This window comes from Orbicella faveolata, unplaced genomic scaffold (assembly GCF_042242905.1).
Source record: "Orbicella faveolata isolate gen_17 unplaced genomic scaffold, um_ofav_v1 contig_34, whole genome shotgun sequence".
Classification (NCBI taxonomy): Eukaryota; Metazoa; Cnidaria; class Anthozoa; order Scleractinia; family Merulinidae; genus Orbicella; species Orbicella faveolata.
In genome coordinates, this window is record NW_028301563.1 from 1,620,001 (window position 1) to 1,690,000 (window position 70,000).

The 70,000-nt window shown below is 40.3% G+C and overlaps 6 protein-coding genes and 1 pseudogene across 6 annotated transcripts in view; 6 read left to right on the forward strand and 1 right to left on the reverse strand.

The window, feature by feature from the left end:
• The window catches only part of LOC149104259 (uncharacterized), a 6,896-nt gene extending 1,458 nt beyond the window's left edge, over positions 1 to 5,438 (forward strand). The window contains exons 2-5 of the mRNA XM_089272071.1: positions 1,076 to 1,144; positions 2,093 to 2,365; positions 2,654 to 2,950; positions 4,669 to 5,438. Coding sequence (XP_089128197.1) covers positions 1,076 to 1,144; positions 2,093 to 2,365; positions 2,654 to 2,950; positions 4,669 to 4,686 — 657 coding nt within the window. The 3' untranslated portion in view covers positions 4,687 to 5,438. The remainder of the gene's footprint in view (positions 1 to 1,075; positions 1,145 to 2,092; positions 2,366 to 2,653; positions 2,951 to 4,668) is intronic.
• Positions 5,439 to 12,031: 6,593 nt separating this feature from the next.
• Positions 12,032 to 18,661, forward strand: LOC149104260 (uncharacterized). Its single transcript, XM_089271412.1, has 2 exons — positions 12,032 to 13,190; positions 17,979 to 18,661. The coding sequence occupies exons 1-2, from the start codon at positions 12,981 to 12,983 to the stop codon at positions 18,228 to 18,230; spliced, it is 462 nt and encodes a 153-aa protein (XP_089127538.1). The 5' UTR covers positions 12,032 to 12,980; the 3' UTR covers positions 18,231 to 18,661.
• On the forward strand, positions 18,099 to 19,886 carry LOC110058743 (uncharacterized). Its single transcript, XM_089272112.1, has 2 exons — positions 18,099 to 18,233; positions 18,645 to 19,886. The coding sequence occupies exon 2, from the start codon at positions 18,666 to 18,668 to the stop codon at positions 18,969 to 18,971; it is 306 nt and encodes a 101-aa protein (XP_089128238.1). The 5' UTR covers positions 18,099 to 18,233; positions 18,645 to 18,665; the 3' UTR covers positions 18,972 to 19,886.
• Positions 19,887 to 20,211: 325 nt separating this feature from the next.
• On the forward strand, positions 20,212 to 22,827 carry LOC149104261 (uncharacterized). Its single transcript, XM_089272100.1, has one exon. It carries the CDS (start codon positions 22,272 to 22,274, stop codon positions 22,746 to 22,748), a length of 477 nt encoding a protein of 158 aa, XP_089128226.1. The 5' UTR covers positions 20,212 to 22,271; the 3' UTR covers positions 22,749 to 22,827.
• Positions 22,828 to 29,526: 6,699 nt separating this feature from the next.
• On the forward strand, positions 29,527 to 37,434 carry LOC110058767 (uncharacterized). The gene is made up of 5 exons (XM_089272067.1): positions 29,527 to 29,732; positions 31,441 to 31,509; positions 34,290 to 34,607; positions 35,841 to 36,131; positions 36,639 to 37,434. Exons 1-5 carry the CDS (start codon positions 29,574 to 29,576, stop codon positions 36,654 to 36,656), a joined length of 855 nt encoding a protein of 284 aa, XP_089128193.1. The 5' UTR covers positions 29,527 to 29,573; the 3' UTR covers positions 36,657 to 37,434.
• An 11,319-nt stretch (positions 37,435 to 48,753) lies between these two features.
• On the reverse strand, positions 48,754 to 54,708 carry LOC149104262 (uncharacterized; annotated as a pseudogene).
• Positions 54,709 to 64,988: 10,280 nt separating this feature from the next.
• LOC110058723 (uncharacterized) overlaps positions 64,989 to 70,000 on the forward strand; it is a 7,000-nt gene continuing 1,988 nt past the window's right edge. The window contains exons 1-3 of the mRNA XM_020765380.2: positions 64,989 to 65,212; positions 66,958 to 67,026; positions 68,647 to 68,970. Coding sequence (XP_020621039.2) covers positions 65,054 to 65,212; positions 66,958 to 67,026; positions 68,647 to 68,970 — 552 coding nt within the window. The 5' untranslated portion in view covers positions 64,989 to 65,053. The remainder of the gene's footprint in view (positions 65,213 to 66,957; positions 67,027 to 68,646; positions 68,971 to 70,000) is intronic.

The window sequence follows — 70,000 nt, forward strand, 5'->3', positions numbered from 1 at the left end:
AAAATATGCAAAGATATTGTTGATGACTAAACGTGCGTGCTGTCTCGACGTATATTTTATATTGTGCCTGTATATATCCCTTATTAGAATAAATCTACTAGCTTTCTATTACGAATGTCGTTCTCTGATTGGCTACGCTACTCACTATCTATTCTTTGATAGTGAGTGGCGTAGCAGTGTGCCCCTGTTAACAAAATGATGGCCGCTTCTTGGCGTTTTCGAAGTGTCTGTCAAGATTTGAGGAGGATTTAGATAAAGTTTTGAACGACTAGTAGACTTATGCTAAAACAATTAGATTAGATCTAAATGTTTACTAGAGAAAGTACATGAAAACTAGACTCCTTTGTTATCCAAAATCCTTTTTAGTTTCTTTTCTTTGGTTCAATTGTCAATCGTAAAGTACATTGCACAAATGCCACATGTGATTCATCATGTCACGTTATATGTGGTTCATGTTGTCACGCTATATGTGGTTCATATTGTCACGCTATTTACGGTCATCACTATTTTTTCTTCGACTTGCACAATAATAATTAATCTGGATAATCCGTAGTCTCTTGGTTCGTCGCCACTCGAGATTGTGAGCTTTGCTTTGTTACGAATGATTTTTGCCCAGTTGTAGAATGAAATGTGGACTTCCATAAAATAATATTTTGAAATCTGCCGGAAATCTGTCGTCATTAATTAAGCTTCAGTCTAGAGAGGTCATAGTAAAGCCTCTAAGGCCCTACTGCCCCATAGCTCTGAGCATTTAACTCATATTTCTGTAGCACAAAGCGGCAAGGAATTTTGCCTCTCCCCCTACCGCTGGAGATGCTGGTCCATTTATTCCAGAACCCCTACACAAAATGCTCTCTAGGAGGGTTTACTTTCAAGATCAAAGAAGATAGGGAATGTGTCACTTTGTGCAACCCATTTTATCATCAGTGTGTGTGTGTGTTTGGAATTTCAGCAAAATTGTTCAAAACAGGTAAATCCTTATTGGAAGGGTGTGGGCGCTGTACGTGTTTTGACGTGTCGCGTTTTATACTAACAAGGGTCTAACAAAATTGACAATATTGGTGTTCTATTGCAGATGTGCATTGCAGGAAGTTTGGGTATTCCTGGCACTCGCAAAGAACGGAGTACTTCCCGCGATGTGTTTGTAAGTTCATGAAAGCGCTGATATTGTTCGACGGAAATAGCACTGTGTGTGTTTCGATTGTGTTCTATATTTGGTTTCGAAATAAATGTTCGTTGTTTTTGTACCAAAGCTCGATTTCATAGAGCTTCATAAAGCTTCCCTTATCAATAATGTATTTGCTAGATAGTAATTTGGTGGTTATAGTAATGTACCTTTTAGATAGAGAGACAATCTTTATTTAAACACGGTAAAAAATTCGTCAGCTAAAACTACTAATAACTAATAATAAAAAAGTAATTAAAGGAAACAAAAGCTGCTTTCCACGAATGCCGTGCCTTATACATCTCTTTTGAGTAGGTGTTTAAACTGTGTCAGGGACTCTGCTTCCCTTAAGTCACAAGGAAGACTGTTCCACAGAATGGCGCCACTATAGCTAAAGCTATTCTTATAATAGTTTATTCGCGGCAATGAAACATTTAGTTTATTCTCAGAGTCCCTTAGATTAGGCATGCATCATGTTTTGTCGTCGCATGTTTAGAGACTTTACCCGAGAACGAGATATGATCATGATCATCATGATCATGTAAGAGAATTCCCCGGGGGAGGGGGAGGAGGAGGGGGAGGAGTTCCCATAGGAAAAGGTCGGAGATGCTCGTCAGAAAATTTGAATTAAACCCTTAAAAGAGACCAATCTAAGTTAAGTTCGTGCTTTTTGTGACGCTAGTTACTGGTTACTCTTAAAAGATACTATTTAACAAATAAAGAAACCTAAGTCGTGTATTACACTCTGATAAAACACGATGGGAATTTGAAAACACGAGGGAATGTCCTCGAGCATTTTTTAATATGGGAGACACCCCTCCTACCTCCAGAAGAGATAACACAGAAAATCAACCATTCCAGCTCTTTCTTGTAGTGCTTGTTGTCGCTCTATATTTTATCTCTCTTTTTCTGACGTTTAACTGTCAGGCTAGTGTATTCATGGGGTTCTCCATCACCTCAGCTGTGTTTGGTGGAATAATCATCATCTGCTACAGCATATCAATTGCCATATATCGAGGACACCGCAACTATTACGGCGGCTATTACTCTGGAGGACGATACTATAACGTAGAAATGGCTCTCACCGTTATCATTTTGATTCTCGGCATTGTCGAGTTTGCCATTGGGATCTGGGCGTCTGTATGTATCTGTTTGACAAATCCTTGTCAGACGTGTTGCTACAATACTCAACAACAACAGGTGAGTCCCTCGAAAGTGATAGATTCTCCGAACTATGTGAATTCTGAGAGGTAAAAGTGAAGGTGGAAACCACCCTTCTCTCCCTATAATGAATTTTTGCAAAGGGATCTCCCTCAAGGAAGCTGAACTTTTAGTTGAGGTTTAGTTTATCCCTGTCGGCTGTTTCTTAATTCTCCAATGAAAGTGCAACTGTGCCAAGAAAGCGTTTCGTTAGCTCATTCAATCGTATATTCGATTCGTACAATAAATATCTTGCCTTATTTTTGTTTGTTTTGTTTCGTCTCTAAGGGGCAAGTGATGTACACTGCCAATACTGGTTACGTCATGACTCAGGGACCTAGTGGTGTTCCTATGGTTATGCCTATGCAAGCAGGTGGTGACATGGTTGCCGTCCAAGCTACCACAACAGGGACTCAGGGAGGCCAACCTCAAATGGTGCTGGTACCCGTTTCTGGCGCGATGGGTAATCAGCATCAGTATACACCACAAGCTGGTCAGCATGGTGCCAGAGGTTATCAACCTCAGCAAGTTCAGTTGCCTCCAGCACATGGACGAGGACAGTGCGTGACGCTGGAAAACGAACAGGTATAATTAGAATTACTGGAGGGTTCTGAAGGGGTAAAGAGGGAATTAAGATTGGCCTGTTTTTGCCCTGGGAAAATGGAATTTATGTCACTAACATTTTTACTTGTAATTTTTAATCGCGAGTTTTTACATGTTTTCCAATGTACGTAGTTTTGCCTTTTTAACTTTTTACCTTTTTTAAATTTTTAAATCTTACAGGACCCCTTTGATAACAGTACTTTATAGTACTGATGGGTTAATCCTGTCTAAAGATTCGTTATTATTATTATTATTATTAGGATCTGGTCCCTGGGAATGGGGCAAAAAATGTCAAAAATGGGAATGGGATAAACATTTTGTAACCATGACCAGTCGAAACGTCAGAAAATGTTTCAGGCACCTTATTTGAGCATGTTTATCCAGATGCAATATGTGCAGGACTTGTCACTATTTCCCGGTTACAAAATGAGATCAAATGTGGGGGCACTCGATCTTAACCTTTCTTAGTGAAAATCAGCATGCCATAGCACATTTTTAGAGATACACTTTTACCTTGTGTGAATATGCGATGATGATTGGCACATAAGTTGAACAAGCCGTGAGAAGGGTTTCTAAGTGGGCAGCAGAGTACTAAACGCATCCAAGTTCATATTACAAACTGTCAACATCACATACAGTTTCCTTGCCACGGTTCAAAATTTCAAACACCTAGCAACGAGCAAGCTGAAATGAGGGCGTGGGCTAAGATGCGGTAAATCCCTCAGCCAACGAAATGTAGAACACGATGATACAATGGACAGGGCGAGCACTTTGCCTCTGAACTTATATAAAACTGAAACGTTCATGAAACCAGTCAATTTGAACTCGCAGTAAGGCGGCAGTAAGCGAAAGTAATGAGCCGTAAAAAGGAAAGTTAAAATTAAAGTGAAAAAGTAAAGTTAAAAGTAATGAACACAGCTTTAGATATAGTGTTAGTGACATTGACTCTGGAGAAGGGGTGGAGAGCACTCTTGAAACAGCACTGAGCATGATCCATTCGACCAAGCTCGGAAGAATAGGGACACTTACAGGTCAAAAAAACAGATCTCCTGCAGGCAGGAATGACAGAATGTGAAGGGGAAAGAAATTAACTAATCGCAATAGCTTCCCTACTTGCACTTTTTCGTACAGTCTAAAAGAATCAGAGCGTCTTCACAACATCATCGCAAATTCTCGTACATTTTTTAGCCCTTTTTGAGTCTTATTTAGAAGCCGTAATTTTGCGGATGTATAATGTTAGCTGGTATGTATAACACTGGGATTTTTTCCGAATTCAGCTTGTGGGAATGGGTTTTTGAGCAATGGAAGGCGGTTTGGAACAAATATAGCCGGGAAATGGAATTGGTGTCCTACCCATCCCCCACCCCCACCCCCTTCAGGACCCTCTTACTGGTAAACAAGGAGAAAATCAGTCCCGCACACCAACAATACTAAAATCAATCACGCGGGGAAACGTCTGATGTTTCGGATGACACGCAAGTTGCCTCATGACTTGTGAGGAACACTATGCAGAGTCACTCTTGCGCAATTTTATTTTGCATCTTCATCAGTGCGACAGAAATAGATTTCAGAAGTGATCATGCGTACTCACGACTTTTGGTGCTCTCTTAGAGTTAAAGGTTTAACTAACCCTTAACTGTGTTCTGTAGATGTGTACATAAACGCAACTGAAGCTACGTTTAATTTTGCTTTCCTATCAGATTCCCATGAAGATTTGAAATACGCATACCAGCTAGTCCGCTGGTGGAAATCTAGGAGAACACAGAAAACAACAACAACAACAACTTTAGTTGACCTTTTTACAGTACGACGCACCTTACTGTAGCCTCTCAACGGACTTTTCGAAGTCTTATTAGCCAATTACCGCTAGTGGGAGATTGCGCTGATGATGACGCCTCCTTGAACATTTTTGAACTTAGTTTTGGGCGTAGTCTGCGGATCCATTTAGCTCTCTCGTCATGGATCCCCAGCTACTTTGACAATGACGAAATTCATGATTAATAACACGACAGACGCGTGAAAAACTAACTAAACCGTTACATTTTACAACGTTCCTCTATCCTATAGCTAAGCCGATAAATACCGAGAATGAACATCAACGAAACATCGGAAAAACGTGCAAAGCGAAACCCAATTCATTTGTAGCTTTTGCGTGACAACAGGTGGACATGTCAATCAAATGTGCCCTGCGGAACTCCCTGATTCAGATTGGCTAACTTGTAAAGAGTTTGTTCGGTGGCTACGATAAGGCTCGTCGCACTATTAGCTGCTTTTTTTCCGTTGTATTCTTTCTAGGGTTAACAAAGATAAATATTGTAAGTTATTTTAAAAGTGCTTAGCTTTATATAAGCCTGCAAACAAAGTTTGTTGAACGCTATTTATTGAGATCAGTAATGGTGCTAGAATAGAAAACATGTCAACATAAAAAGGACAAAACGTAGAAAGAAATAAAATGCTACCCTTATGATCATTAGCAAACTTTGTATTTCTGTAAACCATTGAAGTACTGAAATGGAATGCATTCCTTTTGAACTCAAATCTGATCTTATCTGATTGGATAAGATCTAAAAAGAAAGGTGGCATTCTTTCAACAGATAATGAGCCATAAGGCAATAAAAAGGAAAATTTTGGATTGCGTCGCTATAACAAGCGCTCGTCTGTTTATATTGTGAATCCCAGAATTTTGAAAACAACGAAAATTGATCCAATCGAAAATTCGAAATCATAGGTGTTGCGAGAAACCTCACTTCACATCCCTACTCTGAAAGTTCCCAATAGACCTTGCTCGCGGGCTAGACATTTCTTTTCTAACTGTTCTGCAACTGCTCCGCTTCTTGGAGATTTTTAGAAATACCAATGCAATTCCCGCAAGCAAGCAAGAGGAAGACAAAGTCATGTGATATGATGGAACACTCTTACAATCAAAACACACATTAGCCCCAGTTTACCCGCGGCGTGTGAACGATAAAAAAAAAAAAAATTGGTTTGCACCCTTGATTTCTTGGGGTAATTTTTGGCTGCAGCTCGTCATGATGGTAAAGGGAAACGGGTAAAATTACTGCCAGTGATTTTTTCTTTGGTATTTTGGGTTAAACCTTCCGGGTTATAAATAAATCAGGTTGAGGTTAGTAAAAGTTCTGATGTGAATTACTCTGTTTTCGGCTAAATGCTAAATAAGTGTCAAACACTTTTTTTTTCTGTGGGGGAGAGGAGGGAGCTAAACGCGCTTGGAATTGACAGCTTTATAATCTGACCATCGATTCTCTTCGCTTATTTAAGAAAACTAGAAACAATTGATAAACATTTGTCTCATTTTTTCGCTGAGCTCCATAAGCGATTTCTTAACTCAGTTTGCATCATGTAGGTTTTCGTTGACATTTTATATAACTAGATTATGACGTAACGGTTTATTCACGTGCCGTTGGAAGAGCTAACGTCACTTGGTTGAATTTGAAAGTGGATCAACATGGCTGACAATTCAGCGCGGGCCGCCATCATGGCAAGGAGTTTTGCCTTCGTCCACATCATTGTCGGGTCTATACTCGTCTGTTTGATACTGCAGGCAATCTGGTGACGGCAAAAAGGGCCAGTACTGCAGGTTTGGGGATTTGGTCTGGTGCTTGGGTGAGTAGAGTACTTTTGTTTGTGTGCAACGGTTTATTCCATGCCGAACATCTACAGATTCTGATCTGCGATGAGTCGATTTCGTTGTTTAGAAGTTACAAAGATATGTTAAATTTTCCGATTTCACTCGGCTTTCGCTTGATCAGTTCTGAATCTATAATACCTGTCTGTGCTGAAATGGAGGTTGTATTTGTAAATTAGTTTCTTTGGGTTCTGTGACAAGCGTTATCGTTCTGTTTAGTTTGTTTAGACTAGCTACGTAAAACGCGGCTTTATAATATCTAACACAAAATTAGAAGAAAAATTAACTAAGTAAGGTTATTTTTTTGGTGTTGAAGATGGCTTTCAGTGTCGACGCTGCAACTGAACTGAAGTGCTTAAGGTTAAACAGAGCTCGCGCGAATGTAGCGTTTAGTTTGATTCAGAAGAAACTTTATTTTCCAGTCTGTAAACACTTTAGCGAGACCTGTGCAATACTATTAAATTCATATACTACACCTTGCTGGTTTATCAGGGGACGCTTTTCTTCCGTGACTCTCAGATGATCAGCGATCTTTTTGCTTGTGAACACTGGCTGCAGTTGCTGATTAATTCTCGTTCCGAGGTCGCCAAGTTGTCTGCGAACCACGTCAGCCGATTTCTGATCTTTTTGGCAACGTAATCCGAACAGGGCCGCGTCAGATGGTGTTTGAACTGGGTCTGTAGGATGCTGGAGGCGATTGATAGCTGAGTCGATGTGCTCCTCGGGATATTTTAATTTTAAAAATATCCCTTTTGTGTTCTTACATTCTTGCGAAAGGAATTCTTACGTAGACGACAAGCGTTTTGTGCGGTCTAACATTGTTCTTAGCAGTGACCGTTTGTACAGGCTGTCAACTTGGCTTTGGTTAATTTGTTGTGCCAGGAGCCATAATCGGGGACGGAGACCGTGTCTTGGGATCCGCGAGCACCTATGATATGGAACAATTTTTCTATTTTTAGAACAAATTGCGCCAACCTGACGTCATATATCCGCGCGGATCCAAGCACATGCCGGGGGGCTCTCGCGTGGATGTTGTCACGTTGCGTGATCAAATGTTGAGAGTTGAGAGACCTTGAGAGATTCTCTTGCGTATTTTTCACAGCGATGGCAGGGAATAAGGCAGGAAATACGAACCAGGGCGCTTATATGTAGTTTTATGCTCTGAGCTAACGTAAAAGGTGGGTTTTTCAGAGTCGAAAACAAGACTTCAATCTCGCGCTAGGAATGAATAATAAGATCTGCTCGCGCTAGTTGTAAGCTTACGCGTATGTTTTTGCGTTTTTCCTGACTTAAGAATATAGCAAGAAAACTCTCTACTCTGGTATCGAGTTAATTTGTGAGTTTTTCTCTCTGGTTTGATGGTTTCTTATTGTTTCTGCTTGTTTGGTGAGTTTGCAAAAGTTTTTGAAAGGAAAGTCTGACGCGTACAATTAGCTCATTTGCACAGTGCAGCTCGAGCACTTTCAAGTCCGAGTCGGTGTTTTCCCATGATTGTCAACAAATCTTGACAAAGATTTCTTTCGTTATCTTTTGTGCTGAGATGCTGCAACAAATTTCATGAACGCAAAAAAGGCTACTAACATCATGTGTGTTTCTTCAACATAAGCATAGTGAAGTTTTACACTGCGAAAATGAAAATAGACAAGGAGTTTTGATAACTCGATCAACAAAATCGAAATCGTTATTCGAAGTTGATTATTATTTCTGCTTTGTTCACATATTTTCAGCTTAGCTTTTAATATGTTCTCAAACATTTATCAATCTTAAACATATTTAAAAACTATGGAGTTATTGTTTGAGTTCGATGTACACTTTCACGCGAAAGTACGGCGGAAGTACAATTTCTCATATTTACTGACTGTACAAAACACGCATCGGCGGGCGCTCTCATTAATCGATAACAGAGAATTTACTGGATTTTTACACGAATAAAACTGAGCAGTATCTACGGACATAAAGTTATCAAGCCTTGGTGAAACAGCAAGCGTTGCTTACAATTCAGACGAAACTCAAACTGACCAAACTAGCAATTATTTTGTTTTACTTTTCAGTCGCGATAGACTGGCAAATTCCTCGCAAGCGTGTGGCAAGAGGAGCTAGGAAACTATGAAGTCCTGAAGCTCTGCTATATCTAAATATATCCAGCTAGTATTTTGCTGTGTAATGGAAAGGCTGTTAATCTTCAACATATGTGAAATTTAAAGTGAAGTAATGCACAGCTCATGTGAAAGAAACATCCGTCGGAACACAACTTGGTCAGCGATACATATAAGCTTAAAGCGGAACATACCTAAATTCGACACTGTCTTACTTCACTCAGACTGGAGCAGCTTACGACGGAAATACTTATGCAAAATTCCAACAGACGTAAACGCGTTGAGTTGTGGGCCAAAAACATGAAACATTTCGGGAATTTCGGACGCCATTTCCCCGCGCTACATCCTCAAAAATCCTCGCAGCATGTACGCGCGTGTGCCGCAGGCGATGGCGCAATTTGCTCTAAAAATAGAATCATTGTCCCATATCATGGGGACAACCCCAATACTTGAAATGGCGCGCGCTTACGGTCTCCGTCCCCGATTATGGCTCCTTGTTGTGCAGAAGGAGCCCTTTATTTGTTTTCTTTCTGTAAACACGGGTTTCAAGACTGTCGTCGATTTTGATGATTTCTATGCCAGTGAATGGCAGTCGATCGTTGGTTGCTTCTTCCATCGGAAATTGAATTAATCAGCAAATCGGTGGCGTCGGAGAGGTCGCGTACCAGAGCCAGCGTGTCAAAAAATAAGACGAGTGTGCCTTTACACTCGTCTTATTTGTGTCGCTCTTCTTAATCGGAGCCAAGTTGAATGAAACCTGGCAGTAGTTGAAAGTGTTCCACACATTTTGCTCTTGAGCTCTCATCATTGTCGGATTGAGCAATGGGGAACTTTGGTTTAGTCCAAACGCTGATGAATTGGGCATCGAAATCGGTTGCAATGGCATTCGCGCTCTCGGCGGTTGAAGGAATTGAGCTGAAGAGGCAAGCGGCTCTTGTTAATTGGCCGCCAGGAAATTCTCTGAATACTGTCGGTTGTGGATTGAAGTTATTCCTTCCTGAAATGGCATACGAAAGCTGTCGCTGTTCGTCTTCATTTGCCTCGTCGTATTCGTCTAATGACTGAATGTTTTTGTGTCCGGTGACCTTTACAATCCCCGACCACTCGACGTTCGCTTTCTTCAATTTGGCCGTTTTTGTTCGTCACTTAGGCGTAGAATTTCTCCAGTAATCTGTTCAGTTCAGCCGGTTCGTGGTCCTCGATATCCAAAGCTATGCTCATTCCTTCGCAGCACGTCTTCTACTCACTTAACCAAAACGACGTACTTTTGCTGGTGTTGATATTTTTTGCACCATTTCGCAGTATCAGCAGTGGCCAGAGTAAACCTTTCTTGATTTAATGCAGCCAATTTTTGGCCGTTTTTGGCCGTTTTTGTTCGTCACTTAGGCGTAGAATTTCTCCAGTAATCTGTTCAGTTCAGCCGGTTCGTGGTCCTCGATATCCAAAGCTATGCTCATTCCTTCGCAGCACGTCTTCTACTCACTTAACCAAAACGACGTACTTTTGCTGGTGTTGATATTTTTTGCACCATTTCGCAGTATCAGCAGTGGCCAGAGTAAACCTTTCTTGATTTAATGCAGCCAATTTTTTCTCACTCGAGAAAATTTTTTTCAAAGTTTTCGCACAAAGTTTTCGTCATCATTTTACGTGATATCATTGGCTTAGAAAATTTCCTATCGTCTTTCAGCCAATCATAATCCAGAATTTCGATGTGTAATTTGCACTGGTGTTACACTTGAACTGCACTGCTCTCAGCCAATCAGAATCGAGTAACTTTTTCATGTGTATTATTAATAAAATAACTGTGGACAATGCTTGCCATAAAAAAAAAAAATAGTGTACTTTCGTGACCAAGTTGCTTATTCTCAACAATTTCGTCATGGCTAGATGGACTACCAACCCAGAGATACTTTTGAATTAACCGTAAATGATAAAGCTTAAGAAGTAATTACCCAGCAAATTCGTCATATTCGAATTACTTTAAGTAAATTCTCACTAAGCCCGTGTTTTCACGAGAGATTTTTGCCTTGGTTTTGTTTTAACTTTACTGAAGTGAAGTTTTTAATCGTGTCAGAAACACAGTAGCGGCAAACCTCGGTAAATAGCGGCAAGATCAAAAGTAAGCCAATCTAGGTTTGTCGACAGTTGAACGCCTCATCAGGCATGGTTTAGCTCAGTAACCGACGATAACCGAGGAAAAGTAGACGTTTTCGCGATATCGTTGGCAAGTGTTCATGCGTTCAGCGCGTAAAGAAGAGAAAAATAGACAAAGATTCCTCCTAATATAAGTAGGTTTCAAGTCAACTGGCAAAAAAAGCTAAATTAACTCGTGTTTAGACAAAGAAATCCCGGACTGCTGTTTCCCGTTCATCGTCAAGTGCCGTAAGCGTTTCCTTTCTGTTGGAAGCTCAGTAACTTGGTAGTAGAGCACATGCAGGCGCAACTAGAAGAAGACCTGCCACAAAGAGAGAGAGAGAGAGAGAGAGAGAGAGAGAGAGAGAGAGAGAGAAATCATAATTGAGGTTTATGGAGAAGAAAAGCAAATGTTAGAATTTAAAGCGGCCCCGAATAAGAAGAAGTAGCGGTGAACATCTACGTGGTCCGGGCTCCGCGGCAGATGCTGTTTCAGGTTTTTTTACGGGAAGAGGCTCAGCGAGATATCAAAAAAATTTCTTTCCATTATTCATCTACAAAGCTTTACATTTAGGGAGAGTTTGGGTCGACATGACCGCCTGCGAATTGACAACAAAATTTTCAAATAGTTTCCTTCAACATTGCAGCACTTGCTTTCCGAGAAAACCTAAACCGTCCGTTGTAAGCGGCCTACTTTAGTTAATTAATTCCGTGTAAACAGCTTCTCTAATAACTGCGGTTTAGTTACGAAACCTCAGTAGCGGTAACCGTAGTGAACCTCTCTAATGAAAACACGGCATAAGTTAGCTAAGGTCATGTTCCAATTTCTAACATGAGGGAATTAGACATAAGATTTTGAAAAAAAAAATGATAAAAATAAATAATTAAATAGATAAATGAAACAAAATAAAGCAAGGAATTTTTTGAGATTTCTGTTTAAACAGAAGAACATTTCTGTCGAGGGACTATCGGCTGCGATAGTTTTCTGCGAAAATTTGATATTCTTAAAACAAATATTTTCCCGAGGAGCAAAGCTTGGAGGGTTTTAAGAATGAATAAACGCTCTATTGTCCTTATTGTTCACCACTAAATTTTCTTAACCGCGCCAGTTCAAAAACGTTTCGCAAAAATTTTCGACATTTTCAGATGAAAGGCGTGCAAGCCAAGTGTAAAATTTGACAAAATAAAACAGGTAAAAGGCCACTAAATGCAGATCAATCATTTTTTCCAACCTCTTTTTCTTACTTTTTTTTATTAGCCTGTATGGGTACAGATGCATGAGTACTATCCATCTGAGTATTTCACCCGGACGGGCACTATGGGCTCATAGTGTCGCTCCGCCAATGAACACTATTGCGTGACGTCATCAACTTAAACCAATGAAAATCGGAGAAAATTTAGTGGTGACTTATAATGGCTGATAGTGTACAAACACTCAGCCATCCAGATCGCAGCGTTTTCGTTAGTGTTCAAGTAGAATTCTACTAAGCACAGCTAAAGACGACGGTAAGTTGGACAGTCTTGATTCGAAAGTTGCTACTTGTTTGTCCAGAGGACTTAAGTATTCTGGAATATTCACGTTCGTTTTAAGTTTCGTGAACTGTGCAGAAAGATGAATACTGAAGAAATTCAGGAAAAAGACAAAAGTAAAGCTCCATGTTAAAGCGTTGAATCACGTTACTTTTTCGAATTTATCATTTTTTTGTTGATGTTTTGGATAAAATGAAAAGGTTGGGCTTCACCGGACGTCCAATGCAAGATCACTCGCAAACCACACAGGTTAAGTATCATGGGTGGTGTTAGTTTCTTCTTACATAGCCTCCTACAAGGACGCTCTTTGAGCTCGTCACGCGATCTTCCTTTCCCACCCCAGTGGGAGAGAAAGATTGCGTGACGAGCCGATAGAAGCGTAGAAGGCGTCTTCTTACACGCCTGCGTATGTAGTCTAAGAAAAATATAATTTGTAAATTGCTGCTACCACAATACGCTATAGAAATTTCTCATGGAAAACTCGAGCAATGACACTCTTCGACAGGTTCCGTTTAACAGTCAAGTATAGCAAGATTTTACAGTGAGAGTAACAGAACTACATGTACTGCGTGGAAATTCAGAAACGATATATTAATATTTGTTTTGTATGGTAAATACCGTAGCCAATCATCAGGAGACGCCTCACTGGACCCCAACGTCTGCGTCTATTGTTAATGTAATCGGTATTCTCTTTTTGATGTGCGTGACAGGATGCCTGGGTATCCCTGGCACTAACAAGGAACGAAGTTTTTGTAAGTTGATATGCATTATTAATAATAATAATGATTTACATTTATATTGCGCAGTTTGCATGAATATATGACCACCTACGCATTGCAAATGGACTATGTTATTATTTTTTTTGCTGATGCTTTAGCTAGGTTCTAAATAATGGTTTATGATATTCTAGAACTAGAAAAATAAACAGATTTGAATTTCAAGCTCTGTGCGTTCACCTGCCAGTGTACGCTAAATTTGAACAGACAATCACAATATAATTACAATGTAACATCACAATCAATCACAGTATAATTTTACTCGCTGTGAGACCACCACGTAAGGCTGACTGAATCGTACCCGACTTACTGAACACTCACTTGTCTTTCCAAACCTTTAAGAGCCAGTGCCCATAACTATGGACCAAACAACGGCACAAGTCGAAAAATCGATTTTGCTCATTTTTTGCCCATAGATTGGCCCTAGCTAGTAAACAAACGGACCATAGTTAGTTTCTGCTAATGCAGCCTTTTGGGAGAGAAATTTGCGAAAAACGATTTTTTTCCGATTGGGCTCAAAATCTGCTTCCGGTTTTGCTGAATTTTCCGAATATTTGATTGCGTCGCGCTCCGCAGAACAGCTACTTGAGAATCTTTCAATGGTTTTTACATTCAGCTCAGGTCTTCATGGTATGACTGAACTAAAAATAAAATAAATCGAGGTTTCGTTTGAGCCCGAAACGATATCGAACAGAAACGCAAAATATTACGATGTGTTGCAAACGAATTATAGCACTAAAATATCGTCATATTTTTCTATGGGCTATAACTTTAAATGCCATAAAAACACTTTCTACGGGTTAACTGTACACCCACCTGTTTGAAAATCAAAAAATATCTCTGGGCAAATGGTTTTAAGTCGCCCGCCTTGGCTTGTGCTTCTCATAAATTTTTTCCCAGAACCGCCGTGAGAATGTAAACAATTGCGTGACGCTGGCGGTCATCCTGAATACATAATTCGTTTCCAACAAACCGCGGATGGCTATCTTAGAACATTTGGGTGAAAAAAGAAAAACATAATGGATCACTTTTAACTTTAATATTTTGAAAGTCATCGCTTTGGAAATTTCGTTAATTAAAAACGCCAATTAAAAGCAATTTACTTGGAGTTCGGGTGTTACTGCTATGTCGTTTTAGGCTGTCGTTCTTTCTTTGATCATTTTAATTACACGAACGAGTTCTAGAAATAAAATCGTTCTAAGTTCATTTGTTAAGCGTAATGACAAGTTGATATTGTTGGTTTGTAGCCTTACGTGATCTGAAGGAACGCTACAGTGATTAAATTTGTATTTGTTGATTACGACGGATCGATTTTCGGTTAAACCTTTTTATTTGTACCAGCACATTTAGTGCCTTTTCTCCTGCTAAAGAGTCGGAAAAAGTAAAGTAAACAAATCCTAAAAGTTTAAATCATATATAAGAGGCATCGACAGTGCGAGTGTCTCGGTAAGCTGTTAATTTGAACAATTACTGTGGTGGACGGATTGCTTTCCAGGTTACGCACGTACTATACATATAGTTCATTGTGCGCGAATGTTTCTGTTTCAAACAACTGAAATGCTCAATGCTTTTTTTCTTTTTTTCTTCAGTCTTAAAACTTAAGGTTAGAGTTAGGCTAAACGCTAATGTAAATGCTACCGCATTGAGTTGAACAGCGGTATTGCGCACTAGGCGCCAGTTTTCCCTCGATGTAGAGTCATGTGACAAAAAAGGCACATGAGTTTTGCTGTTCCGAACAAGGTCGAACCTCGGCAGTTTGTAAATGTACTATTTTCGCCTCGGTTCTTTCGTCAAAGATTGTGATAATTCTGAACTACACGCCGGAAGTCTTAAGGTAAGGAAGGTACGGAAGACTTGTGTATCAGATGTAGCGAAATTAAAGATATGGCAGTTCGTTTACAAGCCGTGAGTATGATCTTTTGGAACTTACCGACGGTCACACCTAAACTGTTTTGGCGGCCAACCTATTTTTGGCTAATTGCTTAATCAAATTATATATATATTTCATTGAAATTCGCTCTTCTGTGACCGACTTCCGCGAACAAAATAAGATGGATGTTCGCTGTTCATTTAAGACTACAATCCTAGTCAAAAGTGTTGGGACAGTTACGGCAGATGACTTCACAGGCAGCCTCTCTTAAAACCAAAACCGCGCAAGCCCGCCTACCTCTCTCCCCCCTGTCAATGTTGATAAAAATCTTGAAAAAAAAAAATCCTTGATAATAGCTTCAGAATAGCCACGTTTCAAGAATTGTTCGCCTCCTAGAACAGTATTGTCGAACTAAAGAGACGATAAGATAGATATTCACGTCTTATTCCAATAATAGCGATTTTTTAGCAATCGCGTTTGGTTCCAACACAACTATCTAATCACTTTCTATTGTCCCTTTTTCCTTTTTTCCCACATCCGATCTAGTCTTCAGAATAGCTTCATTTTCATGCAACATTGCTAGGTGGGAGGGGGGTCAATTGTACCTGCTTCTATTCATCTTTTGTTCTAAAACGTTAAGGACGTAGTTGAAATCGTGGGTTTTAGCGCGCAAAAAGGGGAGGTGTCCCAACAACTTATGGCCAGGATTGTAGGTTTACACTAGAGGAAATTGTTCCGGATTCGTGATGAATCCGGAACGTTTTAGTGCCGGATTGATTTTGCCGTTTACACAAAAGTGGACGAATCCGAAATAAAAACTCCCCGGTTTGGTCGTGACTCCGGAGATTTTGAATCCGGAATTTAAAGTGGGAACTTTGAATCCGAAAACTTTTGAATCCCGAGAGTTTTGTCGTGTAAACGATTTTCTCTCGAATCCGGATATTTTTTCGCCTGTGATCTTTTGAGTTTGCGGTGGAACGAAAATGGCGGATTACATGATCCAGTCGTAGTCGAGTCGTAGTCACATTGATGGCCATTTGATGGCGGTCGCTGGGTGATTACCTTGTACTGTTTCAGGTGTAGGTAATCACTTTTATAATGAGTAATGCCATACTCCTCAGAAATCCAATTTATACTTTACTGCGCAGATGACGACGATGGCACGATCAAAAACCTCGACGGTTCTAGATATTAAGTAAAGACCAGAATAAATACCTGGAGGGACCTGACATGATGGATAACAGTACCGTGGTCAGCGAGTTGAAAGAAAGCTTCAGACTGTCTCAACCTACCCCTAGCCTTATTTTCGGAGGCATTTTGTTTCTCGTCGTCGAGGCAACAAACTGCTTGTTAACCATTCCATCATGAATGTTCCCGGAGTTATCGTCGTGTATAAACGGTTAAGAATCCGAATATCCTTTCACTGTAAACCTCTACTAATCCGAATACTCTAAAATTGATGAATCCAGGAACTTTTACGAATCCAAAAAAACTCCTTTAGTGTAAACCTAGTCCTAGATCGACCACTGTAATGTTTACATGATTTGTCTACCAGTGATATGATCTGCAAATTTCAGGTAATTGATCAAACAACCAAAGAAGAAAAGATGGATTTTTTTTTCCCAGTATGATTGAAACTTAAACGCAATTTCTTCCTCGGCTAATTCAACTCAAGAAATTCCAGGTTTTCTAGCTGAGTTTGAGCATATTGTGTAGGTACAAATTTTCTACACAGCTAGAAGAGCTGAGATGCCGTCACGCAGTTAGTAGTTTATAGAAATTATGGTATTTCCACTTGACTTTATTTGTCATTTTCTCTTGTTTGTCAGTCAATGATTCAATTGCCATAAACCATAGAGGACTGGTTAAGTGTATCTCTAAAACTGCCACTGTATTGTAAGTTATCAGTGAAATCTATAAAACAAACAAGTGTTAAAATCATTTCCCGGAGTACTGTAGTAACGTTCTTTATCAGGGATGTCGTGGGTGTTGCAATGCAAATGAAAAAACGTATATATTTATACTAACTTAAACAAAAACAGAAAACCATTTTCCATTATTTTATCCACACAACTTTTCAAAAATTGCTTTCATCGGATTGCTGGAAACGAATATTTTACTCGAGAGTGGCTCTCCGCGTCGCGCAATTGTTTACATCTCAGCGGCGGATTTTGGGCAAAATCTACGAGAAACACAGGCCAAGGCGGGCGACTTAAAACCATTTGCCCAGAGATATTTTTTGATATCCTAACAGGTGGGTGTATATTTAACCCGTAGAAAGTGTTTTTATGGTATTTAAAGTTATAGCCCATAGAAAAATGTGGCGATGTTTTTATGCAATAATTCTCCTGCGGCATACTGTAAAATTTTGCGTGTCAGTTTTATCTCTTTTCGGGCCCAAAACTAACTTTGATTTATTTTATTTTTCGCTCAGACATACTACGAAGACCTGAACTGAATATAAAATCTATTGAAAGATTCTCAAGTAGCTGTTCTGCGGAGCGCGAAGCAATCAAATATTCGGAAAATTCAGCAAAACCGGAAGTAGATTTTGAGCCCAGTCGGGTCGAAATCGTTTTTGGTGTATTTCTACCAAAGAAAGCTGTATTAGCAGAAACTAACTATGGTCCGTTTCCATTCTTACTAGGACCTATCTATGGACAAAATACCAGCGAAATCAATTTTTCGACTTGTGCCACTGATAGGCGATTTAGGTCCATTTTTATAGGCATTCACTCTTAAGTGCTACTTAAAGAAAAAAAAAAAAAAAAACGGCACATAATGTTATGATCAGTTGTTTCATTGCTCATCAACCACACTACAAGGCCATATATTGGACACGCGATTTTAAAATACTTGTCAGTGCATGTCTTATCTTTTCGTTCAGGGTGGTGTGTTTATGGGGTTATCCATCGCCTCAGCCTTGTTTGGTGGAATAATCATCATTTCCTAACCTTAGCAACTGACTTTTATCGAGAATACCATGACTCATACTTCCCTGATAACTACAATGAGTACGGTGGTAGAGAGGGCTACTGGAGACGACGGCATTACTGGAGGAGTATATTCTAAAGAGAGTTTTACGCAGAAGTGGTTCTCAGTTTACACTGTTTTGGTTGTCGGCATTGTGGAGTTTTTCATTGGAATCTGGGCTGCCATGTGGCTCTGCATGATGCAGCCTTGCAAATGTTGCTATGGCAATCCATCATAACAGGTGAGCATTTTCCAACCAGAAGGATCAAGAACTAATTTTTCAATATTACACGACACCTCCAATTGAAGTCACACCCTTTTATTTTGAAGTATGGTTTTTGGAATTTAGAAAAAGTAAGATAATATTTTCAATATTTTCAGAGGAAGCCACACAAGCCTAACTGATTTTCGTGTGAGACTATACTTTCCAGGTCGCACTGGAATTTGTTTTCTGGACGGAGGACAATCCTGGTACCGGGAGGAAAACCCTTTAACAAAGAGAGAACCAATAACAAACTCAACCCAAAATGGCACCAGGCCAGGATCGAACCCGGGGCACATTAGTGAGGGTGGCGAGAGCCCTCGCCACTTGGCCTTTTCGGCCTCTTCAACTCCATGTCTTCTTTCTTGAATGATATATTTCTTTTCTTAGGGTTCAGACTTGCATAGTGTCATGTCTGGTTCGTCCATTAGCCAGGCACGTGGTGGTGTTCCTGTGGTCGTTCCAATACAAGGAGGTGGTGGTATGGGTGGGGCCCAAACTGGGGCACAGGGATATCAACCTCAAACGGTCCTGGTAGCTGCTTCCGGAATGGTTGGCAGTCAAAGTCAGTGTGTTCAAGATACCATATCTGGAGCTATGGCAACAGACCTTCAGCTGACTGAGGTGCGTCCGTCCTATGGACAGGGAAACCACATGCCACTGGAAAATGAACAGATACCTAAGCCATTATATTGGTACTTGTTACTGGTATACTAATCATTATTATCAACGCGTTAGTTTTCAGTAAACTTTATTATTGCTCTTAAGTTTGGAGCAATACTTCACAATCTAACATTACCAAACTCCAGACTGTTCAAAATTTTGCCAGTAGAGTCATTAGCGGGTCTAAGAAGTATAATCATGTTGCTCCCATTCTCAGGAAACTCAACTGGCTCCCCCTGAAACAACATTTGTATTATCGTGATTCAATCATGGCATTCTAATGCATGAATGGCCTTGTCCCGAGGTGTCTATCTGATCAGTTTATTGAGCTTTCATCGATATCAAAACGCAACATTAGAAATTAACAGCTGCTAAATATTCCGTTATTTAGCACTGCAACTGGCCAAAGAACTTTTTTACTATCGTATTGTATCTCTCTGGAACGCTTTGCCGCACAATATTAAGTCAAGTCCATCGCTAGCCCATTTTATGACCAAAAAAAGGAAAAGACTCTTAATGCATAACTGTGAGGCTGATAGTTTGTTACCTAGCAAGAAATAGCTTAATTACTCTGATTTTTTTAGTTCCTGTTAGATTAGAATCTTGTAGTGCTTTTTTAATCTTAGATTTTACTTGTAGAGACCTACTTTTATTGTACTTTTGTTCAGTTTGTTGTACATTTCACTGAAACGCCTCATGGGGACGTGGAATAGACATATATATGTATGCAGTATGACTACACGATTTCGAAGCCAAATGGATGTATGCAGAGTAGTAGATATTTGGGACTGAATCACTTAAGATGGAGAGACTGATAGTTTAAAAACAACCAATTTATTCTTGTGACTTATGGAACACTTTTTGCTCACTGGTGTAGTTTTTATCAGTTGCGTCATGGTAAGGACAAAATAACTAAACATTTTTCAGAAATGTTTCTACCTGCTAACGATTAAAGTGTTCACCTCGTTATGTAACGGCTTTATATATTTCCTCGACGTGTTGTGTAAACCTTTTGTACGTCAATTGAAAGCAAATTTGTTTTAATTTTGCTCTTTTTTGCCAATTCCAGTGAAGACTGGGTGTGCAAACAAGTTCCTTAGTTAGGTAGACACCATAGACGTGGCCAGATAGACGTAAAGGAAAATTAAATATCAAAAAAACAGATTAAGATATCAAGAATAATTTTTTAGCTGCTTTTCACTTCCGTTGTATATTTCCTTCGTATATAGCGAAGGTAGAGATAAAAGAGATCTAAGCCTTAATTGCTTCGCTGTTTTTAAACCTGCAAAATAAACAGTTAGGACGTATACTGCATTAGTCAAGAATAACATCACAAAACCATGTAATAGAAACTTTTTAACCTCAGCACCAGTTGCTTGAACCAAAAGCTTAAGACGGAGCTAAAAGTCTAGTATCAAGAGCCAGATTTTCTCAGCACTGAAGGACATTAATTTACTTCTCCGGGCTGGAGGACGTTGTGCATTTTAGATTTGCCTCTTAAAACTTTAACATTGTTTCAGTGTTGGAGAGCAGACTTACCGAATTTGATTATTTTAATAGAGATAATCCTTATCTCCGTAAAACGGCCAACAATCTAGCCGTCAGGCGTAAAATTGAAAAACCAACAACATGCAACAACAACAACAACAATAATAATAATAATAATAATAATAATAATAATAATGACAATAATAATAACCGTTAGCCGTAAAAATGTTAACTGTAAAATATTCTGGCCACAAAAAGTCTAAGGTCTCGTGTGAAGACTTTATGTGTGTTGAATTTCCTGATTTTACCAGTCTCACTACTCAGCAAGCCGCAAGTGTTGGAAGTGTCTGTCGAACGGTGTCGTAGCACGAGTTGACAGACGTTTTGACAGGTCTTACTATTTTTAGACCATCTCCAGTTTCTTTAGTCATGATTTGACGAGTTTGCAATGTCGATGCAAAGGCCGTAGTCAAAGCTGTTATTAGTTTTTATCGCACTGGTGAAGAAAAACCCACCGAAAGATACAAGGCGAGGATAAAAATTGAGGAACAACACAGATCTCTTCTTTCATTTAGAAAAAATTTCATAGCAGAGCTCTGGCGGCCCGAAGGGCCGCCAAGCGGAACCCCATACTCATATAGGAAAGAAAAAGAAACCCATGAGTTGATTTTCTCATGGTTATCATGGCTAGCGGTATTGCTCGTGGGCGCGTACGCACGACGGCGACGACGACGGTGTTGCCCAACATGGCGGCCATACTCCAAATGATAGGTTGACAGACATGCAGCCTTGGTTTACCGTGTACTTCCTTGATATTGGACATCCACATTATGATCAATTGACACATGTCAAAACAAGATATCCGCTGACCAGTATCACGTGACCATATCGCGCGCTCAAGTTTACAGCTCCTCGAGGTCACGTGTTTTTTGAAGTTGACCGCTGACCAAGTGCTGGTTATCGATTGGATCGCAGGCTCATATCAGGTTAACTTGTTGGAAACAGGGCAGGATTGTTCGGAAGCCGGTTAACGCTAACCCAGGATTAAAAGTTGACCAAATTATAACTTTTTCTTTTATACAAATGTTTTTTGCTGTTTTGTTTTGTGTATAGGGTGATTATTGAAACTCAACACAGAAGGCCAAACAATATACAGAAAACCTCACCGCAAAGTTACAGAACTCAAATCAAAATTCTACTGTTTTCTGGGTTAGCTTAATCGGGCTTTGAAACAACCCGGCCCAGGAGCTACGCTTTTAGGCTCGCCTAAATCTATATATTAGAAGCCAAGAAGTTCGGGTTAGGATCGTTTGACCTGAAACTTGGTGGCAAAACGGAAAATCTCGACGCAGCAGCTGGAGCTGGAATTACCCGTCTTGCTTGCTTCAGATGGGGAGAGCGAGCTAAACGGTAAGTAGTTTCATTAAATTAACGATAAAATAGGCTGCATGTGTGTATGCATTCGCTATGTTGACGTAACTGCTGACCAGCTGGTTTGGCACGTGGTCGGAGTGGCCTTGTCAAGCAAAACCACTGGATTCTGGAATTTTGTGATTCCTGTCATAATTAAAGCCAAATGCTTAGTAGTACGACAGCGTTTTCACAGAGACATTTTCGCTGGTTCATGAGCCATTAAATGTGCAATCATTGTAATTGCAAAATACCAATCTAATATCACAAAACGTCCAGGAAATCGGTACAAATATATCTGTGTAATAGTAAACATGCAGGGCCTGGTTGTTCAAAAAATAAATTTGTGGCGATAAGCGTCGTGCAACTAGACTACGATTAGGTCCGCGAGTAACCAAAGAGGGGGCAAAATACTTTACCCATCCATTCTCGTACCACCCGGTGTCACAAACGGGTATGGCCTTCAGAGATGCAAAGTTCATGACTTCACTGCCTGCTGATACGCTTACAGAAGAAAAAGGGACCATGAAGGTTTGGCTGGAGAATTACCGTCCAGTACGGCAGAGAGCAGTGAGGAGCGAGACAACAAAAGATAAGGCAGGAGCTCTTTCTCCGGCAGTATATGCAAAGGAAAATCCTAAACCTGTTACAAGGGTGCATTTTCCAGCCGGCCAAGTAAACACAACGCACACTGCCTCCTTGGAAAACCGCTCAGCTGCTGTCGAAGGGTGGGAAATAAGTTTCGTAAGTGATACCATGGTTCCGAAGTTCACGCTCGCGTCCGAGGCTGATTTCAAACAGGTGGAGGAGTGCGAAAGCTATTCCGATCATATTGATTCAGCAGATTTTGATTCAGAGGAACTGGTCACTGGTAAACTTGTGATAACAAGGTCTGGAAGACAAGTCAAAGCGTGGATAGGGTTTGAGGTTTAGGCAGTCACAAAAGAACCGTTGCCCATACAGCATGGATGTTATTTCAAATGTTTCATTGGGCAAATTTATCCTGTAGCTTTAACAAATACGATTAAATATACTTCCTTGTTTTATTTGTTTTGTATTTGTCAAAGTACCGCAGTATACTTGTAGGAATGAAGATATAGACCAGATATAGTTCACCGTGGTAGTATACCGCCACATTTTTCCACCCCAGAATGTTTCTGAGGCTTTACAACAATAAAAAAAAATCATTTTTAACTTTTTTAAACAATGGAAATTAATTTTTAACAGATCCGTTAACCGTAACGGAAAAAAATTAACCGTCAGCCGTAAAAAAGCCAAAATATTGACCATTAGCCGTAAGACACTACCCCATTTAGAACCCCCTCTAAACTTTTTTCTTTTCTGCAAAAGTAGAATGCTTGTACCTTTCATCTTCAAAAGTAAGATGTTGTGGGTTCTTAAGGCGTCATGCATGCCAGGTCCTTCTTCACGTTTCGCTTGGGAATACAAAAGTATTTTAATTTTTAATTTTTTGTTATGCCTTCCTGATCGGTTTCGGCATATGTCACTGCAATCAGTAAATTTTATACCTTACACACCTGGCGTTAACTTGTTCAGTAATTTTTGCCCACCCTTATACTTTGGTTTGTTATCAAGTCTTTGCATTAAAACTCAAATATAAAGTCTCAATCTTGCTAATTTTTGTCCGTGATTTTGTCTCTCCGGGCTCAATTTCTTCCCTGCTGTATCTGTCAGTCATTTTCAATTTCATCGTAAAATTTGTTTTTGCGCTCAATTTCACCGTTTGGCACTCAATATCTCATTTCTGTCCTAATTTTGGATTAATTGACATGTTATTAAGCAAATCAGAATACAGCAAGTTGTTGCTTGCATATCATAAAACACGAAATTGTCCCATGCATACTGTTGTGACAAGAAGTTTGCTACCACAGGGTCATTTCAGCCCGTTTGATTCTTGTTTTGTTTCCCTCTGTTTCAAAACGTGAACTAATATATACATTGGCTTTCGAAGTGGAGGTGCTTCGTGTGCGAGTTTTGAGCACTTGGTTTTCGAGATTAATGGCGTCGTTTACCAATTAGGTGCTACGTCACGTTCAGCGTTTTTGAAAAGTTCCGTGATGCCACCCGTAGCTGGCGTGACAAACGTTATGAATTGTCGATGTGAGTTTCCAGAGCCAAGGCAAATTAACTAAAGGAGCGAGCACGAAATAACACTTCCTTCTTTCTAGATATATACAATAAATAGCAAAGGTACGTTAGGCCTCGTCCACACTTCCCTGAAGAAATTTGAAAACTCAGCATTATTCCTGCGGTTGGGCCTACCGTCAACACTACTCTGTCACCGACTACAACGAAGCTTTTCGAACTCGCTCTTTCAACGGAGGTATTCGAAAACGCCGGCTTTGCGTTTTGTTGTGGACGGAATTCATTTTGAAAACGGAGCTTTTCTAAAGGGAAGATGACGACGTTTCCTCAAACGCAAATTCATTTGCTGCGTTTTCAAATTTCTCCGGCGCAGGGTGGACTGGACCTTAGGTAAGTCGTTAAAGGTCAAACGCAACAGGGGCCCGTTTCTGGAAAGTCCCGGAAACTTTTCGGGCCCGGAAAGCCATAGCAAAATCTCGAACCTTACGATTACAGAGCTGTTTTATTCACATATTCTTAAGAGTGCCTGCCTGTAAAAATCAGACAAATTCTTAATTTCGCGGCAAGGGTCGAGAATTCGATTTCGCTCATATTCTTGTGGTAGATAGGCTAGGGCATGACAAAAACTACTGGATAGTTTTTTTGGCAAAATATCCTTTTATTTCAAAGAAATATGCAAATTACCAAATTCCGTTAAAATCGTCATTTGACGCACCATTTTATTAAGCAAGTTTGAGAGCCTCGCATGCAAAACCACATCATTCTTCCGTCTTTAAAACACTCAAATATTTTTGTGCAATGTTTAAATGTGTACTGGGTTGGTTTTAGGGAATGTTGTGTTGTCTTTTTGGGTGCAAAATAATTAAATTTCGAAGACATGTATTTCATTCACTTAAAAGCACTTCGTGAATATAATTGATTTTCACCATGTGCGAAACCTTCAAATGGATTAAGCTTGTGGTGGTTGAATCGCAGAAGGATGATCTACAGATTCCTGTAAAAATGTCTTTGGGCAAATGATTGTGAGCGACGCGAGAGCTTTTCAAAGTACGTCAAAAATGCAAATATTTGACCATCCATCGTCAAATTTCAGTTTACGGGTTAGACGTATATTTTAGCATGCGCCACATGACTTGACCTATAATAAGTTGAAATAGACACAGAGCTGATAATTTCGAAATGCTCTAACCTCATTTGCTGTAAAAGGCAGGTCCAAAGCCGATTTGACGTGTTTCTCTCACCATTCGTCGCACACAAAGCAGAAGTTTGCTTTTGTTTACGTAACGTCCGATGTACATCGCCAACTGTCAACCTATTATTCGTCGAATACATGAATCTGTGACCATCTTTCTGCGCATATGAACATCACTGCATCTAAGTCAAAAACGGCTGAGTCATTTGTAGATAGTTGCTTGCTTTGCACTGCGCCAAAATAATACGTTTGATCGATTGCTGACCATTGCTGATAAGCATGTCGGCGCAGTACAATCTTATAGCCGTTATTTGTTCGTCACGCAATGCTGTCACGGGATATGCCGCAGATTTTGATCTATTTTGTATAGAGCACTCTCAGGATAAATGAAACAATTTAATCATTGCTCATCTTTTTGTTCATATATATAAAAATATGTGTATATTTATATAATCGTATTCTATAGTGTACGTGGCCTCGGAATCCCGTTTGTTGTACGTTTTGATGTTTCAAACAACAGCTGATAAAGCTAGTGCCTGTACTCAATAGAATTTAAAAAAAATCTCCATGAAACGAATTATAGATCAATGAAGCAAGAACTAGCTGAAATAAAAATAGGAAATCACAACGTGTCTAATTCATGAGAAAAACAGACTAAATTTAATTAGTAATTACGTGAGTAAATAGCCCTGGCCATGCCATTTTATTTGGCGGATTTTGTTTGCCTAGTGGCGAGGCATCGATATGTTTGTAACAGAAAATAGAGGACTGTTGTCAATACAGTCCAAAATTATTGTCAGTAAAATATTGTAAATAAAACACCTATTGACCGGTTACCTCCGCGGCCACCATTTTGTCGTTGCGATAAGGGTTTCATTTTTGTATTTACCCCTATTCAGCGGCCACCCAAAATTTAGACACTTTGTTTTGGAAAGGGCGATGGCAGGTAAGAGTCTGAAACTGAAGGTGCATGACGAGTGATAATTCAAATACACGTCTATCATGATTGTCTTGAATTGACTCCACGTTCACCAAGAAATTTATAACCCGATAATGAAAAATTAAATATTCAAGGTACACCAACCTCTTTTTAAGCGGCTAGCCCCATAGTAAGCGGTCACCACCCATTTCCCCGGGGGTAGCCCACTGTATTACATGTAAACCAAAAATATATTGCACAGCGGGAAAAGACCTAGGTATGAGTTTAGCGTTACAGTATTAGGCAGGGCATGTAGGTAGCGGTAGTCGAGTAAAAGATAACAACAGGGGCAATGGTAAACTATTCATTCTTCTCATTTCTTAATTTAATCTCTTCCTACTCAGCACGATTATGTGCTCCCCGTGGTACCCAACCTTACGGAGCCTTATGTATTAGGATAGAAATTGTCCTACCCCTACCCCCTAAAATGGGATGACAGCATTGCGTGACGAACAAGGAGCCGCTGCAAGCAAGGATTCAAGCCATCAAACCATGATGATCAAACGTAATATTTTGGTGTAGTGCAAAGCAAGCAACTATCTACAAATGAGTCAGCCGTTTTTGACTTAGATGCAGTGCTGATCATATGTGTCGAAAGAGGGTCACAGATTCATGTATTCGACGAATAATAGGTTGACAGTTGGCGTGTACATCGGACGTTACGTAAACAAAAGCAAACTTCTGCTTTGTGTGCGACGAATGGTGAGAGAAACACGTCAAATCGGCTTTGGACCTGCCTTTTACAGCAAATGAGGTTAGAGCATTTCGAAATTATCAGCTCTGTGTCTATTTCAACTTATTATAGGTCAAGTCATGTGGCGCATGCTAAAATATACGTCTAACCCGTAAACTGAAATTTGACGATGGATGGTCAAATATTTGCATTTTTGACGTACTTTGAAAAGCTCTCGCGTCGCTCACAATCATTTGCCCAAAGAAATTTTTGACAGGAATCTGTAGATCATCCTTCTGCGATTCAACCACCACAAGCTTAATCCATTTGAAGGTTTCGCACATGGTGAAAATCAATTATATTCACGAAGTGCTTTTAAGTGAATGAAATACATGTCTTCGAAATTTAATTATTTTGCACCCAAAAAGACAACACAACATTCCCTAAAACCAACCCAGTACACATTTAAACATTGCACAAAAATATTTGAGTGTTTTAAAGACGGAAGAATGATGTGGTTTTGCATGCGAGGCTCTCAAACTTGTTTAATAAAATGGTGCGTCAAATGACGATTTTAAAGTGCCACTGAAACGAAATTTTTGTATGTGAGATTTTTGCTTAGTAATAAAGTTTCAACCTTACTTGGAAACACTGCAAACTTTTTTTTCGCATACGGTGAGCGAAAACTGCTTTTTGAGCCGTTCGAAGTTGGCTGGTTAGGCCCAAAATTGGCGGCCATTTTGGCGCGGTCAAAACAGCCCAGTGACGTCACTGGTTGTATTACCCTCATGCCGCGCTGAAAATTTAGAGTGATTATGGGAGAAGAGATTACTGTTCGAAGCCCCTCAAAAAACATCTTAAGGACATCTCACAGCTGTAAAGCAGATAATAACAGTAGCCTTAGACATGAAGAGGTGGAGAGTCGATCCTGGGGCTTTCCAGTCTATTTAATTGGATATTTGCAGGATATTTTATGTACGCAAGCAAACGAGTGGGAGTTCTTAGATCGCAAAATGATCGGGACTCTTGGTGAAATGGCCAGCACTCAATTAAACAATATCTACACTCGTAAAGTAAAAAAGACATGAAAACAAGAGAAAGCGGCTGTTGAAAATATTATCCGGACTGCTGCTGCATGAATCGCAGCAACAACGCCTCGAGTTTTCGAGTCGCTTCGCTTCGAGGAAACCGGACACTTTGTGAGTTTCACAGCGGACGAGATTGTGCCACAGTGACCTTTAGTCCAGTTGTATCTGCTACATCCTACAAGTTATCGCAACAGCAACAATTTAAGAAACCCTCTTCTTTTATATGAGGGAGCGAATTTAAACTATAAAGTTAAACTAAGCTGCCATGACCCTACAGGTATGTTTTCAGGAAACGAGAGAAAGCGTGACAATGTCGGCGGCGAAAAGTCATATATGCAGATTAGTTCAAATTCTGTTTAATAAACCTTCGAAAGGAGTGTAAACTAGTCACGTTTTAACAAATTGTTTTGAACTTGGATACTATTAAATGAAGATCATAGACGTAAGTATGTGCTAAAGAGCTCAAAGTAATCCATGGGCCGTGAAATATTGCAATTGGGAGATACGTGTGAAAGAGAAGCGAAATTCCCGCTTTGTTTACACTGATACGTATGCGGCGATAAAGCAAACCCTGCTGCGGATCACAGTTTTCAAAGATACATTTTGAACTCTCACTTATTAGTATCATAAAAAGATGCCCTCTGTGTGCAAAGAAGTAATCGGCTCAAAGCTTGTGGATCGTCAATAACTTCGTGATTGTGCGGGATGGCTGATGCGCTTACAGCTTTTAATTATGCAGTAAAGTTGCCGAGGATATATTCGAACCTTGTTAATAGACCTTAGATAAAGGTGAGAATCCAAATTTCAGAACCAGGCTGAGAACAGACGACGAAATATAGTGTTTAGGCTTCAGGACGTGATATAAAAGTTGCCACACTCGTCTTCGAAATCTCCAATCGAGTACTCAAGATGTTCGAAAAGTATACTGAGCTGTTCTAATCTGTAGCGTTTATTTTGGTGAATCTACACTGTCTGGCGCCTTCCAATGTTTATGATGTGTATTTCCTGTCAAGGCTCGACAGAAATTACAAAGTAGAAAACTAGTAGGTATCGACAATATGAAGAATAAACTTGAATAAATCAAGTGAAAACAAGAGAGAATCTATCGCGCTTCTTGCGTGAATACAACCAGTGACTTCACAAGGTCCTTAAACTCGGTTCCAGAGCCCGGACACAGTTTTGCTCCAAAAAGTCGATTTCAACAGCTAAAAAAAGCACTTTCCGTTAGGATTTGACAGAAATAAAGCTCACCATTACTTTAAGCACGTTTGAAACTATAGATTGGGATAATGAAAGAGAGTACGAAAATTTCGTTTCAGTGGCACTTTAACGGAAGTTGGTAATTTGCATATTTCTTTGAAATAAAAGGATATTTTGCCAAAAAAACTATCCAGTAGTTTTTGTCATGCCCTAGCCTATCTACCACAAGAATATGAGCGAAATCGAATTTTCGACCCTTGCCGAGTTATTTTCCATTTTTATGGACAGGGACTCTTAATATGAACAGAGGTTCCCTTCGTACAAGAAGTTTCAGGCGTTTACACTTCTCCGTTTTAAGATATAGATGAACTAAAAATGGCTTTACGGGCCCGAAAAGTTTCCGGGGCTATCGAGAAACGGGCCCGAGCCGGAACTTGCGCCTCTGGCAATTATCCAAATATCATATAGTGGATGACATTTTCTCTTCTCTGTGGTACGGTATTGATTTACGTTTTCAGACATGGCGGACAATGCAGGCAATGCCGCCGACATGGCGAGGATTCTTGCGAATGTGCACATCATTGTGGGATTTATACTTTTCTGTTTTGGCGTCGCTGACCGTGCAATGCAAAACACTGAAACAGGCTTTGCAGGTTTCGGTATTTGGATGGGTGTTTGGGTGAGTTGTGCTTGTGTCTAGTTCCATGCCGCTCATGGAACCTTTAATTCGAAACGATTGTTGATATATAAGCTAGCAAGAAGGTGAATTGTCAATTTGCCGCGGGTTTACCTTTGAATCTTGATGCATTGGCAAGGTTAGTTCGGCTTTGAGGCAAATTTCGATCTCCTTGTCGAGACTCTTTGAAGAAAAAGGCTCAGAACAGACGCCTCATGTAAATACTTCGAGGGTTATTGCATAGAAATGCAAACTGTCTAGTTGTACGGAAGAGATAGACAGATGTCTTAGTTGACGTGATGTTCATCATCAAGCAGTCGATCCTTTCGGTTTGCCCGACCAAGGATTATGTTCACAGACTTGAAAACCTGCCTTGAAATTCTTCTTGGAACTGTAAAGAATATGCACACGTAATTATTATGAACCTGAAGAAGCCTCAAGGACGCAAACGAACGAGAACTTACACTTTTTCCGTGTTTAATATCACAAAATAATGAGCTTATTAACACTGTCGCTGAAATCAGTTACTCTTCTAGATCTGTTACAAAATTCTTTCATTTCTAATTTAACTTTCGGTTATAAAACCCTCGACAACGTCGCTTAATCGAGCGAGCTCAGTTTGTTTATTTCAGATTCAGTGGATATAATCATGGATATTATTTTGATTACATGCACGCAAATTTGTGGCGTGTCTAGTTCTGTTTATTCTTGCTAGTTTCCAAGTCTACCAAGAAAATGCACGGCATGTCTTCTTTTAAAAAGTACATTATATTTTGTCTTTGACATCCTAAGTCTGCAACTACGATATTCGCTGCATTGAACACTAAAACGCTAGGAATGCTTTGCCATGGAAATATTATCTGGGCAATACCTATCCATCCTAAATAGACAAAATCAGAAAATAGAAAACGAAAATTTAAGAGAAAATTGTTCTTTAAATATCTGTAGCTTTACAGACCGATGAACTCGTTCCATCCTTCTTTAAAGTTTAAAAAATAGCTGAATTTATTAGTTAACAAATTCACTTCGAAACTTCTTGAACAAAGAACTTCATATCTACCACTTGGGCTGTACTACAGGTCCTCGAAATCATGCTTGAATAAACTGTAAAGAATATTCAACACAATATAAATTCAGTGCCTTCTCAGATTTGGATAAAACCTTTCAGATGGTGTTAACTGTCAAATGTCTTCTAATACCCGTTACCTGACTAGATGACTCGCAAGGCATCAAATGCTTTTCGAAGAATTTTAAGATGCTCTAAATTGAAAACTGTTTGATGAAGAAAATACGCAAATAGTATGTAACATAATAATGCTACTAGTGCGCACAGTGTTAGAGTTAAGTCTAAAGATTTCAACACTGTTGCAGGGGCTCTCCTTGAAAAGCTCAAACGGGTTTCTGAGACAGATGCAAACACTGTTCTCAGAGCAAATAATCCAAGCGCGATTAAAATTGTGGGAAAGAAAAAATTTGGGGATACAAATGCTGTAATCCGGTGAATTTACGTTCCCAAATATGCATGGCACCTAAAATCACGACAATTTCTCTAAGAACTATTTAGAAGGTCGAGCCCGGTCTGTTATTCCGGTTTGGAAACTTAGATATGCACATTGTTTACTTGGCAGTTTGAGTCAAGAAATCAATGTACATCCTGTATTCGTCTACATTTTACTTTGTTAATATAAAGGAACTCTGTGTTCTATTTCAGATGTGCGTAGCAGGAGGTCTGGGTATACCTGGGACTCGCAAAGAACGAAGTACTTCACGCAATGCGTTTGTAAGTTGATAAAATTGTGTTTGTCCGAAAGGACATCGTTTGGTTGCATATTTTACGAAGTAATTAGATCCGACTTTAGCATTTCGTTAAGCCGTTTCATACTATGTCCACGTAGGTTTTCCGCTTTAGGACATTAGAGAAACTATACATTTAAAGTTTGGCTGTCGGTTTTCTGTTCGTCGTACAGAAAAGAGAAAAGCAAACGAAATCCCTTTATCTAGAAGTTAGAATTTCTGGATAGTTTTCATACGCATAGCTACTCTCCATACACTGGAGAGTTCAGGCGACCCTTTTCGTCAGCCTTTCGGTGTATTAATGAACATTAGCACGTGAAAATACGTTTCAACTTTAAACTAAATTTGAACGGTACACACAAGAGTTTTATTTACGATCTTTAAGGTAGCCGAACACAGTTTTCAAGAGCCTATGCCTAATTCACCATTACTTTTAAGCTGTTTATGCTTTGGCGCTCGTTTTTTGCAGGAGTCAAGGTTAACCACAGAAAAGTTTATTCTCGCATTTTGGCTAAGGTGTGTGCTGTTGCCATGGCAACAGGGCTGGTTAAAAACAAAGGTTAAAAAATGGTTTTTGTTTATTTAAAAAAAATCCAGTCGTTAGATTTTTTTCATCTTTTGCCCACTACGAATTGACATTGAGTCCCTTCTGTCAACACTGTTCTAATGAAATTTTGACATAGGCGATTTTCGTAATTCGCCGTGAATCGTTTTCATCGCATGTTCTGTATTATTAAAAATTTCCTATGTCAAAATTCAGATTTTTTGTGATAGATCATTCACGTGGTTTCTGAACTATTTTTCTGCCAAATTTCTTGAAATTCTAACGACTGGATCGTCAGAAATCCGCAAGTTTCTGCAAAAGCAATCGGTCTCAATTTTTCGAGCAACTGCGCATGCGCTGCATTTAACTGGGTTCTTTCGGTAACAAAGAGAAAGCTGAGAATTGCTGGTTTCTTTGCGTCGTTACCTTTTCTAACATATTTTTGTAATAAAAGACTAAAGCCATCAATACACTGCGTTCAATAATAGAGAAAAAATAGCACAGATAGTGCGGGTGTTGAGTAAATAAAATGATCGCTCTTTGCAATCCTTGTGCGCGCGCTCAATTGCATCAGCAAAAGCACGCGCGAAAACTGTGTTCGGCCACCTTAAAGCTAGAACCAGCTTGTACATATTCATTACTGACCAAGAATGGGGTCAAATGGCTGGATCTTGGCCGAATGTTTTTTTTTATATATTTTTTTATTTTTATTATTATTATTATTATTATTATTATTATTAAAATTATTAACAATTATTCCATGAAACCGCGTTGGATATGAAGTGATAAATAACCAACGAGCGCGTAGCGCGAGTTGGTTATGATCACTTCATATCCAACAAGGTCGAATGGAATAATTGTTTTAGTATATTCTTAATCGGGTTTTTGCCGCCGATTTTTATTTCAACAATTTTACAGAGCGGAAAATTTTTAAACTTGGCGCACTGTTTTCCATATAAGGTAAAACTCCGACTAATGGCTCATAGTCGGAGTTTTTGAGCCAATCAGAGAGCTAGAAATGCAATAGTCGGAGCTGAGAATATACTAATTATTATTATTATTATTATTTTATTTTGCGTGTTTATGAACCGACTCGAAGCGGAAGTCCATAAACATGCAAGATCGAGCGAAGCAAATATCCAGCTATCTTGACCGAACAGGCTTAGTCAATAAAAGATTTATTATATGGAAAATAACGCTATTTTCTTGGGAACACGGCGTGTGATCCCCGAGTGGGTAAGGTATCGCGCTCGGGTAGCTAATCACAGCACAGGATTCGGTTCATCTTGCCGCTCACGAACTAGCCATACCATGAAATAGTGCAAGGTACTGTGACGTACCCAGGATTGCTTAATAACTTGCATTTGGACACCATACTGTTTCAACCCAGAAAAAAGTAAGTTAGAAAGTTAGAGGCACTGCACTGCATTATACACACGTATCACGTGAAAGCTGTGAGATCCACACCGCTGCTAAATGTAATCTTTACCTCTCTCATCTACGTACTTAATATTTAGAACAACCTTTTTATATAAAACCATTTTACGAGCCGTTAAACCGAATTCTGGGTTTTCTCAGCCGGATTCTTGATATTTCGTCCTGTCTGAGTATTTCCTGCTGTATCTCGCAAAGAAATTTTGCGAAACAAAGGCATTCAAATTGGCCATCATGTGAATCGAGCCACGCTCTTTCTTTTATTGTGGCCAGCAACATACACACACAAAAAAATGTCACTAGTGAAAAGCAGGTCAAGCGAACTCAAGCTTCAGAGACCATATGTTGTACACTCGATATTGAGACACTTATAGAATGAATGATAATCCAAAAATGCCAGACAACGATTGGCAAAACGAGAATTTCGGTAAGAACTATACTATCATCCGATTAGAATATACAAACAAGGTAGCTCGTAGGTGTAAATATGGTGTTAATAATAATGAAGAGATGAAACAAAAAGTAACATTCATGAAAAAGGCAAAGTTCTCCGCTGGATTTGAGTCCTTTGTTGAGGGAAGGTGTCAGGCGCTAGATGTAATATGCCTCTTTGTAAAGAAGAAGATTCCAATTGCTGTCGCACTCTAATTTCTAGTTTTGCCAATTGTTGACTGAATGTAGACTCAATCAACATTCTCGAATTATCATTCCTTCATTCTCGTTGTACAAAAACTATCAGCTGGGTTGGAGTTAAGACAGTTCTTGTCTTACCTTATCTTTTCCTTAAGGCTGGTGTGTTTATGGGGTTTTCCATCATCTCAGCCGTGTTTGGTGGAACAATCATCATTTGTTACAGCATGGCAATTGCTAACCAAAACAACGACTACATGTCTGACCCATACTACAATGACTACAATGGCTATGGTCCTACAGAGGACTACTACTTCATTGGATATAGAAGATATGTCAATTTCGACACAGAAATGACTGTAAGTGCCATCATTTTGATCCTTGGCATTGTGGAGTTTGGCATTGGGATCTGGGCTGCCGTGTGCCTCTGTATGATGAAACCTTGCACATGTTGCTATGGCAATCTACCACAACAGGTGAGTTATCCGGGACTGGAGTGATCTATTGATAATTTCTATTATGCAACTTTAAAAGATCTGTTATCTTGTAAATAAAGAATTGAATTGAATTGTCTTCGTGTAACGGAAAATCATCCGAAACAAATAAACAAAAAAAAAAAAAAAAACGAAAATAAGAACAAAAATCAATCAAAAGTATCGATCAGCAGGCCAAACTTAACATATTTCAATCTTGATATGTGCGCTGAGGCTATAGAAAGAGCGGTGCAATAGGTTACGAAAGGAAAAGGTTGTGATGTCAAACTGAAAAAGTCTTGGAAAATGGTTAAAATCTTATAACAATTTGCGCTTTCCTCAAAAATCAATTTGATATCTTTATTTTCATCTACTAAGAGCATTTCAGTGACATCATAGTACCGCTTTGACTGCAAATGCCGCAAAATCACCATGATAACGTCCCTTTAACGCTCGAACGTACATGCAAACTGTTGCACCCACTGAGGTACAAGGAGGAGGGGAAGGGGGATGGAACCCTTTTCATGAATTTTTGTTACAACAGGGTATACCTAAATTGTTTCGCGTGAAATAAGTATCACTCGGCTTGTTCTACAAGATGACATACATTTCTTGGTCATGACGTCATCTAAAGTCGCATGCCATCTACGATCATATATCCGCAGTCATGGATCTCAGGTTTTCAGTAATAAAGTGGGTTTATGGGAAATTAACCAAAAATGACACTAGAATGCAAAAATTAATCCTGCAATGCTGAAATCTGATATGACACTTGGATAATACGCACGGCTAAATGCTGCTTGACACGTAAAGTAAAATCTCTGTGAGGGATGAATGAGCAGTTAATAAATGTGTCAGCGTTACATACTAAAACCTCATTTCAGGAGTCTGAAAAATGCCTTATAGGGAAGACGTCCCCCGAGGGTTAGGCCTGGATGATGACTTGCATTACGTCCCATTCAGTGAAAGTAAGAGCATTCTTTTAGTTCTATCATGATACGAAAAAAAGTAAGTGCAACACATCGATGAAACGAAAACTGTCAAACAACGAGTTTCACGAAAAAAACTCGAGACGCTTCAACAAGCTTTCCTTTGGGTTTTTGCCACTTTTCACCTTGGAACCTGGAAGAGCCAAGAGAACCTTACTTTTACTGAAGTAATCAGTATGATACCAAGGAATATGGTTCTTTTGCTGTCTTGTCGATATCGCTTTTCATGACTTTCTTTTCTCCTCAGGGTGAAGTGATGTATCCCCCCAATAGCGGTTCTGCCATTTCCCAATACCATGATGGTGTTCCTGTGGCCGTTCCGATGCAAGCAGGCAGTGGCATGGTTCCAATTCAAACTGTCATACCAGGGCCTCAGGGAAGCCAACCACAAATGGTCATGGTACCCGTTTCCGGAATGGTGGGTAACCAACCTCAGTTTGCTCAAGTTGCTTCATCTGGAGCCATGGCCACAAATTACCAACCTCAGGTTCCACCCACATATGGACATGGAGGTTACACTAAGCTGGAAAACGAAGAGGTATGAGTAATGCCCTAAGCTTTCGTCATCTGACACGCAATCCAAGATTTCACTGCAGGTTAACGCAATGTCAGTCGTCACAGTCGGTACCGGTGTAATAGCGAAAAAAAAAAAAAAAACACAGGAGTGAAAACGTCTCGATACAAAACGCCCATCCCCATCTGAAGATGCCACGCTTCCCTTCGGTAGCTCATTTCCCAGCCGATTATCGACAACGCAACTAGACTCAAGTAGTCCCTCTTTCGCTTAAAGCCCGGGAAAAAATAGACAGATTTCGCGCGTTCATTTTCATGCGCCACGTTCGACAGAGTTAGCGGAAGAGGGACTACTTACAGTCTACAAGGTAATACAATGTCAATTCAAATCGATCAGTAAATTCAATTTGTTCAAGAATTTTGGTTTTCATTTCCATTGCTTTACCTCATCGAATTCACCAATTTGTATTCTGTAGATGTTTACACAAACTCAATTTTTTTTATTTTTCTTCTTCTTCTTCTTCTCTTTTAGTTTCCAGTGAATACTTGAGATGTGTACCAAAGTTCGGTGGTAGCCTGGTATACACCATAAACACCAGTTGGACGTCTCACACAGAAGACATAAAAATAATGTATACGAGAAAATTAGTGTAGTTTTTCATGTGCTAGCATTTTACTTATATACTCTTCAGCATCTTATGGAATTAAGATAAAGTATTACCAGGTTTTTTTTTGTTTGTTTGTTTGTTTTTGTTTTCGTTTTTTTGTTTTTCTCTGTAGGGTTTTAACCGTTCAGATAAATGGACCATTGCACCTTAGTGAGTGAATTAGAATAGCAGACATTATTAAAAACTGGATCATGGGATAATGTAATTCAAAAGTGTTCTTTGTTTTAGCCGTCATGGTACAGTACATAAGCCATCATATGCCCTTTAAATATGGTAAGCGTATGGGCGTAATTTCTAGGTACGTTTTTTTTTTTTTGTTCAGTTTAGTTTTACATATTTTGGACGCGTTTATAATAAATCATTATTCTAATCGCACTTGTTGGATATGAAATAATTATACCCAACTCATATCTATCACGCGCTCGTGGAATAATGATTAATTATTCAGCGTATCTTTTTATTATCGTGCTACGTCAGAGTACAGTTATAATGGTAGCTATAAGCATACCCTTTTGCTGTAGTTTTTAGAAAATTCCTTGATAAACTTGATCACACAGTATGGATCTAAGATAAAATATTACAAGAAGACTTTTTTTCGGTGGAGTTGTAAAACTTGAGATAAACTGTCGTAGCAGCTAAATAAACGAACTTAAATTAGCAGACATTGTTTACATTATTCAAAGCCTGAACACAACGATAATCAGTCGACGGCTAATCCCTCTCAGTTGAAATCAAAGAAGCACTTAAACATGTTCAGTTTTGATAAAGCCTTTTCAACTGACGTCACGGCGGACATATTCATGTTCTTAAATATACCTCGTTTGTGAAATGAGCTCTTTTGTAAGAAAGCATTTTCTACTGTTTGGGAACACCAATTTGGTCAGCATGAAAACGCTCTATAACATTCGACGAAATTTTAAAAGGCGCACTGTAATCGTAAGTAACTGCAAATTGAACTTGCGTAGAAACTTCAGTGCATTGGTTGGCCAATCACACTCACAAGTTTCTTCGCACACACGTGCAAGTTCCAACTTCAAAAAAGGTTACATTTCCTGCATTTCATTGGCTAATAGGTTGCTTTAGAACGAATGGACGTCACTCAACTTGCGTTGACTTGGGTTGGGGGCCAAAGGGTAAAAAGGTTACGTCGACTTTCGTGCAAATTTAATCTCGACCGAAGTGTTTACATTGGTCCTGAAAAGTCTCAATGGGGAGTGGCCAATTAAGTATACCTAATTAAGTATACACAAGTGAACGCAAGTGCAACGCAACGCAAGTGCACGCGAGGCCTGTCCACAAATAGAGTCGCAAGTAGACTAAAGTTTGCAACTTACGTCTACTACCGGTCCATTTAGCCAGGGCTTTAAGGCGACGAGTTTGAGCCTTCCCAACCCTTGTTTTGATTTGTGACAAGATTTAAAACATCCGCGAATCTGATTGGCTCTCTCGTAGTTTACTATTTAACAATTAGTCTATGAGTACACGTGGGATAGGAAATGATGATTCCAAAAAGCGCCAATAGAAGATTGCAATAAGACTACTGATAGCTATTTCACCACCCATTTTTGGCAGCTTATCTCTTTGGTATGAAAGAAACCGGCGAGAGAGCAGTGAGGGGGTGGGTTGCTTTCTCAAAACAGTTAGATTTAAAGGAGGCGTTACACTTCACTTACACTTGTCTCGATACGGTGCTCGATTGTGCGCCTTCCAGATTAAAAACTGGAAAGTGTAACGCTAGATCGTATCACTAGGTTAGAGATCATAGTAACGCAAGTGTGTCACGTGATTTTGTAATCGATATAACACCTTTTTAGATAGAACAAGGCGTTGTCTCAAGTGTATTCTAGGGAACACTCGATTCCATTAAAGCACTTTAAGCAGTTTTCTACGATCTGTTCGATATCGAAACATGGTGTCAGAAGTCTACTGAGCCTAACGTCTGCGAGATCATGCCTACGCCTGGTCAAGACGATTCAGCTGATACAAGTCCACCAAGCGTAGCGCAGCAAAATGAAGCCGTACCTGTCATACCGCCTCATGCAATTCAGAGCAACTTGCCTGTACCGTCGCGTTTGGATACGCGTGGCAATATCGCCGAAAACTGGAAAAGGTGGAAACAAGTATGGGATTCCTTCGAAATCGCATCTCGCCTCAACCAGCAGGAAAACCAAATACGCGTGGCAACATTTATTACGTGCATCGGATCAGACGCGTTAGAAGTTTACAATTCTTTGCCGTTTGAGAGAGAAGATGACAAGATGGTAATGAGCAAGGTATTAGAGTTAATGGAGAAGCACTGCATCGGACAAACCAATGTCATTTATGAACGCTACTGCTTTAACAACAGGAATCAAGAAAATGGGGAATCGTTCGACGAGTATCTTACGGCCCTTAAAGTCCTAGCCAAAACATGCAATTTCGGTTCGCTAAAGGATGAGCTAATTAGAGATAGGATCGTCTGTGGCATTCGTGACATGGGAACTAGGAAAAAACTACTCCAAGAAGCTGGATTAACGCTGCAGAAATGCGTTAATACCTCCCGATCAGCGGAGAAAACGGCCACGCAGATGAAGGCCATGAGTGGCAAAGAAGATGTGAATGCCCTTAGTCAGAACGAAAAGCACCGATCCAAAGACAAGAACAAGAACAGAAAAAAGCTCGTGGATTGCAAGTATTGTGGCCGGAAACACGAGCGATCGCGTGATAAATGCGTCGCGTTTGGAAAGGAATGCACGAAATGTGGAAAAGCAAATCACCTGGCGAAAGTATGTAGGCAAGAAAATCCAAGCTCTAAAAAAGAGAAGAAAGAACGCATCCATCAATTAGGCACCCCATCAGAGTCACAAGATTCAAACGAAGGGGAATACTGTTTCATGCTCTCTCTCGAAGGATCAGAAGAACATGTCAACAACGTTGACAGCTCGCTTTTTAAATCGAAGATCTTTGCAACGATGACAGTTGGAGGTCAACCAGTTCGTTCACAGCGGAGCAACATGCAATGTTATCAGCAAAAACACCCTACCCAAACAATGTCAAGTCAGGCCATGCACGCAAGTTTTAAGCATGCTTGATGGCTCAAAAATGCAAACAGTCGGAAAATGTCGAGTACCTCTATTAAGATGCCTGCCTGTAAAAATCAGACAAATTCTTAATTTCGCGGCAAGGGTCGAAAATTCGATTTCGCTCATATTCTCATGGTAGATAGGCTAGAGCATGACAAAAACTACTGAATAGTTTTTTTGGCAAAATATCCTTTTATTTCAAAGAAATATGCAAATTACCAACTTCCGTTAAAATCGTCATTTGACGCACCATTTTATTAAGCAAGTTTGAGAGCCTCGCATGCAAAACCACATCATTCTTCCGTCTTTAAACACTCAAATATTTTTGTGCAATGTTTAAATGTGTACTGGGTTGGTTTTAGGGAATGTTGCGTTGTCTTTTTGGGTGCAAAATAATTAAATTTCGAAGACATGTATTTCATTCACTTAAAAGTACTTCGTGAATATAATTAATTTTCACCATGTGCGAAACCTTCAAATAGATTAAGCTTCTGGTGATTGAATCGCAAAAGGATGATCTACAGATTCCTGTAAAAATGTCTTTGGGCAAATGATTGTGAGCGACGCGAGAGCTTTTCAAAGTACGTCAAAAATGCAAATATTTGACCGTCCGTCGTCAAATTTCAATTTACGGGTTAGACGTTTATTTTAGCATGCGCCACATGACTTGACCAATGTTAAGTTGAAATAGACACAGAGCTGATAATTTCGAAATGTTCTAACCTTATTTGTTGCAAAAGGCAGGTCCAAAGCCGATTTGACGTGTTTCTCTCACCATTCGTCGCACATAAAGCAGAAGTTTGCTTTTGTTTACACAAGGTTAAAGTCCGATGTACATCGCCAACTGCCAACCTATTATGGGTCGAATACCATGAATCTGTGACCATCTTTCTGCGCATATGAACATCACTGCATCCAAGTGAAAAACGGCTGAGTCATTTGTAGATAGTTGCTTGCTTTGCACTGCGCCAAAATAACACGTTTGATCGATTGCTGACCATTGCTGATAAGCGTGTCGGCGCAGCACAATCTTACAGCCGTTATTTGTTCGTCACGTAATGCTGTCACGGCATATGCTGCACATTTTGATCTATTTTGTATAGAGCACTCTCAGGATAAATGAAGCAATTTAATCATTGTTCATCTGTTTGTTCATATATATAATAATATGTGTATATTTATATAATCGTATTTTATAGTGTACGTGGCCTCGGTCCAAATCACGTTTGTTGTACGTTTTGATGTTTCAAACAACAGCTGATAAAGCTAGTGCCTGTACTCACTAGAATTTTAAAAAAATCGCCATAAAACAAATTATAGATCAATGAAGCAAGAACTAGCTGAAATAAAAATAGGAAATCACAACGTGTCTAATTCGTGAGAAAAACAGACTAAATTTAATTAGTAATTAAGTGAGTAAATAGCCCCGGCCATGCCATTTTATTTGGCGTATTTTGTTTGCCTGGGGGCGAGGTATTGGTGTGTTTGTAACAGAAAATAGGGGACTGTTGTCAATACAGTCTAAAATTATTGTCAGTAAAATATTGTAAATAAAACACCTATTGACCGGTTACCTCTGCGGCCACCATTTGGTCGTTCGGATGAGGGTTTCATTATTGTCTTTATCCCTATTAAGCGGCCACCCAAAATTTAAAAACTTTGTTTTGGAAAGGGCGATGGCGGATAAGAGTCTGAAATTGAAGGTGCATGACGAGTGATAATTCAAATAGACGTCTATCATGATTGTCTTGAATTGACTCCATGTTCACCAAGAAATTTATAACCCGATAGTGAAAAATTAAATATTCAAGGTACACCAACCTCTATTTAAGCGGCTAGCCCCATTAAGCGGTCACCACCCATTTCCCCGGGGTGTAGCCCACTGTATTACATGTAAACCAAAAATAATTGCACAGCGCGAAAAGACCTAGGTATAAGTTTAGCGTTACAGTATTACGCAGGGCATGTAGGTAGCGGTGGTCGAGTAAAAGATAACAACACGGGCAATGGTAAACTATTCATTCTTCTCATTTCTCAATTTAATCTCTTCCTACTCAACACGATTGTGTGCTCCCAGTGGTTCCCAGCCTTACAGAGCCTTATGTATTAGGATAGAAATTGTCCTACCCCTACCTCCTAAAATGGGATGACAGCATTGCGTGACGAACAAGAAACCGCTGCAAGCAAGGATTCAAGCCATCAAACCATGATGATCAAATGTAATATTTTGGTGTAGTGCAAAGCAAGCAACTATCTACAAATCACTTAGCCGTTTTTGACTTAGATGCAGTGGTGATCATATGTGTCGAAAGAGGGTCACAGATTCATTATATTCGACCATTAAATAAGTTGACAGTTGGCGACGTAATCGGATGTTGTGTAAACAAAAGCAAACTTCTGCTTTATGTACGACGAATGGTGAGAAAAACACGTCAAATCGGCTTTGGACCTTCCTTTTACAGCAAATGAGGTTAGAACATTTCGAAATTATCAGCTCTGTGTCTATTTCAACTTAACATTGGTTAAGTCATGTGGCGCATGTTAAAATATACGTCTAACCCGTGAATTGAAATTTGACGAAGGAATGGTCAAATATTTGCATTTTTGACGTACTTTGAAAAGCTCTCGCGTCGCTCACAATCATTTGCCCAAAGAAATTTTTGACAGGAATCTGTAGATCATCCTTCTGCGATTCAACCACCAGAAGCTTAATCTATTTGAAGGTTTCGCACATGGTGAAAATTAATTATATACACGAAGTACTTTTAAGTGAATAAAATACATGTCTTCGAAATTTAATTATTTTGCACCCAAAAAGACAACGCAACATTCCCTAAAACCAACCCAGTACACATTTAAACATTGCACAAAAATATTTGAGTGTTTTAAAGACGGAAGAATGATGTGGTTTTGCATGCGAGGCTCTCAAACTTGTTTAATAAAATGGTGCGTTAAATGACGATTTTAACGGAAGTTGGTAATTTGCATATTTCTTTGAAATAAAAGGATATTTTGCCAAAAAAACTATCCAGTAGTTTTTGTCATGCCCTAGCCTATCTACCATGAAAATATGAGCGAAATCGAATTTTCGACCCTTGCCGAGTTATTTTCCATTTTTATGGACAGGGACTCTTAAATCCCAAGCTAAACGAAGAGCACGAAGCAGACTTTGTGGTCATCAATGAGGCATGCACTCCACTGTTGGGTTCAACAAAACAGTTCAGCAAATGAAGCTAGTCGAAGTGCATTACGAAAACGTTGCCTCAGTTCAAAAGGAAACCGAAGCAGGTGGCCTCACTATGGATCAGATTTCCGCCCAATTCCATGATGTCTTCAACGGAGAAGGAAGACTAGAGAAGAAGCTTCACTTGGAGATCGACGGAATTGTGGAACCAGTCAGGCAGCCTGTGAGAAGAATACCCGAGGCCATGAAGCCAAAATTAAAAGAAGAACTAGCTCGTCTACAGAAAATCGGAGTCATCAAACTAGTCGACACGCCAACAGATTGGGTGTCAAGTCTAGTGGTAATCAAGAAACCGAATGGCAAGTTGAGAGTGTGTATTGACCCAAAGCCACTCAACAAAGCATTGAAGCGTAGCCACTATCCCCTTCCGGTCATTGATGATCTATTACCAGATTTGTCAAAAGCCAAGGTTTTCAGCGTCTGTGACGTAAAAAATGGGTTTTGGCACGTGGAATTGGATGAAGCTTCGAGCTACCTTACAACCTTTGGCACTCCATTTGGGCGTTACCGCTGGCTCAAACTACCATTTAGCATCTCCCCTGCGCCCGAATACTTCCAACACCACCTAGATCAAGCAATTGAAGGCCTTCCAGGTGTACGTACGGTCGCAGACGACATTCTTATCACTGGCGAAGGTGACACTTTACAAGATGCTGTCAAAGATCACGACAAGAAGCTGCTAGCCCTCCTCGCAAGATGTAGAGACAAGGGGGTAAAGTTCAACAAAGAGAAATTCAAACTGAGGATGACGGAAGTCCCCTACGTCGGACATATGCTAACGAAAGACGGCGTAAAGCCGGACCCATCCAAGATAGAAGCCATCCAGAAAATGAGTCGACCTAGCGGTGTGAAAGGTGTTCAACGAATCGTAGGTCTAGCCAAGTATCCCACACGATTCCTGGAAAATTTGGCTGATATCTGTGAGCCTCTTCGGCAGCTAACTCGCAAGGATGCTGAGTGGCACTGGAGCGAGGAACATGAAAATGCATTCCAAAGAATCAAGCAAGCAGCCACTCGAGCACCCGTCCTGAGATACTTCAATCCTGCGGAAGAAACTATGCTACAATGTGACGCCTCAGACACTGGTCTTGGAGCCACACTGTTACAAAATGGCCAGCCAGTCGCCTATGCCTCCCGCTCACTGACGGATACAGAGCGCAACTACGTACAGATCGAGAAGGAGCTACTAGCAATCGTATTTGGAGCAGAGAAGTTCAACCAGTACACTTACGGTCGAAAAGTGTTTGTCGAAAGCGATCACAAACCACTAGAGGTAATCTACCAGAAACCTCTCGTGGCTGCTCCCAAGCGTCTGCAAAGAATGCTGCTTCGCCTACAGAAACATGATCTTGAGATCTATTTTAAGCCAGGCAAGCATATGTACTTGGCTGACACGCTTTCAAGAGCACCCCTCAGCAGGAACGATGAAATTCTGTCCATTGAAAAGGAAATCGAGCAAATACGGATGGTCGACTTCCTACCGATCCGTAGCGCTAGTCTGGAGGACATCCGAGAAAGTCTGAAAGACAGCTCAATTCAAGCTCTCCAGAGAGTGATCAAGAGCGGATGGCCTGAAACCAAAAACTATCTTCCTGCCGAAGTAACGCCATACTTTGATGTGCGTGACCAGCTCTCAGTTGAAGACGGAATCGTATTCAAGGGAGATCGATGTTTAATTCCAGTGTCTCTCAGGCCCGAAGTTCGTGCCAGAATCCACCGATCGCACATTGGCCTAGAAGGATGTTTGAGACGCGCCAGAGAGAGTGTCTACTGGCCAGGAATGACAGCTGCCCTGAAGAATTATGTCAATCGGTGTGACGTCTGCAGAACCTTCGAAATGTCACAGCAGAAGGAAAAGCTCCACCCGCACGACGTACCGGACAAGCCTTGGTCCAAGGTAGCTGTTGACCTATTTGAATTCAGCAACCGTCACTACCTTGTCACAGTGGATTACTACAGCAACTTCTGGGAAGTTGATCGAATGGAATCCAGCACAACGTCAAAAGTTGTTATCTCCAAGCTGAAACAGCATTTTGCAAGACATGGCATCCCCGACAAAGTGGTCTCGGATAATGGTCCCCAGTTCGACTCGGACGAATTCCGTAGATTTGCACGTGAGTGGGAGTTCGATCATGTCACCTCAAGTCCCGGACATGCGCAGTCCAATGGCCTGGCCGAAAGTGTTGTCAAGATGGTCAAAAGGCACATGACGACGGAAAAGATCCCTGGCTCGCGCTTCTCGATCACAGGAACACGCCCACCGAAGGCATGAGAAGCAGTCCGGTTCAGCGACTGATGCGCCGTCGGACCAGAACACTTCTCCCGGCAAGAGAAACCCTTCTCAAACCAAAGCTGGCTGAAAGTGTCCAGGAAGAGAGGAACAAAATCAAGATGAAACAAACATTCTATTACAATCGAAATGCTAAAGATCTACTACCCTTAGCGAAAGGTGAAACAGTGCGACTACAGCCTTTAAAGAACAGGAAAGAACCGTGGAAGAAAGCTACAGTCCAGGAAGAAGTCAATGTTAGGTCACACAATGTCCTTACAGAAGATGGTTCCATCTTACGACGTAACAGACGACATCTTAAGGTAACTAAAGAACAGCCAATGCAGCCGCAAACAGATCAAATGCCACAGGACAACAATACACCGGCAGCCCAAGAAACCGCAACTTCACCATTCAATTCGTCGCAGACAGCGCCCTCTCCAGAGACACCAGTAAAGCTTCCAGCAGGCGATTCAGCGCTAACAAAGGAGCCGGCGGGAGTAAAGCAAACTCGTTCTGGTCGAGTTGTCAAGACCCCTTTGTACTTGAAGGACTATGTTTGCTAAAGCAAAGGGACAAACAAAACAGGACATGACTTAAGTAGAACTCAATTTGATTTATTTGATTCTTTGATTTTTTTAGAAAAGAAGGGATGTAACGATAGATCGTATCACTAGGTTAGAGATCATAGTAACGCAAGTGTGTCACGTGATTTTGTAATCGATATAACACCTTTTTAGATAGAACAAGGCGTTGTCTCAAGTGTATTCTAGGGAACACTCGATTCCATTAAAGCACTTTAAACAGTTTTCTATGATCTGTTCGATATCGAAACAGAAAGGTAATTCAGTCAGTTTCTAATGATTAGAAAATTTCCCCGTGAAAGGCTTGACATAAAAATACTGACCAATAGAAAAATACAAAAAGCTATAGTGGGGCCTCGATGTAACAAACCTTTATATGACAAAGTCCTCGGTATAATAAGCACTTAATGAATGGCCCTAAGAGAAACTGTGAGTTTTGTTTCCCCGAGATCCTCAATGTTCCCCGACGCGAAGCCGAGGGGAGCATTGAGGTCGAGGGGAAACAGAACTCACTGTTTGCCGCGGGACCAGTCATTGAGTGTTTTGTTATACCTCCCGACTCAAAAATAGAAAAAAAATGCGAAGGAATCGTTTGCTTGACGCCGGCTGACTCACAAATTTGCCGTGGTTTCAAGGAGCAAGACCTGATCACGAGCGAGTTGAAAGTTTAAGTTGTTGTTTCCCTAGGGGGTTAGTGAGTTTTGTTCGTCCTAGGGGGTTAGTGAGTTTTGACCCAGGTTACGTGACACATTCTCTTCCAATCGGAAAACGTATTTGAGTTGGGAGGTATAACAGCTAACAATTATTGCATGAGCTCGCGTTGGACATTAGATGGTAAATAGCCAACAAGACCCGAAGGGACGAGTTGGCTATAACCAATCTCATATCCAACAAGCGCGAATGGAATAACTGTTTTACTAAATTTCATTATTAAATTCCGTACGCTAGTATACTTGAAAGTTATAGCAAAATTTTATTAGATTTTAATTTTACAAAACGACCGGAAATTAATTTGGCAAAAATAACAACAAGTGGGAAATCACATGACATGCGCGCTGTTTGCAAACTTAGTTGGATGAAAAATTTGAAAGCGAAGCAAGCGAGTCTGCTGAATGAAAATTACAATCATGTAGAATTCAAGGAACGTCTACCAAATCAAGGAGATAGAACCCTTGTCATAAAGTTTGAAAAGCGTTCAAGTTTGAGTCATCGAGAAGAGTAATAATTGTACACTTGCACATTGCAGTTTTGAAAATATTGCGAAAAACTTTGATCGCCATGTGACAGAGACGTTTGCCGAGTTATGTTTAGCTCAAACTACACAACTCCTTGAGGGGTTTTTCTTAACGAAAGGTTTGTTGGCGTTAGCTGGCGTTGATTTCCTCGTCCTTATCGGCCTATATTTAAAAGAGACCGAGATGAAACTAGATCTTCCTCTGTAGCTGTGCGGGGTTTTTGCTCTCTGCCGGTCGGAGCTCGCCGCTGTCGAACTGTTTCTTCATCTGCTCGTTGGAAATTGGTTTCCTATGGACTACGCCGAAAATATTGCCTGTCTTCCTGAAGTCTGTTACAACTACTCTAATACATTACTTGCTTCAGTAAAAGCAGGGTCAGCGATTATTGAAAAGGTCTTATTGTGCGGTGGTGACCGGAGAAAGCGGGCAGGGGCAGCTCTTATCGACTTGATTGAAGCGCTTTTGTAAAAACTTTCGTCCTTTTTCCTCGCGGACGTGTGAAAATTATTAAGGCCACATTAACCTCATACTAAAGTCTGTAGCTTTCTTGGTCATTGTAGGTACATTTTCCATTAGTTCCTGAATTTCTTCGGTTCAAAGCTAGGGAAATCTTCTTTCGTCGGACATTTTATGCACGAGAAATTTTGCTTGCCGCACAATTTGTTGAGCTTGGCGTCACTTGGCGCAGTCAGTTTAAGTTCAAATGCAGGTGTAATGGCTGGCAATCGAGATTGATTGAACCAATCAGCACGCTAGAAACGCAATAACCGAGGTTGAAAATTAAATAACAAATGATATTCCGGCCGGCCAAAGTTACAGTAAAATTATCTATTTTGTTTTGTTCTTCAGTTCCGCCACTCCTTTTAGTTTCGAAATATGTGTTACGATATCCACCATTATATAATATTTTAATCTCTTTTTAAAGTTTAGGATTATGTAAACTTGAAGAAGGCTGACCTGAACAAGTTCTAAATATACGACGTTGTGTCATCCTTGCAGTATTCTTTAACCTATAATCGTTTTACTTTGTTAAATCTTTGAATGTCATATCATTTACAACAACAACAAAAACAACAACGATTTATTTCAGTATTCCCATATGAGTACACGTTATTACCTTAAATATAATACAGTTAAAATAATGTAACTAAATTACAATAATTTAATTGCTTAAGTAATAGTATGCTCTCTGTAATCCATGCATGATTATATAATAACCCAAATTATTCTCGCATTTTGATTGGAACTCGCCTATGATCGATCTATTAGAGGACAGGCGCACGATTGGTATCATCATTACAAAGTTTTTCCCTCTGTGTTTTAAAATGGCGGAAGTTTTGAGAATTTATGTAATAATTTAAGTGACTGGGCGAAAGATAAGGTACAAAAAGTCTTGTCGAGGCATTCAACAGGTATGAGAGGCAGGAAGAAGAAAGAGAAAGCCGTTTCTTTTTTAGAAAATGACTCAGAAAAAGATTAAATTTTGATAGACATTTCAAAATAAAAATGAACGATAGAAATTTTACACAACGTTACGATGTCGTCATGACATCATTATCAAGAGACAAGAAAATAACTAGTGTTATATATGCGGTGAGAGGTGTGATTGTTCATTAACATATTTGTTTAAACAAATAGTTTCGCGCGGATGGAATCCGATTGCGTGTTCAGGCTAGGTTTCTTCTTCCTAATAAACAGCATTTCGTAAATCAAACAATCCAGTTTTCCGTTTGTAGTGTATTGAGCCAGCGGTTAACATTATGAGCATGCGCACTTATGCGCATTCTGTTCCATGTGTTTCGATTGAAATAAACCAAATACATGACAGTGGCGACGAGGAGGAAGTCGTAGGAAAACGTCGAAAATATGACTGCTATCGGGAAGATAGAGAGTTTTGATGAGACACAAGAGAAATGGGAAACTTATGCGGAACGTGTAGAACAGCTTTTCTTAGCAAACAACATCGATGAGGACCGCCAAGTGCCAACCTTGTTAAGCTTGATCGGCAGCAAAACGTACACATTGTTGAGGGACCTTCTATCACCGGATAAACCAGCCACGAAGAGCTTCCAAGAGATCGTCACGACCCTTCAGCAACACTTAAGTCCTAAACCATTAGAAATAGCAGAACGCTTTCGTTTTTACAAACGAAATCAGCGAGAAGGAGAAACCGTGTTGGCCTACGTAGCAGAACTGAAGAAACTAGCGACTCACTGCAATTTTGGCGCGAACCTTAACGAAGCTTTACGGGATAAATTGGTCTGTGGCCTTCAAAATATGCAGATACAAAGACGTTTGCTTTCAGAAGCAAAACTGAAATATTCCAAGGTTTTGGAATTGCACAGTGAGCTGCACGCAGAACCTCGAGTTGACAAGATCTCAGATAACAGCAAACCACCGCCACCGCCGCCGAACCTCACGCCTAAGGGTTGCTGTCGATGCGGAGGAGACTCGCACGCATCACACAATTGCAGATTCAAGGACCAGACATGTTATCATTGTGGGAAGGTGAGCCATATTTCCAGAGTTTGTAACTCGAAAAGACAAGGTAAGCCAAAGCAACCCCTCAAAACACCACAAAACACTCAAGTCCATACTGTTCAGTACAGTGAAAGTGATGAATTTGAAGATGTGTTAGGAAGCATGAAGATACACAATATGAGGAAACCGAGCAGTAATGTAATCTGGGTAGATCTGAAAGTAGAAGGGAAACCATTGAAAATGGAACTGGACACAGGCTCGGCTGCGTCGATCATTCCACATGATTTGTACGAGGAGAAATTTAACGACAAACTCTTGCATAAAACTGAACTAATGTTGAAAACCTACACGGGGGAAAGCATTGTTCCACTGGGTGTGCTTAAGGCAAATGTTGAGTACAAAGGTCAGTAACCTTTACTGTTGGATCTGTATGTGGTTAAGAATAAGGGCCCTGTGTTGATGGGAAGGAATTGGCTCTACAAGATACGCCTGGATTGGTATGCTATTAAATCACTGAAAGCTTCACAAACCCCACCAATTGCTAACGAGCGTCTGTAGACCATGCTAGACAAATACTCTGATGTTTTTGAAAATAAACTGGGAACATTCAAATCAGCTAAGGCAAGGCTAACCCTCAAACAAGATAGCCAAGCTCATTTCTGCAAAGCTCGTGCCGTACCTTACGCCTTGAGGCCCAAGGTTTAAGAAGAACTGAGAAGACTTCAGAATGAAGGTATTCTCACGAAAGTTGAGTGGAGCGACTGGGCAACGCCCATTGAACCTGTCCCAAAGAAAGACGGGTCTGTCAGAATTTGTGGTGATTACAAAGGCACAGTGAACCCAGAACTACAAGCTGAGCAGTATCCTTTATCCCGCATTGAAGATATCTTTGCAAAGCTTAGTGGTGGGCAGAAATTCTCAAAGATTGACCTTCGTCAGGCATACCACCAACTAGAGATGGAAGAAGATTCCAAGAAATACCTCACCATCAACACACACATGGGCCTGTTTCAGTACAACAGACTGGTGTTTGGCATCACATCAGCACCTGCAATCTGGCAGCGCACCATTGATCAAGTGCTGGATGGAACATCTGGCACAAGCTGCATCCTTGATGATATGATCATTACTGGCAAGGATTATGCAGAGCACCTGGCTAACTTAGAGGAAGTTCTACGAGGGCTTCAGCTTCATGGGCTGAGAGCAAACAAGGCAAAATGTGAGTTTTTCAAGGAGAAGATAACTTATTGTGGACATGACATCGACAAAGATGACCTACACAAGTCAGCAGAGAAAGTAGAAGCAGTATTGAATGCGCCACGTTCAAACGATGTAGTTGAAGTGAGATCTTTTCTCGGGCTAATCAATTACTATCACAGGTTCTTGCCTAACCTATCGACAGTAGCACATCCCCTGACACAACTTTTGGAGAAGAATCATCAGTGGAAATGGACAGAACAGTGCGAGATAGCATTCCACAAAGTGAAAGAAATGATCACGTCAGAGCAGGTTTTAACGCATAATGATCCCAGCCTACCACTAAGGCTTGCTTGTGATGCATCCCCTGTCGGTATTGGAGCGATGATATCTCACGTGATGCACGACGGTACCGAGCGACCCATAGCTTTTGCTTCAAGGACACTCACCAAAACTGAGCAAAAGTATGCACAGATTGACAAAGAAGCCTTGTCAATAATCTGGGGGGTAAAGAAGTTCCATATGTATTTGTTTGGCCGCTCTTTCACATTGTACACAGATCATCAGCCCTTAACGTCAATCTTTCATCCGCGGAAAAGCATCCCTGTGGTCACTGCAGCTCGACTGCAACGTTATGCCTTGTTCCTGGAGGATATGATTACACCATTAAATACAAGAACACTAAAGTTCACAGTAATGCCGATGGTCTTTCCCGCCTTCCACTCGTAAAGGAATCCAGAGATGAAGAAGTTGTCGACCCTGTGGGTGTATTTAATTTGATGCAGTTTGATCCACTGCCAGTCACAGTGGATAACGTCAGACGAGAAACACAGAGAGATCCTGGTTTGGCTCAAGTGTATGAGATGACCAGTAAAGGTTGGCCACACAACACTGCTCCTGCACGCAACCCCTATTTTGATCGCAAAGATGAGATGACATTACAATCAGGCTGTCTGATGTGGGGAATAAGAGTCGTGGTACCTCCAAAGTTGCGCTCTCAAGTTCTCGAGGAACTGCATCAGGGACATATGGGGGTCGTGAAGATGAAGGCCCTCGCCCGAAGTTACATCTGGCGGCCTGGATTCGACAAGGAAATTGAACTGACGGTTAAGTCCTGCTCAGGCTGCCAACTAACACAGAGAGAGTCCAGTATAGTACCGGTACACGCATGGGAGGAGCCTCCGTCCCCCTGGCAACGAATTCACATTGATTTTGCAGGTCCGTTCCTCAACAGCATGTTGAGGATGTAGGATGTAGGATGTAGTGGATGCACATTCAAGATGGCTAGAGATGGAGAGAATGACTATTACAACCTCAGAGAAGACCTTTGAAGTCCTTCATAAATTATTTGCCAGATATGGAATACCAGCCCAGTTGGTAAGCAATAACGGGTCGCAATTTACATCAGAAGAGTCTCAGCAATTCCTTAAGAGAAACGGAATCAAACACATCACGTCAGCACCTTACCACCCTGCCACCAACGGGCTGGCGGAACGCGGTGTGGGGAGCTTCAAAAGTGCGATGAAGAGCGAAACTGAAGTGAAATCCTTGAATCTTAAGTTGGCAAGATTTTTGCTGGCTTATCGGAACACTCCCCTCTCAACCACTGGAGAGCCACCATCCCAGTTGTTCTTGGGAAGAAGATTACGCACTCGACTGGACCTTTTAAAACCATGATCTCAGCGTCCAGATAAACAACCGTCAGATAGACCAGTCTGTCGCCAAGGGTGGTTCTGTAACGCGGCATTTTTTCATTGGCCAGAGCGTAATAGCACGAAATTACAATGGAAAATCAAAGTGGGTACAAGGTATTGTGCGTGCACAACTAGGACCCCTGTCTTATGAAGTGGAGATTGGGCCTAACTTAGTTTGGCGTCGACACACAGACCAAATCAAAGATTCCAATGTTCCTGTTGCAGACAACCGCACACCAGTTATCCAGCCGTTGCTGTTCCCGCCCCCAGTCGAGTGCCATGGTGATCAAGTAGCTGAGCCGCCTGAGCAGACAGAAGCCGTCCCACGGGAAACGGGTTTTCAGCCATCCAATCCAGCGGCTAAACCTTCAGTTAGCAGCCCGCAGAGCCAGATTGAACATGTTCCTGTTAGAAGATACCGTACCAGAGAGAGGAAGCCTCCAGCCCGACTGGACCTTTGAACATTGAACTGCCCATTTGTAGGGCTCTGACTTTATTTTTAAGAATAGCATGTTGTGTTGAACTTTTGGGGTACGAGACTGGCTTAAGGGGGAGGAGTTGTAGTGTACTGAGCAAGCGGTGGACATTATGAGCATTCACACTTATGCGCATTCTGTTCCATGTGCTTCGATTGAAATAAACCAAATACATGACACCGTTGCATTTCTTTAGGACGGAAAAATTATTGGCAAGGTCGTCGATGTTGTAAAGGCCGTGATCGTTTTTTAAATGCTTTCCGATTGCGGAGAACCTGTGTTCATCAATACGTTGGTGCAAATGCCGGCTGGTATACCCAACATACTCTGCATCGCACAGATCACATTGGTAATTGTACACTACGCATTGTTGATTAATTAGAGGTGGTTTTGGTTCACGCATCTTGAGATCTTCACAGATTTTGCGACTCTTGCATACTGGTTGAAGAGTGTGATCGATTTGCTTGCTCTGGTCAGATAGTTGTTTTTTCACTGCATCGGCCGACGTTTGATCTTTAAATGGCAATACCACTCGGTGAACAGTATCTTCGTTGACGGGTAGTTGAGGTGGCACGAGAGGATCTTTGGTCATCATTGAGGTGACAAAGTGAGAAATGATGGTGTTAATTAGGCTTTCAGGGTACTTGAGGTTCGTAAACATCAGCTTCAGGCGATCACATTCAGTCACGAAAGATTCCCATGTGGATGACAGGTGAAAAGCGCGGTTTGCCATGGTTTTAATGAGCGATTTCTTGTACCTTTGGTCCAAATGGCTTTGGTGATGGAGTAGTAGGCCGGTATTTGTTGGCATCCGGTAAACACTGGTTTCCAGTTTGTGACCTTTCTTAAGTATTTCCATACCAATAAATGGTAGCTTGTTGTCAGAAGCTAGTTCCATCGTGAAATTTATGGATGGGTGACAGTCGTTAAGTGTTGTTAAAAAGGCTTCTGCTGCTGGCACATCCTTCATCGTGGCAAGCGTGTCATCGACGTAGCGTCTATAAAACTCTGGGAGCTTGTTGTCATGTTCTAATTTCTCTTCGATGGAGCAGAGAAATGCGTTGGTCCCAAAGGTGAGCCCATTGCCACTCCGTCTGTCTGTTCATAGAGCTTGCCATCGAACTGGAACAATTGGTTCTTAGTTGCTACTTCTAGAAGTTGAATCAGGTCAGGCTGAGTGATGTTTAACTTGTGTGTTTCGTTAAACCAGTTGTTTACGAACGCTTTTTCGGCGATCATTTCGATAGTTTCCTTAAGTGGTACATTAGTAAACAAAGACGTGACACCATAGGATACCAAAATGTCGTTTTCGTCGACTTTTAGGTTTTGAATCTCTTCTGCAAAAACGAACGTATCAGAAATCGTGTAGCGATTAACTGACAGCGGCTTCAGCTTTTCATCAAGCCACTTGCTTTACGGAATGCTGTTTATTAGAAAGAAGAAACGTAGCCTGAACACGCAATCGGATTCCATCCGCGCGAAACTATTTGTTTAAACAAATATGTTAATGAACAATCACACCTCTCACCACATATATAACACTGTTGAACCGTTATTTTCTTGTCTCTTGATAATGATGTCATGACGACATCGAAACGTTGTGTAAAATTTCTATCGCTCATTTTTATTTTGAAATGACTCAGAAAAAATTACCAAAATTGGTCTTGAAATTACCTTAGGGTAAGAAACCATTGCTTTGTCTCGAATTTAACAAATCCAACAAACAAAAGGTTTACGGCATTAATTTACTTAAAAAATTCCCAGTCACAAAATAATTAATGACACAGATTGGTGTCACGAATGAAACATTTAGACATCATTTCTTAAAATCAGTTAACACAAACAAGTAACCTTGCTTTCCGACGCGAATGCTCCAGTCCTTTTCAGGGCACAACAGCGAGCAAAGTACAGCTCTCGGCGAACTGTATCGCAGCTTTAAGGTGTATCAGATACTATATCAAACTGATTTGAGAATCACCAACTACAGAGGACACAAATTTCCACCGTCACTAACGCTCCTTTCATTTAAAACTCGAATGGATTGGCCTCCAATCTGGATCGTAATCGCAAGTTTTCTGAGCGGATTTACTCAACTCCTGCTATATTCAAGGTAACGTCCAAGGTTTTCGGCTCAGAGGGCTTCTCTGATGACAAAAACTGACTTGACTTTTCCAGCATTTTTTAAGATTTGTAGATTTCGCAGTTCAATTCTGCTTTCGCTGTGAGTTTTCATTCCACGAGAAGCGACTTTCGAGTCAAGTTTTACAGTGGCGTGATTTTATTGGACCAATCACGGTTCTTTGCTCACCATGCATAGTAACCAATGAGATTGCTTCATTTTGTATAGACAATAAATTACGTCAAATGGCTTTTTTTGACGTGTTTTCCAAAGTGGGCAAAGGCCGGCTTTCGAGTCATGGTGAAAGGTTTTGAAATAAAAAAGTCCTTTTTTGTAAAAGTTTGTTTCTTTATTACATGAAACAAATGGATTCCATGTTGCCGTGCGTCTGTTTAGTAATATATCACAGAAGACGTCAAAACGTGGTGAGAACATCAGGGACACACTCGGCTATCACCTCGTGAGCCACTCTTTTGTTCTTACCAAATTTTGACGTCATCTGTGATTGTTACTGAACAGACGCAGGGCAACGTGGAATCTATGGCGGCTTTAAGTCTACAGATATAGAAGTCAACAATTTGTCAAAGTTTAATGGGCGAGAGTTCAAGTTGTTGTTTCCCTAGGGAGTTAGTTAGTTTTGTTTGGCCTGGGGAGTTAGTGAGTTTTAACCCAGGACACTGGACACGTGCTCCTCCAATCGGAAAACTTATTTGAGTTGGAAGGTATAACAATACATGTTGTGGCCCAGAAGCTGAGTGAGATGTAAGTGTTAGATCATTTGCATATAATAAACAATTTAAAGAATTTAGAATCTGTGTCTTGTTTATCAAGAAGAAAAGGGATTTCATTTACTGAAATGAAGATTGAAAAGCATAGGAGACAGGATGCAGCTTTTTTTTTTTTGACACCATTTCCGATAATAGCCTTTTTCCTCGAAGCTAACAAAAATAAAGACAATGGTACAGTTGCTTTGACCTCTTCTGATACTTAACTTCAGAATTGCGGGTTTAATTTGACGAGGAACAGCATATTTTTGTCAAAATAACACCACTATTATCCTACCTGGCGACATTCGACGAACTACGAGCGAGTTGCCATGCCGGACGCCGGTGACCTGTTTTTGGCGCCAAATTGGAAGCTTGGAGACACAAAATGTTTCGTATTTTTCACTTTTTACAATCTGATATGATTTTGGGAATTGTAAATCCCTTTTCGTGAATATTTAATGCCATCTCCAGTGAGAAAAGGTGCCTGATTTCAATGCTATTCCTGTTAACTTACATTGACGTCAAGACTTATTGGTCAATTCCAATTTCAGGCGCGCCAGCCGTATATTTGCAAGGATAGCCAAAAATTCGCTCTTTAAATCACCGTGTTTGATTAAAGAGTTTTAATCAGGTCATAAAATCTTCCTTCAATTTTGTATGTGAGCACTTTGTAGAGTAGACCGTCTTGTCATATTGAATCAAAAGCCTCTTTTAAAGTGAGGGTCTCCCAGGGGTCTTGGGGAACAAGGGAACATTAGCCATTTTTTGGGAACAGGGGAACAAAATTCGAAAAATTACAAATGGGAACATGGGAACATGGGGCAATTTTGGAAGGGAACAAAGTAACAATGACCCCCCCCCCCCCCCGGGAGACCCTCTAAAGTCAACGAAACATATATGAAGCTTACCTGAGTGGTTATATTAGTGACGTATTTCGTGACAATCAAAGTTCGGAGGATGAAGATAGGATCAGTTGGGCGATGATTAGGAACGAGGCATGATCTAAAACCCAGACGGTGGACGATGGACGATGGACGATGGACGATGGACGATGGACGATGGACGATGGACGATGGACGATGGACGATGGACGATGGACGATGGACGATGGACGATGGACGATGGACGATGGACGATGGACGATGGACGATGGACGATGTCTCTGACATTCATTTATAAAATTGTCACACAATCTTTTGTTTTTGTCACGCGATGATAAAATATTGAACAGCGAAAATTCGTGCCCTTCCCCCTCCCCCGAGAAAAAATATAACTTATTTGAACTGGACAAAGTTATGATCGCGAATTGTTCGTCACGCAATTTCACGCATTCCTTCTTTTATCACGCGATGTCACCATGGAATTTTGAAATAGTACACAGCGAAAATTCGTGCCCGCTCCGCTCCCAACAAGAAAACAAAAAACACACTTATTTTGACTGGACAAATTTTGACCGCGGATTCTATGTAACGCAATGTCAGTTATTCATTTTATATATTCTAACAAGAAAGTATAAGTTTGTCACACAATCTTTTTCTTCTTTCCCGCAATCGATTGCTTTTTCACATGAATTATTCCAGACTGCACGCAGAAATGACGCAGGAGAATCGTAGCCCATACGGCAAGCACGTGATATGTTTTTGCATGAGTTGTCGTGGCTGGGGGGGGGGGGGGAATAAGCAGCCTCACCTTAGTTTTTAAGCTGTTTTGGTGAAGCTTTCCACAAGCGGTGTATCGCCAGGATTATCGGTGATTACCATTTTTCCCTTCCTTTCCTTACGTGTTTCAATTTCATTTTCGCCAGCTCTGAAAGTTTTCATTGCAAAATACCAGCGCTTACACTTGCCAAAAGGCCAGAAGATTTTTTTGAAGCATGAACTTTTAAACCAAGCGAATTAACCCGAAAATGGGAATCGAATGACTGGGAATCGAATGACTTTGAAGTCTATTCAATCAACGGTCTACTTTACATCAGGTTAGATCTGTTGAAGAATTTACACGTGACGTAATATGGTGTAAAGTTGCAACAGCTTCATTTTGCTTTCTGAGTGACTTGGTTCGGACACGTTTTTTTAGTCGAGAGCTCACTTTGTCTACGCGATAATGGATATGGATTATTCATACTCAGAAATTGTTCAAGGTGTGTAGCATCACCAATTTTTTGCACATTGGTTTTCATTAGTATCATTCATTGTTTTATTATTATTATTATTATTATTATTATTATTCATTAGTTTTTATATTGTCTTTTTAGGAAAGCGGAGCTCCTCCTCCGGTGCTACTTCAGAAGAAGAAAGGTAAGCCACGTGCGTTGATTCTGAAACATTTTTTGTTATTGGAGTGTATAGGTGAGATTATTTTTTTTTCGTTAAGTGACAGAGATCGTAAACAGCCAGAAGTTGTTAGTTCGCGAAAGAGAAAGCTAAAAAATGCCCCACGACGAGATCAAGGTTAGTTCTTTCAATAGAAAACGTGTATAGTTTCTTTGATTATTGTTTAGGTGTTGGCATCTATGCTTATATTATTTATCAGCAAGGAAACAGTGCTACGCCTCATTTGTTTGCGTCGAGGGGCCATATGTTTGAAAAAGGAAAAAACTGTTCGGTGTCAGCATAGTTAACTATGGTGTCAGTACGTCAAAGATCACCAGCCCTGTCTCTACATGATATTATAGTACAAAACGTTAACTCGCTTGCATTCAGTTTGCTGGGAGCAACAAAGTAATTTTTTTCATTCTCCGTCGTAGGTAAACTATGGACCAAATGCGCCAAAAAGTGAGTATGCGTAATCGAGTCTGTCTTTTGGTCGAGGAAGTAGTGATCTGATCAAATTAAGACCTTGTTTCTTTATGTGCTGTTAAATTTTTCGGGGTTAAATTCTTTGTTTGTTTCAACCTAAACTGGGTAACTGGTGGTTCCGTTAGCGCCAAGTTGTGAGAGTGTGGTTTTACCACTATCTTAAGTTCTCCGCCAGCTACGAAGGCGAATCGAATCACCATGAAATCTGTGTCAAAACACCAAAAGATAAAGAATTGCGGTTTCCGTACTTCCAATATTACGCGTGCACGTTCCCATTCTAAGAGAAAGCTTACATTGCTAATTTACTAAAACCTAATCAACAACTATTCTTAGCATATTTCGTAGTTGTCCGGTAGTGTACCCCTTAGGTCAAATGCTGCCCCAGGTTCTTTGGACTATGTTGGCGACCTGCTTCTAACTAATGAAAGGTTAATCGATCACCCCTTGGGTTACCGCTAAGGAAATAACTACACTTCCCACCGCGCACGCAAAGTAACAACTGTTTTCATTGGTTGCTTGGAGAAATGAAGTTCAACCCGACATCTCACTCGTTCTTAAAGGGCATAGCCCAAAAGTTTGGCTTTGAATTTGAATTTGGCAATTTAAATTACATTGTCTCCAATTATTATAACAAATAAGTGGCACGCATCGTACGAAGATTTGCAGCCTCTAATTATAGAAATATCATGTGTCCGCGCACTGACATGCGATGCACTCAAAGATGCCACCACACCACGCGATATGCGATGCACGCAAACATGTCACGCCAGCTGCGCATGCAGTTTGCGTGATTTTCTTTTATAGAAAATTATGTGTTTGATGTAAAGGACGTTGAAGAAATAAACAGAAAAAAAGGGACAATAAATTCTTTTATACGTCAATGCAATTGGGTTAAGTAAAAAACACAGAAATTCATACAAATTTGAATTCACCTTCATTAGAAGATGGGAATGTCCGGTTGTTATCTAGAAATAACCTATTTTTGACAGAATCGCTTTGTAAAATAAACTTCGGTTTCATGCTGTTTTGGCATGGTAAAAGCCGATAACAGCTGATAGTGTCTTAATTTCCCAAATAGCTCTGAGGTTCCTTTTATACGAATTGACAAGGACAATATCTGAAACAACGCAAACTATCCACAGAGCAAACATGTCGGTTGCTAGCTTTAAGCCAGGGAAATTTTGAAGTGTGCTTTGCATTTTGCAATTTATCTTTTCAGACTATTTTCCAAACATTTTCAAAGCTTGCCCAAGGGGCCTGACTTTTTCCCGAACATTGACTAAGATTGACGAAAATCGCCGACTATTTTCCGAACATTTTCAAAGCTTGCCGAAGGGGCCCGACTTTTTCCCGAACATTAACGGAGATTAACGAAAATCGTCGACTATTTTCCGAACATTTCCGAAGATTGCCGAAGCGGCCCGACTTGTCCCGAACATAAACGAAGATTGATGAAAAGTACCGACTATTTTCCGAACATTTCCTAAGAGGAATAAAACACAAATAGCGGTGATAAACATATTAAACTTACGCATTTTAATAACTTGACGTTTCGTAAAATGCGTAAGTTTAATATGTTTATCACCGCTATTTGTGTTTTATTCCTCGTTAAACTACGATGACCCAAGAATAAAAGCCTTTATGATTTCCTGAGACACTTTCAACTTAAATTTTGATTTTTATAATTTATTTGGTAGCTCGCAGATTTCAGAAGTGATGTCCCCATCAACTGGCACTTGTTCCCCCGATTTTCATTATATGACGTAGGTTAAATTTTTCTGGTTCATCGTCAATCAGTTGTTTGAAGCACTTGTTTGGATACATGTAATGAATTTCTTTAGTTTCTGTAATAATATACCTCCTGTTTCCAAATATGGCACTCAGCAAAAACTAAAAATTAAAACGCTGTGAACTCGCGTTACACATTTCTTGACAGCCCTTAGCTAACCTTGTATTTAAAGATTTTTTATTTCCTCAGGGCAGCAAAAGATGTCGTCGTCATCTCAAGTGATTCTGACACAGTATCACCAATGAAAAAGAGCTGCACAATCCGGTGAGATATTGGAGACTCCGCATTACTATGCGTTCGGTTAATATTATACGTTTAACCAAGCAGTTATGGATAACCGGATAAAATAAATGGCCGTGAATGTAACTATAAATTGCGGCCATTCTTACGTAATTCTTACTGTCTTTCTCTCGTATTTCTTTCAGATCTGAGCGAGCCAGTGAGAAGGTCTTCGTAAAAAGCGAGACGAGCTCTAGAATCGAGCGTGCAATCTCAGTTTCTTCTGACGAAACCTCTGAGTAAGTACCAAGTATTAAGCCTGTTTGAAACCTTGAGTTATTAGTATTACAAGAACATCTGCACTTCTTTTCACGTATTATAAGTGATAAACTGGCGAAAATCCGAAACATGGCTTTATGGTTAGCGATTGTATAATGTGTGGGGGACTTAATTTTCAAAACTTGCTTTCCTTTGTTTCAGACGTAAGCGAACCAACAAGAGGGTCGTCGTCAAGCGTGAGACGAGCTCCAGAATCAGACTACTTATTTTTAGCAGAAACTATTCGGGACTCGTCTTTGTTATTCTCAGTTGTGCAGTCAAATGCAATTGAAATGCAACTGGCAGGAAGCAGCTTAATTATCTTAATTGGGATGTTATTGAAAAATTTCATTAATGGAAATGAACTTTCACTATTGATTTTTCTCTTTTAGGTCGGAAAGTTTTGATTCATCTGAGTCAGATTCAGAACCCTTGTTTTTCGACAAAGAGGAAAAGCTTCCCGTGTATGAGTGGGGACTTGGCAGGTGCAAAAACGTCCAGGAAGCCGCAAACATTCTTTTAATCGAAACAACGAGTGCAAACGTAGCTAAAGTAGTTCCAGTTAATGTAAACAAAAACGTTTCATTCATAATAGATACCTTGGAATTAGATAACATAGAAGACTTAAAATGCGATGAACTGGGCAGCTGGGTTTGCATGGGTGTTAAAAGTGCCCATTTTAGAAAAAAGTCAGCAAAAGTGAAAAAGGTTTCTGAGAAGAAACGCAACAGAGAAGATGTATTCAAAGTGACCCGCCGCTATTACAGCAATGACAGTCTTCCTTCCTTGAAGAGAATCATCGTAACGGGGCTGGACTTTAACCAGCAAAGTTATCGATATGCTTTTGTACAATACGTCTTCACTGAGGGTGAACAAACTGTGAAAGGCAAGCCGCATGGGAACAGTAAGGGCACTAGCCGACCATACAAGCGAACCATGAAAAGTACCGTGATGAAAATTAAAACTGAAGTGGAAAAAGTTGATCCCCGGAAAGTCATTCACTCGTTAGTTGAGGATCGCGGTGGAATAGACAACCTCAGGTCATCCGGAGAGCTTCCAAGGGACCGTAAGCAAGTATACAATGCGGTTCAAAGTTTGAGTCGGCCGGATCGCGTGCAAGATTCCCTGGAAGTCTTAATGGAAAAGTGTAAGGAAGAAATGGTGAACGAAAACACTGCCTTTATCAGGTCAGTCCAAATAACACCAGAGTTAATCATATTTATGGCAACAAAGAGGCAACTGGTAGATATTGAGAGATTCTGTTGCAACCCTGCTAACTTTTGTGTTCTCGGCGTTGACGCTACCTTTGAACTGTGCAATTACTACCTAACATTCGCAACGTATCGTAACATGATGTTAGAAACAAAATCAGGGCGTAATCCAGTTTTTATCGGGCCAGCCATTTTACACAAAAGCAAGTTGGAGAGGTCTTATTATGTACTTCCCTCGGAAATGGTCCGGTGTCACCCCCCGTGTGCTGGTGTTCTTGTTGTGGGGACCGACGGGGAGCAAAACTTATCAAATCCCCTCCTGGATGTTTTTCAAAGTGCAATGCATCTGCGTTGCGATATGCACATGAAAAACAATATAAAGAGCAAACTTTCTTCCCTGGGGGTCCCGACCGTTGTGGCAAATGAGTACATGGCGGACATTTTCGGCCGAAGAGAAGAGGCTGGACTTGTCCATTCCCAGGATGGCGCTGAATTTGATCGTGGTCTAGGAAAACTTGAGGTAGTCTGGGAAACAAGACACTCGAAAGGCACTGACTTTTTCCAGTACTTTATAAAGAACAAGGCTTCTGACATAAGGGAAACAATGACAGCTGGCGTTAGATCCATGTGAGGCTTAGGTTTCTCCCCCGACGTGTACACACAAAATGCTAGCGAGTCCATGAATAAACTTGTTAAAGAGGAAGACAAGGATGAAAGTAGTTCTCGGCGAAGAAGAAAAACGGTATGTGACATTGTTGAACGTTTACGAAAATTGGTTGAACGGCAAGAACAGGAGCAGTTTTTGGCGGTTTTAGGAAAGGGAGAGTATCACTTAATAGATAAATATCGGCATCTAGAAGTAGGCGACAATTATTACCGTATGACGACAAGCCAGAAGGAAGCACTGAGGATGGAGTTCTTCACTTGTAGGCGAGTGGAATCAAACATATTACAAGAAGCAGTTGACAGGGAGAACACAGAGTTCGCGAGCCCGCCAGCGCTTTCGGTTCAACCGGAAAACAGCAAGATCCCCACGGTTCCTTATAGCGTTCTGACGGAATTGTTTGCAGACGCCGGCCACATCCTGGATTCCCAAAACTCCCTAGTCCAGGCACCAATGTTAACTCTGGAAACCGGGAAGGAAGAACTCTTCTTTGTGGCCTCAAAAGAAGACCCCAGCAAGCCGCACTCGGTGAAATTTTCTGACACTGGGCGGGTAACGTGTGACCAACGCTGCATTCGCTGGGCTCGCCACAACATTTGTAGCCACACTGTTGCAGTAGCAGAGAAACGACAGATGCTAGCGAAGTATCTCCAGTGGTCTAGAAATCGGAAAAAGACTGGGCCATTGACCAAAATGGCCGAAGTTGGAGCCCCAAAGAATAGCGGGCAGAAAAACAAGGCAACCCAAAGGAGAAAAGGGAGATCCAATACCACGGTGACAGCCCCCCCCCCCCCCCCCCCACCTCCGCGTTTCCCTCAAAACAGCAGGATTCCAACCAGTGACCAGTTCCCAGTTGGAATACAAGAAAACACAACTTTTCCACCAGAAAACACTACTGTATCACCCTCGCTTCTGGCACAACCACATACAGATCCATTGCATCTACCACCTCACAGCTTACCGCTGAGAATCCCTTTACATCCAGACAGCGTTTCCTCTTCATCTTCTTCCACAAGGCAAGAACTGCCCCTTAAGCCAGATCCTCCACCTCCTAGTAGAAGTTACTCTTCTGCACCTATGTAATCCTCGTGTGAGCACTTGCTATGGGTGCTGTCAACCAATAAGAAGTGCAGGGGTGCATGTCCCGCAATCAGCAGATCTGGTAGTCGTTACTAAAATGCGGCGCGACTTTGTAGTTGCGGGTGAGAAGAGGCCAGGGAAATTGGGAAATGTGTACTTTCATGCTCACATGTCTTGTATTAGGAGTAAGCTAGCACATTTTCTGCCATCCCTTCTGACTGTTAAAACTCACGTAAGACAGTTGTTAACACCACTTCACAGGCAACACCTGATTGACTCTTTAGGATTTTCCGCGTGAATAAATATTAGTGATCGCAAAAGATTGTGTGAAAAATTTATACATGTACTTTGTCCGAGAGAAATAAATGAATATGTGACATTGCGTGACGAAAAATCCGCGATCATAACTTCGTGATAATTTGTCCATTCCTTAAAAGTTAGATTTTTGCTGGGGGAAGGGGAGGGCACGAATTTTTGCTGTTCAATATTTCAAAACTCCATGGTGACATGGCGTGACAAAAGCGAAAGATTGTGTGGAAAATTCGTAAATGTACATGTACTTTGGCTGAGAGAAATAAATGAATGCGTGACATTGCGTGACGAAAAATTCGTGATAATTTGTCCAGTCCAAATAAGTTATATTTTTGCTCGGGGGAGGGGAGGGTGGAGGGCACGAATTTTCGCTGTTCAATAGTTTAACATCGCGTGATAAGATTGTGTGACAATTTCAATGACAAATAAATGAATAGTTCGTATAGTGTGATCGTCCGGGTGAGTGTAGTTCTGAAAAGAACTGTTGTTGGTGACTGACGTTTCGACAAATAAATGTGACAAATAAATGAATGTCAGAGATATCGTCTATCGTCCATCGTCCATCGTCCATCGTCCATCGTCCATCGTCCATCGTCCATCGTCCATCGTCCATCGTCCATCGTCCATCGTCCATCGTCCATCGTCCATCGTCCATCGTCTATCATCCACCGTCTGGGTTTTAGCACATGCCCTATTATGCAAATATCATATAGTGGATGACGTCTTCTCTCCACTGTGATATTGATTTACGTTTTCAAACATGGCGGAAAATTCAGCCAAGGTCGCCAACATGGCGAGGATTCTTGCCATCGTGCACATCATTGTGGGATCTTTACTCATCTGCTTCGGCATCGCTGACCGTGCAGTGGAATACTTTTGGACAGGCTATGGATGTTACGGCATTTGGATGGGTGTTTGGGTGAGTTGTGCTTGTGTCTATTTCAATGCCGCTCGAGCAATCTTTAATTCGAAAAGATTATCGATATTTAAGCCGACAAAAAGGTGGATTGTCAATGTGACACGGGTTCGAGCATTGAATCGTAATGTATTGGCATGGCTAGCTCAGCGTTGAGGCAAATTTCGATCTCTTTGTCGAGACTGTTCGAAGAAAAGGGATTACAACAGACGCCCTGTGTAAATACGTCGTTGAGTTATTGCATGCAAATACAAACTGTCTGTTCAACGTAACAGATCGACAGATGCCCTAATTGACGTCGTGTTTATCATCAAGCAATCGACCCTTTCGGTTGGTCCGACCAAGGTTATTCACAGACTTAAAAAAACACTCTGCCTTTAAATTCTCAGTTTTTGAAATTGTGAAGAATATGCACATGTTATTGTTATGGAACCGAAGAAGCCTCAAGGACGGAAACGAACGGGAACTTACACTTTTTCCGTGTTTTTAAATCACAAAAAATGAACTTATTGACACTGTCGCTAAAAATCGAGCAGTTACTCTTTTAGATCTGTTTCAAATTAAATAACTTTCTGTTACAAAACCCTCGACAATGACGCTTAATCGAGCGAGCTCACAACTCAGTAAAGTTTTGCTTATTTAATATTTAATGATATTTTGATTGAGATGCATGCAAATTTGTGGCGTGTTTAGTTCTGTTCATTCTTGCGTGTAATATCAGCCTAGTTTCCAAGTCTACCAAGAAAATAAACTACATGTCTTCTTTTGGAAAGTACATTATATAGTCTGCTATTACGATATTTACTATATGTTCTTCGCCGGTAAGATAAGTGACAGCTTAGGTGCATTGAAACCTTAAAACGCTAAGGTCCTAAATAGACAAAATCAGAAATATAGAAAACGAAAATTTAAGAGAAAATTATCATTTAAATATCTGTAGCTTTACAGACCGATGGGCTCCTTTAATTTTTTTCTTTTTTAAAGAGTAATAAATAGCCAAATTCATTGGTTACCAAATTCACTTCGAAACCTCTTGAGCACAGGATTTCACATTTACCAATTGGGCTGTACTACGGGTGCTCGAAACCATGTTTGAATAAATTGTAAGAAACATTCAACACAATATACATTCAGTACCTTCTCAGATTTCAGATGGTATATACTGTTAAATGTTATCTGTTACCTGACAAAATGTTTCGTATTTGTAAGGCAGGTAATGCATTTTGAAGAATTTTAAGATGCTCTTCATTAATAGGAAAACTTTTTAATGAAGAAAATACGCAAATAGTATGTAATATCATAACGCTACTTGTGTTAGCGTTCACTCTAAAGATCTCAAGATTGTGGCAGGGACTCTCCTTGAAAAGCACAGAAGTGGGGACACAGAAGAGTTCCTGTTACTGTTCCACTGTATAATAGTGACATCAATCTAAACACTGTTCTCAGGAGCAAATAATCCAAGTTCGATTGAAATTGTTCAATTCAAAATCGGATACAAATATTGTAATCCGGTGAGTTTACGTTCCCCGATATGCATGGCGCCTAGAATCACGACAATTTCTTTGAGAACTATTTAGAGGGTCGAGTCTGTTATTCTCGTTTGAAAAAAAAAAAAACCCATGCAGAACGAAAATAGCTTTGATCTGCATATTGTTTACTTGGCAGTCTGAGTCAAGAAATCAAAGTACATCCAGTATTCTTCCACAGTTTGCCTTGATAATATAAATGTATTTTGTGTTCTATTTTAGATGTGCGTAGCAGGAGGTCTGGGTATACCTGGGACTCGGAAAGAACGAAGTACTTCCCGCAATGCGTTTGTAAGTTGATAACATGTTGTTCGTTCCAAAGGACATCATTTGGTTGTATGTTTTATGTAGTAATTAGATCCAACTTCGTTAAGTTAAGACGTTACATATGTAGGTTCTCCCAAACTAACATAAAGTTTGGCTGTCGTTTAAAACAAACCAAATACCCTTATTCAGAAGTTAGATTTCCCTCTAGATAGTTGTCATACCAATAGCCACTCACCATGAACTAGAGAGTACAAGGGACCCTTTTCGTGATATTTTCGGTGCACTGATAATACTTAGCACGTAAATATGCATTTGAACGGTCACACACAAGACTGTTATCCACAAACGTCAAAGTTAGAGCCACCTTTGTATAGCAAAGTAGTTACAACCACTCTGCCAAGCATGATACATACATCACATGGAATTTGCGTGTTCCACACTGCTGCTAAATGCAACCTTTATCGTTTTCATCTACACGCCTAAACTAGAAAGCTATCTCGCAAGTAGGCAAACCAAATCCTGGGTTTTCTCATTCTGATCAGGTATTAACAAGTCCTCGCTATGTCTCGCAAGCAGGATGTCATTGTTTTTATATGCCATATCATGCATATTTTATTAGCAACCTTGTTCGGAACTAAAGATTGTTGGATATTGGCCTTGTTCGCTTTTTGGATAATTGCCAATGTGCCTCGCTCCATAATAAAGGAAGAAAGAATCTGTCAACAATATGCTGCCACCTCGAACTCACGCAGAATCAATAAACTTTAGAAAATAGCTCAAAGAAAGTACGCGCGCCGATTGGTTTAAAATCGCGTTTCTATTAAGCAATTAGATTTCTATCGCGCGATAGTTTGCGCTCTCCTCAACTATCACGCATAGAAATCGTGAGCGAATAATCTAATTGTTTGAAGTATACATCTACTAGTCGTTCAAAACCATATCTAAATCCACTTCGCGGACACTACGAAAACGCCTATAAGAGCAGGCGCAGAATTAATTGGCTTATATCCGTGTTGACAAATTTAAGATAATTGGGTAATTAAATAGTTTCCAGATGGTGATATTTTGTTCTCTAACCTTCTACCCAGAAATTTTCAAAGTTTTTCCAACAATTAAGCAGCAAAGGAATTTTAACCCTAACGTCAAAGGCATCCAATTCGGCCAACATGTTAATCTTGTCACGCTGTTTCAATAACTTGTGTTCTCCGTTTTGGTGGCCCATAACATAGAAACTATTGTATGTAAAAAGTATGACAGTATTGTCTTTTTAAAGCGATGGCAGGTTGTAATTATTGTTTTCTATAAAGTTAAGTGTTTTTACAAATTAATTTTTTAAGTTTTTGAAACTTAGGGTAATTTTTCAGCGTTAGGTTTTAGTACTAGCTATTAGTTTGCGTTATTGCTAGTATTAACCCAAGTAGCTTTGTTTTTAGCAATAAAAAGTATAAAAAAAGAGAATCTAATTTTCGTTTGTAAGAAGTAAGTCATGCGACGCCCAGCTTCAAAGGCCGTATGTTCTCCATATGATCATAAAATAGACAAATTAATTAATTAAAAACAATAATAATATAAAAAAATAAAAAATTTAAAAAAAAAAACATTTTTAACTCAACTCATTGGTGCATGTCTTATATTTTCGTTCAGGCTGGTGTGTTTATGGGGTTCTCGATCACCTCAGCCGTGTTTGGTGGAACAATCATCATTTGTTACAGCATAGCCATTGCTTTTTACCAAGACGACTATCGGTATAACTACTATGACCCATACTACAATGACTACGATTATTGGCCTACAGAGGGCTACCACTATAGTAGAAGGGAACGCCACGACAAATTTGACGCAGAAATGGCTCTGAGTGCCATCATTTTGATCCTTGGCATTGTAGAGTTTGCCATTGGTATCTGGGCTGCCGTGTGCCTCTGTATGATGAAACCTTGCACATGTTGCTATGGCAGTCCACCACAACAGGTGAGTTATCCAAGAGTGATCTATTGATAATTTCAATTATACAACTTTAGAAGATCTGTTGTCTTGCAAACAAAGAATTGAATTGAATTGAATTGTCTTCATGCAACGGAAAATCACCCGAACCAAGCAAACAAAGCATCAATCAAATATTTCAATCTTGATAACTGCGCTGAGGCTTTAGAAAGAGCGGTATGATGGGTTGCGATGTCAAATTGAAAAAGTCTGCGAAACTTTTTTATCATCTTTGTTATTTTTTCGTGTTTTGGAAAAATTCGCTCAAATGTTATCATAATTTACGCTTTCTTCAAAAATTCACTTGATAGCTTTATCTTCATGTACTAAGAGCATTTCAGCGACATCATGGGACGGCTTTGACCGCAAATACCGCAAAATCGCCATCATAATGTCCCTTTAACCCTCGGACGTACAAGCAAACTCATGCACCCACTGTGATCCAAGGAGGACGGGGAGGGAGTTGGAGCCCTTTTCCTGGGATTTTGTTACGATAGGGTATACCTAAATTGTTTAGCTTGAAATAGATATCCCTCGGTCTATTCTACAAGATGACATTTACTTCTTGGTCATGACGTCAACTGAAGTCACATGACATCATTAAGTCCGCCATCTATGATCACATATCCACCGTCGTGGATCTCAGGTTGTCAGTAAATAAAGTGAACCGATGAAAAATTAACCAAAGGTGACACTAGAAAGTAATAAGTAATCCTGCGATGTTGAAATCTAATATGAGATTTGCAAGATTAATAAGCACGTCTATATTTTTATAGCAATTTCCAGGGACCAAGACAGACAAATGACAAGTTTGACACGTCAAAATCTCGGCGAGGGATGAGAGCACAGTTAATGAATGTGTCAGTATGACATAGTGAAACCTCGTTTCAGGATTCTGATAAAAATCTTATAGGGAGGCGTCCCCCGAGGGTTAGGTAATCGCCCAAAATGTTCGGGATGATGACCTGCATTGCGTCCCATTCAGTGAGAGTAAAATCACTCTTTAGTTCTATCATGA

Bases quoted from the DNA above. Each gene is read 5' to 3' on its own strand.
- LOC149104260 (XM_089271412.1), top strand. From the start codon at position 12,981: ATGGTAAATACCGTAGCCAATCATCAGGAGACGCCTCACTGGACCCCA. The intron at 13,191-17,978 runs ATATGACCACCT...TCCTAACCTTAG, and splicing joins ATTGCGCAGTTTGCATGAAT to CAACTGACTTTTATCGAGAA.
- LOC110058743 (XM_089272112.1), top strand. From the start codon at position 18,666: ATGTCTGGTTCGTCCATTAGCCAGGCACGTGGTGGTGTTCCTGTGGTC.
- LOC149104261 (XM_089272100.1), top strand. From the start codon at position 22,272: ATGGCCTTCAGAGATGCAAAGTTCATGACTTCACTGCCTGCTGATACG.
- LOC110058767 (XM_089272067.1), top strand. From the start codon at position 29,574: ATGGCGGACAATGCAGGCAATGCCGCCGACATGGCGAGGATTCTTGCG. The intron at 29,733-31,440 runs GTGAGTTGTGCT...GTTCTATTTCAG, and splicing joins GTATTTGGATGGGTGTTTGG to ATGTGCGTAGCAGGAGGTCT. The intron at 34,608-35,840 runs GTGAGTTATCCG...TTTTCTCCTCAG, and splicing joins ATGGCAATCTACCACAACAG to GGTGAAGTGATGTATCCCCC.